This window comes from Pelophylax lessonae (genome assembly GCF_965119305.1).
Source record: "Pelophylax lessonae genome assembly, chromosome: 11".
In the NCBI taxonomy this organism is placed as follows: Eukaryota; Metazoa; Chordata; class Amphibia; order Anura; family Ranidae; genus Pelophylax; species Pelophylax lessonae.
In genome coordinates, this window is record NC_138778.1 from 111,364,101 (window position 1) to 111,436,189 (window position 72,089).

The window sequence follows — 72,089 nt, forward strand, 5'->3', positions numbered from 1 at the left end:
TCTGTAATCTTGTCACCCAGTCTGACAGTGACATGTTCTTGCCATCAAATTTTGGCAGCAAGTTAAACAGCATGCCCATAGGGAGGGCCCTTGCAGGGGTTCCACCATTGCCTGAGGTACTCACATTAGCATCATGCACATTTCCTTCAGCCACCTCCATCTCTGTAACCGTACCCTGCTCGCAGCTCCACTTGTAACGGCCAGAGGAGTAGGGGACCGCAATGAGGAATTCAAGTACGGTACAGCAGACAATGAGGCTGAAGCAGAAACCGGCTTTATTAACCAACAGAGTATAATGGCCGGAGAATGATGTTAACAGTAATAACAGATTACATAGGTTTACAGCAAAGTTAACTGCAACGTGATACATAAAATGGCGCTCCCGCCAACGCACACACAGGAATACAGGCTACTCTGCTATATGATCCTATCTGATTCCCGCTAACCGGGACACGTTGCTGCAACGCTCTGTCTACATAAACCTGCTCTATGGCCTGCCACAGGTTAGCACCGGTGCACACTCACAGTTCTGTAGGTACAGCTGCTTTATCTCAGTCTCCGTGATGGTGGATGCAGTAAGGTCTCTGGATCTGTTCCTTGCTGTCTGTAGCTGCAGTCTCTTATGCACTGGTCTGGGTTTCTTTGCAGGTTGTTTATCTTGTTCTGTCACTTGGAGGTCACTGCAGTCTGGCCCCTTGCTCTGTAACTTGCTTGAGGTGCTCTGGGATGTTCTCTCCTCTCTTTCTCTGGTTCTCAGCTGCAATCCGTAGTACCACAGTTCAGCTCTGTCTCCTCTGGCAAGATCCTGTTGCTCTGTCCCTGGATTATACAGTCCAGATGCCCCCTCAAGGCCACAGCATACCGTCCCTTTTCTCAGCTCAGCACAGCCATCGAGACACGACACCACACCGTCCCAGGAACTTCCTGCTTCCTCCTCCTTTCCAGAAAGATTCCCTCACTTAAAGCAACAACAACAACTGTGGCTTATTCTCATTAACAACAACAGTGACATCTTGTGGCTGAAAGATGCATGACAGTCTGTGGGACTTTCTCAATAGAAGTACAGTGTAATGGAGTTTAGTCATTCAAGGGGCTGACCCCCTACACCTATGTGGGATTTTATTATTATATGCTATTATTAATCAGTCTATCCTGTTGTACTGGACTGGACAATACAAATTTGTCATTTGTTTTATAAAATTACTTGAACTATATGGTATGTATTATTTTGTCTTGATAAGTGTGGTGCCTCATATAAACTCCCCTGGGAAAATGCAGCTACTTTTATAGCTTCCTTGTTTTTGTATGGACATTGGGGCTCTGATGTTCATTGTCACCATGTTCCCACGATTGATGGGTGACACCGACTATTTACTGCTGGCGCTACATGCCAGCGTGACGGTCAACACATCTGCTGCCACTAGTGAGGAGACCGCCTTCGCACCCGGCGGCCAAACCTCTCTCTGGCATTCCCCACATCTTTTAGGCAGCAGACATGGCGTTGGGGGACGCCCAATGCAAGCGTTTGGGGACTTTCATGACGGAGCAGAGCCTCACTTTTTTGGCACCATTCCTGGGTTTTCATTTTTTATCACTGTCAAAACTAATGAGTCCATTTTTTTTTACTTTGTTGTTTTTTAATTATTTTTTCCTTCTTAGCCCTCACTTTTAAGCAACAGTGTTTGGCTTTTGAAGTAATTTGCCCTACACTATATACATTATATAATCTAACCCTGCCAGTCAGCACTACTTTTGGTCATTCATACCTCATACACTTATTATTTTTACAGTCCCTGCCTGGCTTATTGGTTTCTTTAATCTTCCCTTTCTTAATCTGTATTTAGATACATGGGCATACACCTCATCACCGCCAGCTCTGTCCTCCTCACCACCCCTTCGCCCCTTGGTTCCCCCGCCCCCCCCACGGCTCCCGGGTTAGACTTTCCGGCCAACCACGGTTTCCAGTTTTGTCCTGTTTAGACTGATCCAGTAAGTACAGAACATTGATGGCTTATCTGTCCAATATTTGTCTCATTACTCATGATACAGTCTAGATACCCAATATATGTATATATACATTACTTACACTATGATTTTACTTTATGGACGCATGATGTGCATCCACACCTGAGGAAGCGAATTATACTTCGAGAAATGCGTAGAGTGTATATGATGCAGCGCTTTTATCATGGTTTTCATGTATATGCCTATGTTGGAATTGTATTATTTATATGCTATTATTAATCAGTCTATCCTGTTGTATTGGACAATACAAATTTTGTCATTTGTTTAATAAAATTACTTGAACCATATGGTATGTAACTATTATTTTGTCTTGATAAGTGTGATGCCCTTATATAAAGTCCCCTGGGCAAATTACATAGTTACATAGTAGGTGAGGTTGAATAAAGACAATAGTCCATCCAGTTCAACCTGTTGTAGCTTCCTTGTTTTTGTGATTATTGTAGTAATGTCACTGGACCCCACAAGTGTCAAAAATGTCAGTCAGGGGTCTGATCTGTCTGCCGCAATGTCTCAGTCCCGCAAAAAAATCGCAGATCGCCGCCATTACTAGTGAAAAAAAAAAATGACATAAATCTTTCTTGTAGTTAGTAGACGGGATAACCTTTGTGCAAACCAATCAAAATACGCTTATTGCGATTTTTTTACCAAAAATATGTAGCAGAAAACAAATTGGCTTAAAATGTTGAAAAATTTAGTTTTTTACATTTTTTTTTTTGGGAATGTTATATAGCAGAATGTGAAAAATATTGTTTTTTTTTTTTTTTTGGAAGTCTCGCCCTTTTTTTGTTTATAGCACAAAAAATAAAAATTGCAGAGGTGATCAAATACCACCAAAAGAAAACTCTATTTGTGGCAAAAAAAGGACATCAATTTTATTTGGGTACAGTGTCGCACGACCACGCAATAGTCCACTAAAATAACACAGTGCCGAATCGCAAAATATGGTCATTAAGGGGGAAAATCTTCTGGTCCAGAGGTGGTTAAGGTCTCCCATGCTCCGCCCCTTTTTGAAAATCTCATGAGGGGGAGGGGCATAGTCAATATCACACAAAGCGCAGGTGTCCAAAGGATTGAGAAACCTGATGCAAAAGCTTAATAGAAGAATCAAGCTGCCATTGTCTGATTAGCAATTTCTAAAATTTCGAATCGGTTTTTATGTTTACACTATTGAATGTACCACATTGTTCACACACACACACACACACACACACATGATCAAGGCACTACAACTGAATTATAAAAAAAACACATGCAGAATCTGCATTTGGTGTTAACAAATGACAAATAAAATATATGATAAATGTATTTACTTTGAAATGTACTAACTTAAATGTCTTAAAATAAATACCATTAAGTATATTAACTTAAATATATATATATTTATAAGTACATAACTGTTCTCATCCAAGTTGGAAAATAAAACATATAAACTTTAACTGGATAAATGTTGCAGGTTAGGAACTGCAAACATCTACACTCTACACACCAGGATGGGAAATTGTTTTACATGTTGCTTTTGGGTCATCAAATAGGAAGGGGAGATCAGCAAATGGGCATTCGCTGATCTCCCTTCCCTCCACCTGTTGGTACCTGCCGTGCCAATCCTAGGTCTGCCAATGGGTGCATGGAACCCAGGAAACATGGATGAGGTGTGTGTGTGTGTGGGGGAGAAGTGGCCGGCACTAACGGGGGTGTGTGGAAGTGATCTGGTGGCTACACTGCTAATGTATTGTTTCCATACAACACTTGGCTTGTCAGGTTTATTTACAGTAAGTGAGATGCTTGATTAGGGTATAACCGAGGCCCACTCTTAGTCTTAAAATGAACCCACTCCCATTCTCTTAACTCTAAACAAAATGCTACTGACAACCGACTTGGAGAAAATTGTGGCCTAGTAGGCCATTTTATTAACAAATAACCAAAATAAACATTTTAAAACATGAAACCATAAATACTCCAGTATCACATAAGAAAGGGGTTGTTGGTCTTGGGAGGCACCAAAAATTCCAATTAAAAACGGTATCAGCATCAAAAATCCAACGGTCCCCAGCCGAACAACACCAGCTCGGGAACAAACACACTTCACCACTGATACCTTCTTGTTATCACTTCCCGGTTAATCCACTACTAACCGGGATACACTAGAGGGCTCCATACCTTAGATGGGTCACCCTATGCACTGTACCAAAAATCTGTTAACGCCTCCAAAGACGCCCAACCGCCACAGCACACAGGTGTGAAGCCGCAAAGCTCGTTGAACACCATCCTGAATACCAAGGGCCCACAAGTCGGTCCCCACCGCATTCAAATGCACTCCATCACCCCGCAGGTAACGCCATGTGTCAACCTCCAGCTCCCTGTGCCTGACCACCAAACCCCCATTGCGGCAGACAAAACGGCTAACAGCCGAGTTCACCTTAATGCGGGCTTTGTTCAGCCTCGCGACCGACCTCGCAAAACGCCACGAGGTCCGGCCGACAATTTCTGACCAAATGATGATCATATCGGGAAAGGAGGAGCGCAGTCGAAGAAAATCAAATTTGATATCTCGGATGAGGTGGCGCATGGATCGGACCCCCAGGTCGTTGCCCCCAGCGTGCAACACCAAGACGCCCGGCGCCCTGTCCAGCCGAGCAAAACTGTGCACTTCTGGCAGGACCTTGCACCAGAGCAAGCCCGGCGCGCCTATCCATCTAACAGTGGCCTCCTCCCTGGAGAAACCAAATTGGTGCCCGTTGGGCCGCACCTCCGCCCGCCTAGCCCCCCAGAACACATATGAATGCCCCACGATCCATATAAGGCAGGCAGCTCCCTCTGTAACGAAAACAGCAAGAAAACATGACAAACAAATCAATAACAGCACAGCCCCCCCTTTCCACTACTTACAACAAATGAGGACGAACGTACAGTTTAAAACGGTTAGATTCCCACCTACCAATCCGCTTTAAAACCAAGTCATCCACTCCCCACCTGGCGGCCTCAGTAGCCGCCCCGATGCGGAAGGAGTGCGAAGAGTAATCGCCGGCCCTGTAACCCAGAACAGACAGACACCTCCGAAACACTTACCCAAACTGAAACCTGGACACGGATGAGCCGTCCATATGCACCAGGAAAGAACCCCCAACAGGCGGGTGTGCCCCCAGAAACTCTTGCAACACGGACACCGGGCAGAGGGGGGAACCCCCCACCCGGTACATGCGGACATACGTACCCCTGCCGGCTTGGTCGGTTTTGGATTTCCACAGAAGAGCCAGAACAACTTACCTCTCCTGCCAACAGGCCACCAGGAACCTTCCTATTATTGCTAACCAATTCCCCAATACGGAACGCCCCAAAAAAGGCCAAAACAAAGGCTGTCTTGAACAACAATGCCTCGTACTGGGAAGAGCACGTGCAGCGCACCTGACTCACCAACTCCCCCAGCATTCCAAACGAGATTGGACGACGGCCGTCCGGCCGACGAGAACCCCGCCGATAACCCTTCAAGGCCTGGCGAATCACAAAGTCTTTTGTAAAATCAGGGAGACCCCACATTTTGAACAGGAAGGCCAAACCCGCCAGCTTACGGCCGATGGCCGATGCCGACACCCCCTGCTCAAAATTCAAACAAAGGAAATACAGCACAAGGGATGGATAGTCCATACTTACCGCACCTGCTCCAACCCGCTCCAGAAGGCCCGCCCACTCCCGCCATACCTTGGAATACGCAGTCCACGTGACATCACTCAGCGACCGTCTGACCAAACCAGAGGCGATCCCAACGCAATTCGCCACAGTTCCGGCGGACAAGGCTCCCCCTCTTGCCAACTCCCGGAACCGGTCCAGCTGAAACCGAGACAAAGCGTCAGCCACCGAGTTCGCCACTCCAGGCAAATGAACAGCATACAAGAAAATATTCAACTGCAAACAACGTAGAACCAAGTGACGTAACAACCTGATCACCGGTGGAGATGAACCGGAAAGCCGATTGATAACCTGCACCACGCCCATGTTGTCACAGTTCAGACGTACCTTTTTGTCACTGAATTCCGCCCCCCACAGTTCCACCGCAACCACCACTGGAAAAAGTTCCAACAGAACCAAATTCCGCAAGAACCCAGCCTCACGCCACGCCGCAGGCCAACGCTCCGCACACCACCGTCCCCCGAGGTAAGCGCCAAAGCCAGTGGAGCCAGCCGCATCTGTGTACAACTCCAGATCGCAGCTACTAACCAGGCCCCTCTGCCAAAGCGACCGACCATTAAAGGACGTCAAGAAGACATGCCAGACCCGCAAATCTTCGGCATGCTCCGCAGTCAACGTAACATAGTGATGCGGCGACCGGATACCGGCCGTAGCAGCCGAAAAGCGTCGGCTGAAAACCTGGCCCATTGGCATAATACGGCATGCAAATGCGAGCTTACCGAGGAGAGACTGCAACCGCCGAAGTTGCACTTTACGCTTACCCACCAGCAAGCAAATTTCCGCTTTAAGGTCAAGCAGCTTGTCCTCAGGCAAGCGACATTCCATGGCCACCGAATCAATAATTATCCCCAAAAAACGAATCACTTCCTTCGGGCCCTCCGTCTTGTCCGCCGCCAATGGAATGCCGAAGCGATCCGCCACATGTTGGATAGTTGACAGCAGAATGCCGCACAAATTGGACGATGGAGGGCCCACACACAGGAAATCATCCAAATAGTGTATGACCGAATTGACCCCGGCCACCTCCCGCACGACCCATTCCACAAAGGAGCTGAACTTCTCAAAAAACGCACATGAGATCGAACAACCCATGGGCAAGCACTGGTCCACATAGAAAGAACCCAGCCACCTGCAGCCCAACAGATGAAAGCTGTGGGGATGGACGGGAAGCAACCGAAAAGCGGCCTCGATGTCCGTCTTCGCGAGCAGCGCGCCCTGCCCGTACTGACGCACCCAAAATATGACCGCATCAAAGGAAGTGTAAGACACAGCACAGGCTTTAGGATCAATGCCATCGTTAACCGAAACCCCTTTGGGAAAGGACAGGTGATGAATCAGGCGAAACTTGCCCGGTTCCTTCTTGGGCACTAATCCCAAAGGGGAGACCACCAAATCGGCCAAAGGGGGCTGGGAAAAAGGCCCCACCATGCGGCCCAACGCAACCTCCTTTGCCAACTTGTCCGACACCACCCGGGATTAAGCCTCGTCGACCGCAAGTTGTCCGCCACAGGGGGAACACGGGTAATAGAGCACAGAATAAGAAAACCCAGCCTCCAGCAAACGAGCAGCCGCCTGATCCGGATACTTACTTAGAAAAGGACACATCCTTTCCACCTTCACCGGCGTCCTCCATCTTTTGCTGAGCGTCTCCGGAACGAGTCTTGCCCTGCTTGAAACAACGGGAGAAGGGGTGCGCACCACCACAGCCGGAGCACTCGTGCTTGAAGCGGCACGCGGACCCGAACTTGCACATCTTCTAATTAAATTGCCAACAGAAACCCAGTCGCTTAGCGGCCGGCTGTCCAGGGGAGCTCTGACCTCCGGCCGTGCCTGGAAAAAAGGACGACGACGCCCGCGCTGACGTCATAAGTCACATCCACAGACTGATGTCCTTATGATCCCAGCGCAATGCAGGGCGAACTGCCTTGCGCTGGCGGAATTGCTCGTCATAACGAAGTCAAGCAACTCCGCCGTAAACCCTGTGCGTCTCCCCAATCGCATCCAGATAGCAAAACAAGGCGGAGCAATGCTCCGGATGTTTCTCACCCACCACGCTCGCAAAGGCCTGTAACCAATTACCAAAAGTGCGCTGAATCAGCCTATAACGCCGCCGCTCCTGGTCCTTCTTTTTGGATTCCTCCGGCTTCACCTGATCCAATTTGAACTTCTCCAAAGGAAGCAACGTAAAAATTTCAACATATTCGTCCTTCCAAATCTTTTCCCGGACCTCAGGCTTGAGGTGCGCCCCCAAGGGGCCCTCAAAGCAGACATACACCTCACATTTCTCCGCATCCGCAAGCCGAACAGTGTCCGCATCCTTACCTGTAGGCTTGAGATCCGCCGCCTTGTACCCCGCCGTCGGCGCAGGCGACACCACCCCCGGCGCCGGAACGGTCGTCTCAGCAGCAGCAGGCACCGACCCAGGCCCCGCTGGGACCGCACAAGCAGCCACCGGGCAGGGGGGCGTCCCGTGACCCCAAGCCGCAGTTGGCGCCCCGCTACCAGTTCCCCCCCATCAAATCGCTGCACCAACGACCGCAGCCCCGCCAGCTATTCCCCAAGGCCCACAGCCGCGCCCGACGCAGCGGGCCCTTGGCCAGCTATGTGTGGAGCAGAGGGGACCCCCGACCCATGAGGCAGACCCCCAGCCCCCCCGGACCCCCCCTGGCTAGACCCCGCCTCCAACCTCCCAGACAGAGCATGTAAAGCAGACAGCAGAGAAGAATTAACATTCAAGGACTCACCAAGCCGAGCAGGGCAAGGCCCCACCGCCGCATATCCGGCATCCCCCGCTGTCGAAGGCCCAGGAGCTTCTCCCTCATCCGAGCCTGACAGCTCTCCCTCCGATCGGTCCTCCACATCGGGATCCACTTCCGGAGCGGGGCTGGAAGGCACCGAGGGGCCAGGCCGACTGCCATCCCCCCCCTGCCGCCGACAGGCTTACGATCCATCTTCTGTGCGCCTGGGCCGATTCCGACAAGGCCCCGCTGCGCCTCCGCCCACCGTAGCCACTTCCGAATCCGCCACAGCACTGGGCATGCGCAGGATGGAGCCGCCGGCCGCTCTTACCGACTGGCCGGTACCCGCAAATAGCCGCCTCCCACGCCGAGCCGCTCCGACCGAACGTCCCTCACAGGCCGGGGCGGCCGAAGATCCCGAGACCGTCCGACGAGTAGGCGGGACCGGTGAAGAGGTGTGGGCGGGACCCCGCCTGGAAGAGCTCCGCCGTAGACGGGGATTCCTCCCTGAGGCCCCGCCGGCCGCAGCAGGAGAACGCCGGGCCGGCGAGCCTGGAGGGTCCACGAATGGGCTCCCTGATCAGCGCTCAGCTCTGGGGGACACAGGAGGGCTGTAACACTCCGGCAGCCGTGACAGCCGAGCGCGGGAACGCCGGTCCCCCCCCCCCCGCAGAAGTCTCCCCTTCGAGCAACGAGGAGACCTGAGCCCGCAGCCAGGACGATCCCCACGAAGCAGCAGCCTTCCGGAGCCGGCCAAAAAGTAAGTCCAAGTCCTCCATAGCAGGGGTAAGCGGCACAGCAGGGATTCTTCCTTCTCCCCAAACGATCCACGCGGTACTGATTCTTCCTTCTCCCCAAACGATCCATGCGGTACTGCTTGGGAATTACAAGCCCCCCCCCCCCCAGTGTTACTATGCTTGTAACCCCACCCCACTCTGAATTGCCAAATCCCCACACTTGACCTCTGGCTGCTCCCCACCAGTTAACCCCTTCCTGTTAGTGTCCCCTGTCCACCCCATCATGAGGCCCTGCGCCTATTTTTTTATTTTTTTTTGCTTCGGGCCTGTCTTTCTTTTAGGCCTTGTTTTCATTTACGTTTTCAGGGCAGTAAAATCGTATGGCTGAGCCATGTTTATCACAACTCAATCACTCCCCCTTATGCTACAAAGGCACTGCCACCATAATATGTAGTACGGCAGTGGCAGCTGAGGGTTTTACACACTCCCAGTGGATAAAGCCATTGGGTATGTTTGTAAAAACTCCTGGCACCACTGTTGTATTATGTATGACAGTGGTAGTGCCTTTACAGCATAAAGGGAAGTGGTTGAGTGGTGGTAAACGTGGCTCAGCCATGCATTTTTCTGCCCTGAAAATGTAAATGAAAACAAGGCCTAAAAGAAATCATATCACTTACTGTGTATAAACCTGACAAGCCAAGTGTTGCCTGTCATATGGAAACAGTGCAGCCACCAGATCACTTCCACACACCCCTGTTGGCGCCCTAGACTGAAAAGCTGTGGGTCCATTCTTTCTAATGAGTGGGGATACAAGCGGGGAGTGTGACACACTGTTGGGCATGTTTCTTGAAGCACTTCAGCACTGCACTTTTTTGGAAGAGTTTGGAGCACTGAGCACTTTATATAAGACTTTTTCTTTGGACTATTTGTTTTCAATGACATTTACAATTATAACTGCAAGCGGTGTTTTTTTCCTGTATTCAAGGGGCGTAACTACAGGGGTTGCAATTGCAGCCTGACCCCATGCTCCAGGGGGCCTGTGCGGCTCCCCTTTACACCTAGATCGGAGAGGCAGCGGGGGCAGCATGTCGAGAAATTATTGTCCTCCTTTTTCCTCCTGTAGCTGCAGGGGGAAAATGGAGGAGATTGGTTCCTCTGTATGCTGCCCCTGCCACTCCTCCTATCCCGGTTCACTTGTGTTCTACGGTCTGTGGGCCCCTGTGTGCTCCCCTGGTCCCCCCCACTGTGCTGCCCCCCCCCCCCCCTCTGTGCTCCCTTCCCTCTCCTGCCGGCTGCTGCAGGGGATGTGTCACAATAGAGAACCAGGAAGGGGTCGGTAAATATGTAATTTACCAGCTCCTTCCTTTTCTGAATGGACAGAGTCATAGTCAGTGACATTGTAAAAAATAAAATAAAATAATTAAAAAAAATGTATTCAATTAAAATACCAAAAAATAAAAACTACTGACACCAGTGGGTGAACTTCCAGGATCGGAAAGGTCACACTTGCAACCGGGCACTGGCATTCCACCACCGTGATGGCCCTAAAAATGGCAGGAAGGGGGCCCACTGCAGAACTTGTGAAAGGGTCCTGCTGTGGGACCCAATAAAGGGCCCCCTTTATTAGGTGCAAGGATGGCTATGTACAGGGTACAAGGATCGCTATGTACAGGGTGTAAGGATCGCTATGTACAGGGTGTAAGGATCGCTATGAACAGGGTGTAAGGATCGCTATGAACAGGGTGTAAGGATCGCTATGTACAGGGTACAAGGATCGCTATGTACAGGGTACAAGGATTGCTATGTACTGGGTGCAAGGATCGTTATGTACAGGGTACAAGGATCGCTATGTACAGAGTGTAAGGATCGCTATGTACAGGGTGCAAGGATCGCTATGTACAGGGTGCAAGGATCGCTATGTACAGGGTGCAAGGATCGCTATGTACAGGGTGTTAGGATCGCTATGTAGGGGTTGTAAAGATTGCTATGTACAGGGTACAAGGATTGCTATGTACAGGGTACAAGGATCGCTATGTAGGGGTTGTAAGGATCGCTATGTACAGGGTGCAAGGATCGCTATGTACAGGGTGCAAGGATCGCTATGTACAGGGTGTAAGGATCGCTATGTACAGAGTGTAAGGCTCACTATGTACAGGGTGCAAGGATCGCTATGTACAGGGTACAAGGATCGCTATGTACAGGGTACAAGGATCGCTATGTACAGGGTGTTAGGATCGCTATGCAGGGGTTGTAAAGATCGCTATGTACAGGGTACAAGGATTGCTATGTACAGGGTACAAGGATCGCTATGTAGGGGTTGTAAGGATCGCTATGTACAGGGTGCAAGGATCGCTATGTACAGGGTGCAAGGATCGCTATGTACAGGGTGTAAGGATCGCTATGTACAGGGTGTAAGGATCGCTATGTACAGGGTACAAGGATCGCTATGTACAGGGTGTAAGGATCGCTATTTACAGGGTGTAAGGATCGCTATGTAGGGGTTACAAGGATCGCTATGTACAGGGTCCAAGGATCGCTATGTACAGGGTACAAGGATCGCTATGTACAGGGTGCAAGGATCGCTATGTAGGGGTTACAAGGATCGCTATGTACAGGGTCCAAGGATCGCTATGTACAGGGTGTAAGGATCGCTATGTACAAGGTGCAAGGATCGCTATGTACAGGGTGCAAGGATCGCTATGTACAGGGTGATAGGATCGCTATGTACAGGGTGTAAGGATCGCTATGTACGGGGTGCAAGGATCGCTATGTACGGGGTGCAAGGATCGCTATGTACGGGGTGCAAGGATCGCTATGTACAGAGTGTAAGGATCGCTATGTACAGGGTGCAAGGATCGCTATGTAGGGGTTACAAGGATCGCTATGAACAGGGTGCAAGGATCGCTATGTACAGGGTCCAAGGATCGCTATGTACAGGGTGTAAGGATCGCTATGTACAGGGTGCAAGGATCGCTATGCACAGGGTGCAAGGATCGCTATGTACAAGGTGCAAGGATCGCTATGTACAGGGTGCAAGGATCGCTATGAACAGGGTGCAAGGATCGCTATGTACAGGGTACAAGGATCGCTATGTACAGGGTGTAAGGATCGCTATTTACAGGGTGTAAGGATCGCTATGTAGGGGTTACAAGGATCGCTATGTACAGGGTCCAAGGATCGCTATGTACAGGGTGCAAGGATCGCTATGTAGGGGTTACAAGGATCGCTATGTACAGGGTCCAAGGATCGCTATGTACAGGGTGTAAGGATCGCTATGTACAAGGTGCAAGGATCGCTATGTACAGGGTGCAAGGATCGCTATGTACAGGGTGCAAGGATCGCTATGTAGGGGTTACAAGGATCGCTATGTACAGGGTCCAAGGATCGCTATGTACAGGGTGTAAGGATCGCTATGTACAAGGTGCAAGGATCGCTATGTACAGGGTGCAAGGATCGCTATGTACAGGGTGATAGGATCGCTATGTACAGGGTGTAAGGATCGCTATGTACAGGGTGCAAGGATCGCTATGTACGGGGTGCAAGGATCGCTATGTACGGGGTGCAAGGATCGCTATGTACGGGGTGCAAGGATCGCTATGTACGGGGTGCAAGGATCGCTATGTACAGAGTGTAAGGATCGCTATGTACAGGGTGCAAGGATCGCTATGTAGGGGTTACAAGGATCGCTATGAACAGGGTGCAAGGATCGCTATGTACAGGGTCCAAGGATCGCTATGTACAGGGTGTAAGGATCGCTATGTACAGGGTGCAAGGATCGCTATGTACAAGGTGCAAGGATCGCTATGTACAGGGTGCAAGGATCGCTATGTACAGGGTGATAGGATCGCTATGTACAGGGTGTAAGGATCGCTATGTACAGGGTGCAAGGATCGCTATGTACGGGGTGCAAGGGTCGCTATGTACGGGGTGCAAGGATCGCTATGTACGGGGTGCAAGGATCGCTATGTACGGGGTGCAAGGATCGCTATGTACGGGGTGCAAGGATCGCTATGTACGGGGTGCAAGGATCGCTATGTACAGAGTGTAAGGATCGCTATGTACAGAGTGTAAGGATCGCTATGTACGGGGTGCAAGGATCGCTATGTACGGGGTGCAAGGATCGCTATGTACGGGGTGCAAGGATCGCTATGTACGGGGTGCAAGGATCGCTATGTACGGGGTGCAAGGATCGCTATGTACGGGGTGCAAGGATCGCTATGTACGGGGTGCAAGGATCGCTATGTACAGAGTGTAAGGATCGCTATGTACAGAGTGTAAGGATCGCTATGTACGGGGTGCAAGGATCGCTATGTAGGGGGTGTAAGGATCGCTATGTACAGAGTGTAAGGATCGCTATGTACAGGGTACAAGGATCGCTATGTACAGGGTGCAAGGATCGCTATGTACAGGGTACAAGGATCTCTATGTACAGGGTGCAAGGATCGCTATGTACAGGGTACAAGGATCGCTATGTACAGGGTGCAAGGATCGCTATGTACAGGGTGCAAGGATCGCTATGTACAGGGTACAAGGATCGCTATGTAGGGGGAGTAAGGATCGCTATGTAGGGGGTACAATCCTAAAGAGTTCTCTATATACAGGGTACAATGTTAAGTACTGCTTGCTTCACAGGCCAGAAGAGAGGACAGAGGGGCCGCTGCCAAAGAGCAGCTACAACTTACAGAGGGAGTCCTGCCCACTGGGAGAGTGGAGCTGCCGCCCCCTGCTGAGGTAAAGGGGCAGGGCCGTCAGAGGGGTGACACCGGAGCTTTTTTCGGACGGTGGTCACCTCCAGCGATAGCCCCTTACACACCGCTCACTCTGCTTTCACCTTCACACAGAACAGGTGAGAGCGCCCCTCTCTGGCGGTGTGCACAGTCCTCCCTGCCCAGCAGTAACTCTATGAGAGAGGGAGGGGGCGGGGGATGGGCACGGCAGCTCCACTATACCGGCGGGAGGTGGCAGCTCTTCTACTATCCTAGGTAAGCCAGCGGCCGTGGCTGCGCCCTAGGCGGCTGCCTATTTTGCTTAGCGGTAGCGCCAGCCTGGCCCCCCCATTAACCACACCCTCTCCTTTCAGCTGATTCCTATATGTGTAGGGGAAATGTTTTCTTTCATACCCCTCCCCCCTCTCCCATTGCTTCAAGCTGAGTTCACTGTTCAGAGGAGAAGTGCTAACCTGACCCCTCCCCGATTATCTCTGCTGTCAGCTGGGTCCTGTGAGTGGAGAAATTCTGACACGCCCCTCCCCCTTCACCGCCCCTTCTCCTGTGAGCTGACTCCTTGTCCACTGCTCTACTGACACCGTCCACTGCTCCTCCAAAGGCACTGAAAAAAAAATATGTTAAAATAAAAAAAAGAGGAAATAACATAATAAAAATGAAAAATTACTGATTCCATCTTCTGCCCCCCCCCCCTTCAAAAAAAAAATGAGTGTAAAAAATCCAAAAATAAGTAGAAAATAATTAAAAATAATATTTTTAAAAAGAATAAAGATGTAATAATGATACATTTTGACATTGTCCATTGCACTACTGACACCTTCCACCGACCTTTTTACACCATCCACTGGTCCCTAAAAGCATTTTTAAAAAATGAAAAAAAAGTATAAAAAAAATAGTAAAAAAAAAAAGGTTTGTATATAAAAAAATAAAATAAAAAAAAATATGACACTATCCACTACTCTACTGACACTTTGCACTACCCTACTAACTTAAATCACTGCCCCACTGACACTAACAACCACTGGTACCCTAAAATAATTGTAAAAAGTAATAAAACATTTAACAATAAATAGAAATAAAAACATACATTTGTAAAAAATAAAAAATGACTTCCACTGCCCTAATACAACCCACCCCCCCCCCCCAACACCACCATGAGAAACATTTAAAAAAATTGAAAAAAAATTGAATCGTTAAAAAAAAAAAATACATTTGTAAACAAAAAATTAAACAAAAATAAAAAGTCTACTGGCACCATTCACTGCTCTACTGACACCATCCAAATCTTCCCCCAAAAGATTGTGAAAAAATTATTAAAATAAATTATAACAAATATTTCACATTTAAAAATTTAAAAAACCCTTATTCTGCCCCCCCCCCCAAAAGCACTGTGAAAACAATATTTAAAAATAAAATTAAAAATTATAGTGGCAAATAATATTGTATAAAAAATATAGAAAATAAAATAGTAAAAACAAAAAACTACTGACATTGTCCACTCCCCCCCCCCCCCCACCAAAAAAAAAAAAAAAGCATTGTGCAAAAAATTTATTAAACGATCAATTAACCACTTAAGCCCCGGAAGATTTTACCCCCTTCCTGACCAGGTTCTACTTTGAGATTCGGCACTGCGTGTCTTTAACGGACAATTGCGTGGTCGTGCGACGCTGTACCTAAATGAAATTGACGTCCTTTTTTCCCCACAAAGAGAGCTTTTTTTTGGTGGTATTTGATCACCTGTGCGATTTTTAGTTTTTGCGTTATAAACAAAATAAGCGACAGTTTTGAAAAAACAACAATATTTTTCACATTGTTTTATCGGAAATTCCCCCCAAAAAATTTAAAATTCAAAATTTTTTAACATTTTGGCCAATTGTTTTCTGCTACATATGTTTGGTAAAAAAAAATCTTAATAAGCGTATTTTGATTGGTTTTCACAAAAGTAATTGCGTTTACTAACTAAGGGAAAGATTTCTGTCATTTTTGGGTTTTTCTTTTTAACGAATAATGGCGGTGATCTGCGATTTTTTTGGGGGGACTGCGACATTGTGGCGGACAGATCGGACCCTTGACTGACATTTTTGATACTTTTGGGGGTACCAGTGACATTACTACAGTAATCAGTGCTATAAATATGCACTGTTACTGTAAAAATGACACTGGCAGGGAAGGGGTTAACTTTATTGGAGATGCAGGGGTTAAATGTGTCCCTAGGGGTCCGGACTTGTTAGGGAACGAGTGGGGGCGGGAGTGCGCCTCCGGCGGTGCGCGCTCGCCCCCTAGAGGCTCACAGGCTAGCGACGTAGTCCTACGTCACTTTGCCTGTATGGGGCTGACCGCCGCAGTAAATAGTCGTGCGGCGGTCGGCAAGCGGTTAAAAAAAACTAAACAATAAAATTATAAAAAATAAATAAAATAATAAAAAAAAACTATTGACACCTTCAACTGTCTTACTGACACCATCCAGTGCTCTATTGACACCGCCCTCTACCCCCAAAAATATTGTAAAAACAATGATGAATAAATAAATATAAAAATAAAACATTTTTATTTTTTTAATTACTGTCTACTGCCCTATTGACACCATCCTCTGGTCCCCAAAAAACCTTTTTTGAAAAAATAAAAAAAGATATAATTACATTGAATAAAAAAAATGCATTTGTAAAAAAAAAAAAAAATTAAATACAGATAAAAAACTACTGACACTGCACACTGCCCTACTGACACCATCAATTGCCACCCTCCCAGAGACACTGTTAAAAAAATGATTTAAAAAAGAAAATAATAAAAATAATTAAAATATAAAATTGTGAAACATAATAGAAGGGAAGCGGACAGCATTATTAGTTATTTATTTTCCTTATTTCATTTTCTGACACCATCCACTGCCCATCCCCCATGCATTGTGAAATGAAATAAATATCTATAATAAATAATAAATAATAGAAATTAAAATGTAAAAATAAAACAAAGATAAAAAAAGCTACTGACACTGCCCAATGCCTTGTTGACACAATCCATTGTCCTAACCCCTCCTCCCTGAAAAGAATTGTTAAAAAAAAAAGAGAAAAAAAAATCAACTACTGACTCCACCCACTGTCTAAGCCTAAGGCACAGCTGTGCAATAATCATGCTGTCCAATCAGCATCTTCATATGTCACACCTGTGAGGGGAAGGGATTATCTCAGCAAAGGAGAAGTGCCCTCCCCCATTCACTCTGCTGTAACTTCCCTTCTCCATGTAGAAAACAGCTGACATGCCCCTCCCCCTTCCCCGCCCCCTCTGCTGTGAGCTGACTCCTCTGTAGGAAGACCCCTCCCCCACTCCCATTGCTTCAAGCTGACTCCATTGTTTATACGAGAAGTGTTACCATGGCCCCCCCCCCCCATCTTCTCTGCTGTAAGCTGAGTCCTCAATGTAAAAACTGCTGACACTCCCCCTTCACTTTCACCCCTCCCCCCAATGTATGTAGAGGGGAATGTTTTCTTTCATCCCCTCCCCCACTCCCATTGCTTCAAGCTGACTCCACTATTATGTGGATAAGTGCTGAGCTGACCCCTCCCCCATTATCTCGGGGCTTTACAGAGAGTAAAGAGAAGAGCTGTTGAAGTCATTAGGCCTAAGAAAACAAAATCCCACCAAGGCCACAACAGGGCTGGTTTACAAAAATGAAATATAAAAAATAAATGTAAAAATAATAAAGTAAAATAAAAAATATGGACACTGTCCACTTTACCCTCAATACAAATAATTAAGAAAAAAATAATAAAAAAATTAATTGAAAAAAATAAAAAAAAATAAAATTGAAAGAATATATATATATATATATACACACACACATATACCAACACTGTCCATTACCCCAATGAACTGATACACCACCCTAACCCCTCCCCCAAAAAAGCATTGTGAATAAAAAAATAAACAAATTCCAAAAAAGAAAACAATAAAAAAATACACAAAACTGTAAAATATGCTGACACTGTCCATTGCTCTACTGAAACTGTCACCTGCCTTACTGACACAGTCCACTACTTCCTTCCAGAAGCACTGAAAAAATAAACTGTCAAAAATGCTAGAAAAAAAAAAATACTGACATTGTTCATACAAAAAAATCAATGTAAAAAAAATAATAATAATAATAAAAATGTAAAAAATAATAAAATTAAAAAAATAAAACTACTGACACTGTCCAATCTCCCAAAATATTATGAAAAAAGGGCTGTGAAAAATACATTTTAAAATAATTAAAAATATAAAATTTTAAAACAAAAAAAAATACATTTATAGAGAAAAATAAATTGAAAAAAACAAAAAACAACAACAAAAAAAACACTGACACAATTAACTGGTTTACTATCACTGCTCCACTGAGACCATCCACTGTGCCCTTCTCAGAGGCACTGCGGGAAAAAAATCATAAAAACAAACAACATATTTTTTATAAAATATTAAAAAAAAATAATAATAACAAATTTCTACTGACACTGTCCACTGCCCAATTGACACCAACCCCTTCCTGACATTGTAAAAAAAAAATGTAAAATAAGATTGTAAAAAATTTAAAATAAAAATATAAAACTTTTGAGAAAAGCATTGTTCAACTGACCAATTATTTAAAAAAAAAAAAAATTGACACTGTCCATTACTCTACTGACTGATGATTACCTTACTGGCACCATCCAATGCCCCTAAAAGCATTTTTTAACCACTTTACGTATGCTCACATTGCTGCTGCTGCTGCAGCAATGTGGCTCGTTATCGTCCAGCGACGTAGACCTACGTCGCTGGACTCCTCCCCTTGTGTTCAGTCACAGCGAGAGTCGGGCCAGGGGAGGAGCGGCGGTGATCACCGCTGCTCTTCCCCGATCATCGGGGAATCGAGTGTGGAGATCCGCCCGCTTGTGTAAACAAAGCGGGCGGATCTCCTAAGTGACAAGCAGGGTCAGATTGCAGTGTTCAGCATAGCCGAACCTGCGATCTGTGCCTGTGTCACTCAGTCACCTCCCCCCACACACGTTAGTAAGCACCAGGCATACATTAACCCCTCCCTCTCCAATAAAATTAACCCCTTCCCTGCCAGTGTCATTTTTACAGTAACAGTGCATATTTATAGCACTGATTACTGTAATGTCACTGGTACCCCCAGTGTCAAAAATGTCAGTCAAGGGTCCGATCTGTCCACCGCAATGTCACAGTCCCGCAAAAAAAAAAAAAAATCGCAGATCGCCGCCATTACTCGTTAAAAAAAAAAAACACCAAAAATGACAGAAATCTTTCCCTTAGTTAGTAAACGCAATAAATTTTGCGCAAACCAATCAAAATCCTCTTATTGTGATTTTTTTTACCAAACATAGGTAGCAGAAAACAAATTGGCCAAAAATGATAAAAAATTTTGATTTTTACATTTTTTGGGGGGGAATTTCATATTAAAAAAATGTGAAAAATATTGTTATTTTTTCAAAATTTTCGCTCTTTTTTTGTTTATAGCGCAAAAAGTAAAAATCGCACAGGTGATCAAATACCACCAAAAGAAAGCTCTGTTTGTGGGGAAAAAAGGACCTAAATTAAGTTTGGGTACGGCGTTGCATGACCACGCAATTGTCAGTTAAAGTCACACAGTGCCGAATCACAAAAAGTGGCCTGGACGTAAGACAGCAAAATCCTCTGGTGGTAAAGTGGTTAAAATGCAACAAATACTCCGAAGGACAGCTGATCGTAGGAGGGGACTTTAACGCGCCACTGATACCGACAGTAGATACTTCCTTTGGGACCTCAGCACTTTCCACTAGAATGAGTAGACGAATACTGAAGACACTACATAAGTCCCAGTTGATTGATGTGTGGAGATTACAGCATCCCGATAAAAAAGATTACACGTTTTACTCGATACCACATAGGAATTATTCGATAATTGATTATTTTGTAATACCCCATGCTCAGCTACAGGCAGTGAAAAAATCATCTATTAACAGTATTACCTGGTCAGACCATGCACCCATAACAATAGTATATAGGCTAACAGAGAACCCCTTACAGAAAAGACAGTGCTGGAGGCTGAACGAAAGTCTATTACAAAGGGAAGAAATATTAAAGGAAGTAACACAGGAATTGAAAACTTATTTTGAGATCAATGACCAAAGTGACTGCAATATGGGCACCCTTTGGGAAGCCCATAAGGCAGTAATTAGAGGGATCCTTATTAAGCATGGGGCACGTATAAAAAGGGAAAGAAATAAACAAATGGTTCAGTTACTAGACAGACTCAGAGTGCTGGAAACAAAACACAAACGATCGCCACCGGCAAGCATATGCACAGACTTGATGACGACCAGAAAGCAGATTACAGACTTGCTACAATATAAGGCTAAGGCAGACATACAAAGGTGCCGCAAATTAAATTATGAAGCGGGAAATAAGTGCGGGAAACTACTTGCTAAGACGGTCCAGGGGCAGAAGTTGAGATCATATATACCCCACATTGTAACAGCAGACGGGACTAAAAAAACTTTACCAACACAAATAACGGAAACATTCGAAAAATACTATGCCTCACTAAATAATCTAAAAACGGAGACACCTTCACAAAGGGAAATAGAAAGGTATTTAAATCAGTCACATTTACCTAAGATGTCAGAGGAGGATAGGGAATCCCTAGAAGAAGAAATTACCATAGAGGAAGTACAGCAAGCAATAAGATCAATGAAACCAGGGAAAGCACCAGGACCAGATGGTCTGACAACACAATACTATCAGCTACTATCCCATACCTTAGGCCCCTACCTGGTAAGATTGTATAATGCAACAGGACTAGATGGGACACTGGAGAGGGACACACTTACGGCACACATCTCCATAATACTAAAAGAAGGCAAGGATCCAGCTGCATGTAGCAGCTATAGGCCAATATCTTTATTGAATGTGGATCTGAAGATATTCACCAAGGTGCTAGAAGATAGATTGGCAAGAATATTGCCAAAACTGATACATCCAGACCAGGTAGGTTTTATGACATCAAGAGAAGCAAAAGATAACACCATAAGAATACTCAACTTGATACAAATAGTAAACGAGAAAAAGACCCCGTGCATGGTGTTGAGCGCAGATGCTGAAAAGGCATTTGACCGGGTCGGATGGCCTTTTCAATTTACAGTGCTCAAATACATTGGGCTGGGAAACTCGATGTTAGATAAGATAACTAGAGTCCATACAAACCCAGTAGCTAGGGTAAAAGCCAATGGGATAATATCAAATGCGTTTCCAGTAAAGAACGGCACTAGGCAGGGGTGCCCATTGTCATCCCTCCTTTTTGCCTTGACATTGGAACCTTTCCTTTGCAAAGTCCGCCTGAACCCAGACATTGAAGGAGTGAGAATAAAGGAAAAACAATTCAAAATAGCCGCTTATGCGGATGACATGTTATTCTCTCTGTCTAATCCAAATATCTTGTTGCCGAATCTGATACAAGAATTCAAGAGATATGGGGCAGTATCGAATCTGAAAATCAATTTTGGGAAGTCGGAAGCAATGGGAGTTGGGATGCCATCGACCCAAATACAAACACTGAAAAATAGCTTTGGCTTTAAGTGGAATGAGACGGCAGTGAGATATCTGGGGACACTTATACCAACAAAATTAACATGAGTATATGATCTCAACCAGGGCCGGACTGGGTATGAAAACCAGCCCTGGAAAAAATTACATACCAGCCCCATAGCATTGCGTCGTCATACCAGCACAACGTTCTTGTTCATAAAAAGGTAAAGTCATGCATTTTAAAGCACATTTAATGAGAGCATTATTTATAGATAAGACCGATATAAAAGCACACAAAGGACTTGTATATAAAGAGCACAAAAAAGTTGTGTGCCCCCCTTTCAAGGCACAGTGACCAGCGTACCCCCTTTCAATGCAGAGAGACCAGCGTGCCCCCCTTTCAATGCAGAGAGACCAGCGTGCCCCCCTTTCAATGCAGAGAGACCAGCGTGCCACCCTTTCAATGCACAGCGACCAGCGTGCCCCCCTTTCAATGCACAGTGACCAGCGTGCCCCCCTTTCAATGCAGAGAGACCAGCGTGCCACCCTTTCAATGCACAGTGACCAGCATGCCCCCCTTTCAATGCACAGTGACCAGCATGTCCCACTTTCAAGGCACAGTGACCAGCGTGCCCCCCTTTCAATGCACAGTGACCAGCGTGCCCCCCTTTCAATGCAGAGAGACCAGCGTGCCCCCCTTTCAATGCAGAGAGACCAGCGTGCCACCCTTTCAATGCAGAGAGACCAGCGTGCCCCCCTTTCAATGCAGAGAGACCAGCATGCCACCCTTTCAATGCACAGCGACCAGCGTGCCCCCCTTTCAATGCACAGCGACCAGCGTGCCCCCCTTTCAATGCAGAGAGACCAGCGTGCCACCCTTTCAATGCACAGTGACCAGCATGCCCCCCTTTCAATGCACAGTGACCAGCATGCCCCCCTTTCAATGCACAGTGACCAGCATGTCCCACTTTCAAGGCACAGTGACCAGCGTGCCCCCCTTTCAATGCACAGTGACCAGCGTGCCCCCCTTTCAATGCAGAGAGACCAGCGTGCCACCCTTTCAATGCAGAGAGACCAGCGTGCCCCCCTTTCAATGCAGAGAGACCAGCGTGCCACCCTTTCAATGCACAGCGACCAGCGTGCCCCCCTTTCAATGCACAGCGACCAGCGTGCCCCCCTTTCAATGCAGAGAGACCAGCGTGCCACCCTTTCAATGCACAGTGACCAGCGTGCCCCCTTTCAATGCACAGTGACCAGCACTGTGTGCCCCCCTTTCAAGGCACAGTGACCAGCGTGCCCCCCTTTCAATGCACAGTGACCAGCGTGCCCCCCTTTTAATGCACAGTGACCACAGCATTGCCCCCATTCATTGCAGAGTTCCCACAGCATTGCCCCCAATCATTGCAGAGCGCCACAGGCTTGCCCCCAATGATCATTGCAGAGCGCCACAGCATTGCCCCCATTAATTGCAGAGCGCCACAGCATTGCCCCCATTCATTGCCGAGCGCCACAGGCTTGCCCCCATTCATTGCAGAGCGCCACAGCATTGCCCCCATTCATTGCAGAGCGCCACAGCATTGCCCCCATTCATTGCAGAGCGCCACAGCATTGCCCCCATTCATTGCAGAGCGCCACAGCATTGCCCCCATTCATTGCAGAGCGCCACAGCATTGCCCCCATTCATTGCAGAGTGCCACAGCATTGCCCCCATTCATTGCAGAGCGCCACAGCATTGCCCCCATTCATTGCAGAGCGCCACAGCATTGCCCCCATTTATTGCAGAGCGCCACAGCATTGCCCCCATTCATTGCAGAGCGCACAGCATTGCCCCCATTCATTGCAGAGCGCCACAGCATTGCCCCCATTCATTGCAGAGCGCACAGCATTGCCCCCATTCATTGCAGAGCGCACAGCATTGCCCCCATTCATTGCAGAGTGCCACAGCATTGCCCCCATTCATTGCAGAGCGCCACAGCATTGCCCCCATTCATTGCAGAGCGCACAGCATTGCCCCCATTCATTGCAGAGCGCCACAGCATTGCCCCCATTCATTGCAGAGCACCACAGCATTGCCCCCATTCATTGCAGAGCGCACAGCATTGCCCCCATTCATGGCAGAGCGCCACAGCATTGCCCCCATTCATTGCAGAGCGCCACAGCTTTGCCCCCATTCATTGCAGAGCGCACAGCATTGCCCCCATTCATTGCAGAGCGCACAGCATTGCCCCCATTCATTGCAGAGCGCCACAGCATTGCCCCCATTCATTGCAGAGCGCCACAGCATTGCCCCCCATTCATTGCAGAGCGCACAGCATTGCCCCCATTCATTGGCAGCATGATGATATACTTACCAGGCACGCAGGACACTCCACACACCACACACACACACTCGACAGTCTGCCAGCATGAAAACGGCCAAACCGGACTGACCTCTGACCTGCGATCACATGCTGGCTGCTGGCGTGCGTGCAGTGTGGGAGACTGGGAGGGGGAGGGATCGTCGGAGCCAGACGATGCACCAGCCAGAGCCAGCACCGCCGTCCACCGCGCAGGCGCAGCCGGCCAGCCGCCCCGCCGTCATGCCGCTCACAGCAGGAGCGCAGAGGGGGCCGGGGCAGTGCACGCAGCCTGCACAGCGTCTGCGGCCGCCGGCCAATCAGCGGCGAGCGCGAGCGGCCAATCAGCGGCAAGCGGCCCCAATCAATATGCAATCCTTAAAGCGGTACGCAATATTTAAAGCGGCGCTCTGCGGGCGGCCCTATTAAAGCGGCCCCAGGGCCGGCGGCCCACCGGGAGATATCCCGGTATCCCGATAGGCCAGTCCGGCCCTGATCTCAACTTCTTGCCCTTGATAGCGATGACTAAGAGACTTTTAGAACAATGGCAGGGAGGGATGCAGTCATGGTTCGGCAAGTGCAACCTGTTCAAGATGATCGTACTTCCGAAATTTCTATACCTTTTCCGAGCACTGCCAGTCAAGATACCAAATAGATTCTTTATGGCGATAAACTCACTATTTTTAAAGTATATTTGGTCCCACAAAAAAGCACGCATAGCACAGAGAATCTTGTCTTTGCCAAAAAAAAAGGGGGGCTTAGCATTCCCAGATATAAGAACCTATTACCAGGCCACACATGTAAGCAGGATTTTGGATTGGTGGCATCACTCGGAGTCTAAATTATGGGTGGAACTGGAACAAGCACAAACAGAGGTAAATTTGAAAAGAGCTATGTGGTGCTACCAGGACCTACCCAAAAACTTAAAACACCATCTAATAATAGGAAACACGCTACGTATCTGTACAAGACCAAACATATATTCTAAATTAACAACGAATAGATCTCCCTTATATCCAATACTAGGTAACCCTCTGTTCCCTTCGGGACTGGACAGTAAACGGTTTATAACACTAAGGGAAAAAGGGCAGATACAGGCTTCATCATTTTTAATACAAAAAAAATGGCCCTCAGTGACCAAATTGATGGAGGAGGAAGGCCCATATAATTTGCCATTTTGACAGGCTAGTCAACTACACCATTACCTAGTATCCATACCGAAACCAGAGGAGTTCGATAGGGTACTAACTAAATTTGAGCAGGCCTGCGTAAAACCAGGGAACCTAGCATGCACTCTATCGATTGCATACGGATTATTGACAAACTCAGAGGACCAACCGGAACTACCTTGGGTGAGAAAGTGGGAGGGAGATTTAAACTGTAATTTGACAAAAGAACAGATCCAGAGGATATTGAGGTTCACCTTTGGCCCAGCCAAATGCACCAAAACGCAAGAGATGAACTATAAACTTATAACAAGATGGTACATCACTAAGGATGATCGAACTTTTGAAAAGTTCGGTTCGGCCAGAACATCCGAACTTCCCGAAAGTTCGGCCCGGATTTCAGAACCCCATTGAAATCAATGGGACCCGAACTTCGGTAATTAAAAAAAAACATTTTTAAGCCCTAAAACCAAATAAATGCCCCTAAAAAGTCCATAGGGTTCTGGGTCATGCCCCATTAACTATTAATCACACAAAAAAAGTTCTTAAAAATTGTCATTTTTGATAAAAAAGACAATTATTGAAAAAAAAAAAAAAAAAAGAGAGCGATTTTTTTATTTTGACTTTGGATTTAGTATCTGGGGGGTCTAAAAGGTGTGCATGTGAAGTTTCAGCTCTGTAGCATGTCCAGAACCATGAAAAAAAAAAAAGATAATTTTTCAGTAGAACAGGGATGTGGGACCCTCCTTTTACACCTATATGATCTTTTTTTCTGGTTCTGGACATGCTACAGAGCTGAAACTTCACAGGTACACCTTTTAGACCCCCCAGACACAAAATCACACAAAAAAAAGTTCTTAAAAATTGTCATTTTTGATAAAGAAAGCCAATTATTGAAAAAATTAAAAAAAAAAAAGAGATTTTTGGATTTTTACTTTAGATTTCGTATCTGGGGGGTCTAAAAAGTGTACATGTGAAGTTTCAGCTCTGTAGCATGTCCAGAACCATTCAAAAAAAAGATTGTTTGTATTAGAAAACTTTCAGCACAGGAGTATGGCTTCGCTGCTGTAACACCTTGCCGGTTTAATAGCAGGCATTTTTTTGGGTTCTTTGCAGTCAGGAAAAACATCTGAACTTGTGTATAGTGGTACTGTGCACAAGTTCTGATGTTTTGCCTGCCTCCAAAAACCCCCAAAAAATGCCAGAAAAAACACACCTGTGCATTTTTTTTTTTGACGCTAGCGTTTTTTTTGGCATTTTTTTTGGGTTCTTTTGAGGCAGGCAAAACATCTGAACTTGTGTATAGTGGTGTATATACACACATACATATATTTATATACACACCTAGACATATATAGGTGTGATAGTAGCAGAAATATATGCTTGTGCTAATGAAATCATTTACACTAATATATTTTAGTCAGACAGGGGGTGTTATGAAGAGGAGTACAGGGGGTCAGACATGGGGTGGTATGGAGAGGAGAAGAGTACAGGGGGTCAGACATGGGTTGGTATGGAGAGGAGTAGGGGGGTCAGACTTGGGTTGGTATGGAGAGGAGAGGAGTACAGGGGGTCAGACATGGGGTGGTATGCAGAGGAGAGGAGCACAGGGGCTCAGACATGGGGTTGTATGGATAGGAGTTCAAGGGGTCAGACAGGGGGTGGTATGGAGAGGAGTACAGGGGGTAAGACATGGGGTGGTATGGAGAGGAGTACAGGGGGACAGACTTGGGGTGGAATGGAGAGGAGAGAAGAAGAGGGGGTCAGACATGGGTGGTACAGAGAGGAGTACAGGGGGTCAGACATGGGGTGGTATGTAGAGATATCCCGAACAGTTCCCGGCGAACTTTCCTCGGCGGGCGAACATATGCGATGTTCGGTCCACCTCCTATACATCATCATTGAGCAAACTTTGACCCTGTACCTCACAGTCAGCAGACACATTCCAGCCAATCAGCATACCCTCCCTCCCAGACCCTCCCACCTCCTATAAAAAAGCAAGGGCAGCATCCATCTTAGATTCATTCTGAAGCTGCAGAGTTAGTTAGAGCAGGGAGAGGGCTGCTGTTGCTGCTGAATTGATAGGGAAATCATTAGCTAGGCCAGTGTTCTGTGTCCACTCCTGCTGTAAGGACAGCATCCTGACAGCACCCAAAAAGCCATTTTTAGGGCTGGTATTTCAGTCTGCTTTTATTTATTTTTTTTATATATATTTATCAGGCATTTTTGGAGGCAGGCATGACTTTTTTGGGATTAGTGTCGGGGGGGGGGGTCTAAAAAGTGTACCTGTGAAGTTTCAGCTCTGTAGCATGCCCAGAACATGAAAAAAAAGATCATATAGGTGTAAAAAGAGGGTTCCCACCATCCCTGCTCTACTGAAAAATTATCTTTTTTTCTGGTTCTAGACAGTGTACCTGTGAAGTTTCAGCTCTGTAGCATGTCCAGAACCAGAAAAAAATTAGGGTTAGGGTTAGGGCTAGGGTGAGGGTCAGGGCTAAGGTTAGGGTTATTTTTAGTGCTTAGGGTTAGAGGGTTAGAGGGGTAGGGTTACTAACTCTAACCCTAAGTATCTTACCGTAACCCTAACCCTATCCCCTAACACTAAACCTAACCCTCTAACCATAACCCTAACCCTCTAAACTTAACCCTAACCCTCTAAGCCTAGCCATAAAAATAACCCTAACCCTAAACCTAACCCTAACCCTAATCCTAACCCTAACCCTCTAACCTTAAACTTAACCCCCTAACCCTAGCCCTAACCCTAATTCGAATTTTTTTTCTTGTTCTGAACATGCTACAGAGCTGAAACTTCACAGGTACACATTTTAGACCCCCCCAGACACTAAACCCAAAGAAAGTTTTTTTTTTTTTATTTATTTATTTTTTTTTTTAATTTTTCCAATAATTGGTTCTCTATCAAAAATGACAATTTTTAAGAACTTTTTTTGTGTGATTTGGTGTCTGGGGGGTCTAAAAAGTGTACCTGTGAAGTTTCAGCTCTGTAGCATGTCCAGAACCAGAAAAAAAATAGAATTAGGGCTAGGGTTAGGGTTAGGGTTAGGGCTAAGGTTAGGGTTATTTTTAGTGCTTAGGGTTAGAGGCGTAGGGGTAGGGTTACTAACTCTAACCCTAAGTATCTCACCATAACCCTAACCCTATCCCCTAACACTAAACCTAACCCTAACCCTTAAAGCCCAGTTCCTGTCCCATTTTGGTCGGTTCTGGTCTGTTTGCGGATGTTTGCGGTGCGTTAAACGGGGAGTTTGGTCTGTCAGAGTTTGGTCTGTCACTGTGAAGCGGGCATAACCCTTACACTACCTGATCGATACAACATCATACCTGATCGTATACACACACTGGATGTTTTAAAGCACGTTATTCCAAACAATTTAGGAATGTTAGGTGATTTATGTCCTTTATGGATTAAAACCCGACTCTGCGTCGACGACGTCATTTTCCATGGGAGTTTTGCCATGGATCCCCCTCCGGCATGCCACAGTCCAGGCGTTAGTCCCCTTGAAACAACTTTTCCATCAATATTGTGGCCAGAAAGAGTCCCTGTGGGTTTTAAAATTCGCCTGCCTATTGAAGTCTATGGCGGTTCGCAATGTTCGCCGGTTCGCGAACATTTGCGGAAGTTCGCGTTCGCCATTCGCAAACATTAAATTTTATGTTCGCGACATCACTAGTGGTATGGAGAGGAGTATAGGGGGTCAGACATGGGGTAGAAAACAACACCATATCTGTATGGCCAAGAATTTACCCTCATTACAGATCATAATCCCTTGGTATGGTTGAACCGAGTGGCTGGAGATAATGGACGCTTGTTGAGATGGAGCCTAGCACTACAACCATTCAATTTCTCTGTCCAATACCGCCCTGGCAAGTTGAATTGGAACGCGGACGGACTGTCCAGGCAAACAGAGTGTTCCAAAAAAGGGGAGCAGTGTAACAGGCCAATACCTTTGACAGAGAATATTTGTGCTTACCTGGTTCATGTGTGTGAAGGATTTCCCAGCAACCATTCGGTTATTTACACTCCCTGCTATCATATCTCTCTTTGCACTGTGAGCCTCAGGAAGTAACTCCTTATATGGACATTCCATGAAGTCAAGGTATGGCCAGCCTAGAGATGGAATGTCTGCTGTCAGACATGGGGTGGTATGGAGAGGAGAGGAGTACAAGGGATAAGACATGGGGTGGTACGGAGAGGAGTAAAGGGGTAAGACATGGGGTGGTGTGGAGAGAAGTATAGGGGGTCAGACATGGGGTAGAATGGTGAGGAGTATAGGGGGTAAGACATGGGGTGGTATGGAGAGAAGAAGAGTACAGTGGGTCAGACATGGGATGGTATGGAGAGGGTACAGGGGTCAGAAATGGGGTGGTATGGAGAGGAGTAAAGGGGGGTCAGACATGGGGTGGTATGAAGAGGAGAGGAGCACAGAGGGTTAGACATGGGGTGATATGGAGAGGAGAGCAGGGGGGCAGACATGGGGTGGTATGGAGAGAAGAGGAGTACAGGGGGTCAGACATGGGGTGGTATGAAGAGGAGAGGAGCACAGGGGGTCAGACATGGGGTGGAATGGAGAGGAGTACAGGGGGTTAGACATGGGGTAGTATGGAGAGAAGAGGAGTAAAGGGGTTAGACATGGGGTGGTATTGAGAGGAGTACAGGGGGTCAGACATGGGGTGGTATTGAGAGGAGTATAGGGGGACAGACATGGGGTGGTATGGAGAGGAGTATAGGGGGTCAGACAGGGGGTGTTATGAAGAGGAGTACAGGGGGTCAGACATGGGGTGGTATGGAGAGGAGAAGAGTACAGGGGGTCAGACATGGGTTGGTATGGAGAGGAGTAGGGGGGTCAGACATGGGGTGGTATGGAGAGGAGAGGAGTACAGGGGGTCAGACATGGGGTGGTATGGAAAAGAGAGGATCACAGGGGCTCAGACATGGGGTTGTATGGAGAGGAGTACAGGGGGTCAGACATGGGGTGGTATGGAGAGGAGTACAGGGGGTCATACATGGTTTGGTATGGAGAGGAGTAGGGGGAGTCAGACATGGGGTGGTATGAAGAGGAGTACTGGGGGTCAGACATGGGGTGGTATGGAGAGGAGCAGAGGGGGTCAGTCATGGGGTGGTATGGAGAGGAGAGGAGTACAGGGGGTCAGACATGAGGTGGTATGGAGAGGAGTACAAGGGGTCAGACATGGGGTGGTTTGGAGAGGAGTACAGGGGGTAAGACATGGGATGGTATGGAGAGAAGTAGGGGGGGTCGGACATGGGGTGATATGGAGAGGAGAGGAGGACTGGGGGTCAGATATGGGGTGGTATGGAGTGGAGGAAAGGGGGTCAGACATGGGGTGGCATGGAAAGGAGTACAGGGGGTCTTATATGGGGTGGTATGGAGAGGCATACAGAGGGTCAACCATGGGGTGGTATGGAGAGGAGTACAAGGTGTCAGACATGGGGTGGTTTGGAGAGGAGAGGAGTACAGGGGGTCAGACATGGGGTGGTATGGAGAGGAGTACAGGCGGAAAGACTTGGGGTGGAATGGAGAGGAGAGAAGAACAGGGGGTCAGAAATGGGTGGTATGGAGAGGAGTACAAGGGGTCAGACATGGGGTGGTATGGAGAGGAGTATAGGGGGTCAGACATGGGGTAGAATGGTGAGGAGTATAGGGGGTAAGACATGGGGAGGTATGGAGAGGAGAAGAGTACAGGGGGTCAGACATGGGATGGTATGGAGAGGGTACAGGGGTCAGAAATGGGGAGGTATGGAGAGGAGTAGAGGGGGTCAGACATGGGATGGTATGGAGAGGGTACAGGGGTCAGAAATGGGGAGGTATGGAGAGGAGTACAGGGGGTAAGACATGGCATGGTATGGATAGAAGTAGGGGGGGTCGGACATGGGGTGATATGGAGAGGAGAGGAGGACTGGGGGTCAGATATGGAGTGGTATGGAGTGGAGTAAAGGGGGTCAGACATGGGGTGGTATGGAGAGGAGTACAGGGGGAAAGACTTGGGGTGGAATGGAGAGGAGAGAAGAACAGGGGGTCAGACATGGGTGGTATGGAGAGGAGTACATGGGGTCAGACATGTGGGGTATGGAGAGGAGTATAGGGGGTCAGACATGGGGTAGAATGGTGAAGAGTATAGGGGGTCAGACATGGGGTGGTATGGAGAGGAGAAGAGTACAGAGAATCAGACATGGAGTGGTATGGAGAGGAGTAAAGGGGTCAGACATGGGGTGGTTTGGAGAGAAGTATAGGGGGTCAGACATGGGGTAGAATGGTGAGGAGTATAGGGGGTAAGACATGGGGTGGTATGGAGAGGAGAAGAGTACAGGGGGTCAGACATGGGATGGCATGGAGAGGGTAAAGGGGTCAGAAATGGGGAGGTATGGAGAGGAATACAGGGGGTTAGACATGGGGTGATATGGATAGGAGAGCAGGGGGGTAGACATGGGGTGGTATGGAGAGGAGAGGAGTACAGGGGGTCAGACATGGGGTGGTAAGAAGAGGAGAGGAGTGCAGGGGGTCAGACATGGGGTGTTATGGAGAGGAGTACAGGGGGTCAGACATGGGGTGGTATGTAGAGGAGAGGAATACAGAGGGTCAGACATGGGGTGGTATGGAGAGAAGAGGAGTAAAGGAGATTAGACATGGGGTGGTATTGAGAGGAGTACAGGGGGTTAGACATGGGGTGGTATTGAGAGGAGTATAGGGGGACAGACATGGGGTGGTATGGAGAGGAGTACAGGGGGTCAGACAGGGGGTGGAATGGAGAGGAGAGGAGTACAGAGGGTCAGACATGGGGTGGTATGGAGAGAAGAGGAGTAAAGGAGATTAGACATGGGGTGGTATTGAGAGGAGTACAGGGGGTTAGACATGGGGTGGTATTGAGAGGAGTATAGGGGGACAGACATGGGGTGGTATGGAGAGGAGTACAGGGGGTCAGACAGGGGGTGTTATGAGGAGAAGTACAGGGGGTCAGACATGGGGTGGTATGGAGAGGAGTAGGGGGGTCAGACATGGGGTGGTATGGAAAGGAGAGGAGAGGAGCACAGGGGGTCAGACATGGGGTCGTATGGAGAGGAGTACAGGAGGTCAGACATGGGGTGGTATGGAGAAGAGTACAGGGGGTCAGACATGGTTTGGTATGAAGAGGAGCAGAGGGGGTCAGTCATCGGGTGGTGTGGAGAGGAGAGGAGTACAAGGGGTCAGACATGGGGTGGTTTGGAGATGAGTAGAGGGGGTAAGACATGGAGTGGCATGGAGAGGAGTACAAGGTGTCAGACATGGGGTGGTATGGAGAGGAGAGGAGTACAGGGGGTCAGACATGGGGTGGTATGGAGAGGAGTAAAGGGGGGCAGACTTGGGGTGGAATGGAGAGGAGAGAAGAACAGGGGGTCAGACATGGGTGGTATGGAGAGGAGTACAGGGGGTCAGACATGGGTTGGTATGGAGAGGAGTATAGGGGGTCTGACATGGGGTGGTGTGGAGAGGAGTATAGGGGGTCAGACATGGGGTAGATTGGTGAGGAGTATAGGGGGTCAGACATGGGGTGGTATGGAGAGGAGAAGAGTACAGGGAGTCTGACATGGGGTGGTATGGAAAGGAGTACAGGAGTTTAGACATGGGGTGGTATGGAGAGGGTACAGGGGTCAAAAATGGGGTTGTATGGAGCGGAGTACAAGGGGTCAGAAATGGGGTGGTATGGAGAGGAGAGGAGCACAGAGGGTTAGACATGGGGTCATATGGAGAGGAGTACAGGGGGTCAGTCATGGGGTGATATGAAGAGGAGAGGAGTACATGGGGTCAGACATGGGGTGTTATGGAGAGGAGAGGAACACAGGGGATCAGACATGGGGTGGTATAGAGAGGAGTGCAGGGGGTCAGACATGGGGTTGTATGGAGAGGAGTGCAGGGGGTCAGACATAGGGTGTTATGGAGAGGAGTACAAGTGGTCGGACATGGGGTGGTATGAAGAGGAAAACAGATGGTCAGACATGGGGTGGTGTGGAGAGGAGTATAGGGGGTCAGAAATGGGGTAGAATGGTGAGGAGTATAGGGGGTCAGACATGGGGTGGTATGGAGAGGAGAAGAGTACAGGGGGTCATATATGGGGTGGTATGGAGAGGAGTACAAGGGGTCAGACATGGGGTGGTATGGAGAGGAGTACAGGGGGTCAGACATGGAGTGGTATGGAGAGGAGTACAGGGGATCAGACATGGGGTGGTATGGAGAGGAGTACAGCGGTCAGACATGGGGTGTTATGAAGAGGAGCACAGGGGGTCAGACATGGGGTGGTATGGAGAGGAGTGCAGGGGGTCAGACATAGGGTGTTATGGAGAGGAGTACAGGGGGTCAGACCAGGGGTGTTATGGAGAGGAGTACAGGGGGACAGACATGGGGTGGTAAGGAGAGGAGAGGAGTACAGGGGGTCCGACATGGGGTGGTATGGAGAGGAGTCCAGGGTGTCAGATATGGGGTGGTAAGGAGAGGAGAACAGGAGGTCAGACAAGGGGTGGTTTAAAGAGGAGTACAGGGGGTCAGACAAGGGGTGTTATGGAGAGGAGTACAGGGGATCAGATATGAGGTGGTATGGAGAGGAGTACAGGGGGTCAGACATGGGGTGGTAAGGAGAGAAGTACAGGGCGTCAGACATGGGGTGGTATGGAGAGGAGTACAGGGGGTCAGACATGGAGTAGTATGGAGAGGAGTACAAGGGGGTCAGACATGGGGTGGTACGGAGGGAAGAACAGGGGGTCAGACATGGGGTGGTATGGAGAGGAGAGGAGTACAGGGGGTCAGACAGGGGGTGGAATGGAGAGGAGCAAAAGGTGTCAGATATGGGGAGGTATGGGAAGGAGAGAAGTACAGGGGGTCAGACATGGGTTGGTATCGAGAGGAGAGGAGTACAGGGGGTCAGACATGAGGTGGTATAGAGAGGAGTACAGGGGGGTCAGACATGGGGTGGTATGGAGAGGAGTGGGTGGGTCAGACATGAGGTGGTAGGGAGAGGAGAGGAGCACAGAGGGTTAGACATGGGGTCATATGGAGAGGAGTACAGGGGGTCAGACATGGGGTGATATGAAGAGGAGAGGAGTACATGGGGTCAGACATGGGGTGGTATGGAGAGGAGTGCAGGGGGTCAGACATGGGGTTGTATGGAGAGGAGTACAAGGGGTCAGACATGGGGTGGTATGAAGAGGAGAACAGATGGTCAGACGTGGGGTGGAATGGTGAGGAGTATAGGGGGTCAGACATGGGTCGGTATGGAGAGGAGTAAAGGGAGTCAGAAATGGAGTGGTATAGAGAGGAGCACAGGTGGTCAGACATGGGGTGGTATGGAGAGGAGTAAAGGGGTCAGACATGGGGTGCTATGGAGATAAGTACAGGGGGTCAGATAGGGGGTGTTATGGAGAGGAGCAGGGGGGTCAGACATGAGGTGGTATGGAGAGGAGTACAACCCTAACCCTAACCCTATCACTAACCCTAACCCCAACCCCAACCCTATCCCTAACCCTAACCCTAACCCTAATCCTATCCCTAATCCTAACCCCAACCCCAACCCTATCCCTAACCTTATCCCTAATCCTATCCCTAATCTTAAACCAAACCCTAACCCTAACCCTAACCCCGACCCCAACCCTAACACTATCCCTAACCCTAAACCCTATCAATAACCTTAACCCTAACCCTATCCCAAACCCTAACCCTAACCGCAACCCTATCAATAACCCTAATCCTAACCCTATCCCTAATCCTTACCCTAACCCTATCCCTAACCCCAACCCTAAACCTATCCCTAACCCCAATCTCAACCCCATCCCTATCTCTAACCCTATCCCTAACCCTATCCCTAAACCTAATCCTAACCCTATCCCTAACCCTAACCCTATCCCTAACCCCAACCCTATCCCTAACAGCAACCCTAACCCTAACCCAAACCCCAACCCTATCCCTAACCCTATCCCAAACCCTATCCCTAATCCTATCCCTAACCCTAACCCTAGCCCTAATCCTAACCCTAACCCTATGCCTAACCCTATTCCTAACTCCAACCCTATCCCTAACCCTATCCCTAACGCTAACCCTATCCCTAACCCTATCCCTAATCCTAACCCTATCTTTAACCTAAACCCTAACCCTAACCCTATCCCTAACCTTAACCCCAACCCTATCCCTAATCCTAACCCTAACCCCTACCCTATCCCTAACCTTAATCCTAACCCTAACCCTATCCCTAACCTTAACCACTTGCCGACTGCTCACTTATTATTTACTGCGGCAGTCAGCCCCTCACAGGCACAGTGACGTAGGTCTATGTCGCTAGCCTGTGAGGCTCTGGGGAGCGAGAGCGCGCCGCCGGAGGCGCTCTCCCGCTCCCGCTCGGTCACGGACCCCCCCGCACGTGTGACCGGCGGACCCGATGTCCGCCGGTCACTCGGCGATCATCGGGGGAGAGGGAGAAAGGGGGGCGGCTAATGTAAACAAGCCACCTGTCATTCTCCATAGTGTAGAAACAATGATCACACGGTTCTACTATGTAGGACCATTGATCATTGTTCCTACACCTCAAGCCACAGCCAATCACAGTTAGAATCACGCCCCCTAGGAACACACACAGCCCCTCCCTCTCAAATAAAGTTAACCCCTTCACTGCCAGTGTATTTTTACAGTAACAGTGCATATGTATAGCACTGATTACTGTAGAAATGTCACTGGTAACCCCAAAAGTGTCAAAAATGTCAGTCAAGGGTCCGATCTGTCCGCCGCAATGTCGCAGTACCGCAAAAAAATCGCAGATCGCCGCCATTACGCGTTAAAAAAAACAACAAAAATGACAGAAATCTTTCCCTTTGTTAGTAAACGCAATAACTTTTGCGCAAACCAATCAAAATACGCTTTTTGCGATTTTTTTTACCAAACATATGTAGCATAAAACAAATTGGCCGAAAATGTTAAAAAATTTTGATTTTTACATTTTTTTGGGGGGGGGGGAATTTCATATAAAAAAATGTGAAAAATATTGTTATTTTTGCAAAATTGTCGCTCTTTTTTTGTTTATAGCGCATGATCAAAAAATTGCACAGGTGATCAAATACCACCAAAAGAAAGCTCTGTTTGTAGGAAAAAAAGAACATCAAATTTGTTTAGGTACAGCGTCGCACGACCGCGCAATGGTCCGGTAAAGTCACGCAGTGCCGAATCGCAAAATACCCCCTGGTCAGGAAGGGGGCAAAATCTTCCGGGGCTTAAGTGGTTAACCCTATCCCTAACCCTAACCCTATCCCTAACCCTAACCCCAACTCTATCCCTAATCCTAACCCTATCCCTAATCCTTACCCTAACCCTATCCCTATCCCCAACCCTAAACCCTAACCCTAACCCTAACCCTAACCCTATCCCTATCCCTAACCCTATCCCTAACTCTATGCCTAACCCTAACTCTATCATTAATCCTAACCCTAACCCCAACCCTATCCATAATCCTATCCATAACCCTAAACCCAACCCTATCCCTAACCCTAACCCTATCCCTAATCCTAACCCTATCCCTAATCCTAACCTTATCCCTAACCCTAACCCAATCCCTAACCCCAATCCTTTCCCTAACCCCAACCCTATCCCTAACCCTAACTCTATCCCTAACCCTATCCCTAACCCCCAACCCTTTCCCTAACCCTTTCCCTAACCCTAACCCTATCCCTAATCTTATCCCTAACTCTAACCCTAATCCCTATCCCTAATTCTAACCCTAACCCCAACCCTAACCCTAACCCCAACCCCAACCCCAACCCTATCCCTAACCCTAACCCCATCCCTAACCCTATCCCTAACCCCATCCCTAACCCTAACCCCATCCCTAACCCTATCCCTAACCCTATCCCTTACCCTAACCCTATCCTTAACCCTAACCCTGACCCTATCCCTAACCCATACCCCAATCCTGACCCTAACCCTAACCCCGACCCCAACCTTAAACCTAACCTTAACCCTATCCCAAACCCTAACCCTAACTGCAACCCTATCCATAACCCTATCCCTAACCCTAATCCTAACCCTAACCCTAACCCTAATCCTTACCCTAACCCTATCCCTAACCCTAACCCCAACCCTATCCCTAACCCTAACCCTATCCCTAACCCTATCCTTAACCCTAACCCCCACCCTGACCCTAACCCCGACCAAAATCCTAACACAATCCCTAACCCCTATCCCTAACCTTAACCCTAACCCTTTCCCAAACCCTAACCCTAACCACAACCCTATCAATAACCCTAATCCTAATCCTATCCCTAATCCTTACCCTAACCTATCCCTAACCCCAACCCTAACCCTAAACCTATCCCTAACCCCAATCTCAACCCCATCCCTAACCCCAACCCTATCCCTAACCCCAACCCTAACCCTATCATTAACCCCATCCCTAACCCTAACCCCATCCCTAACCCTATCCCTAACCCTATCCCTTACCCTAACCCTATCCTTAACCCTAACCCTGTCCCTATCCCTAACCCATACCCCAATCCTAACCCTAACCCCAACCCTATCCCTAACCCTAACCCTATCCCTAACCCTAAAACTAACCCTTTCCCTATCCCTAACCCTAACCCTATCCCTAACCCTATCCCTAATCCTAACCCTATCTTTAACCTTAACCCTCACCCGATCCCTAACCCTAACCCCAACCCTATCCCTAATCCTAACCCTATCCCTAATCGTTACTCTAACCCTAACCCCAACCTTAACCCTATCCCTAACCCTAACCCTAACCTAACCCTAACCATATCCCTAACCCTAACCCCAACCCTATCCCTAACCCTAATGCTAACCCTAACCCTAACCTAACCCTAGCACTATCCCTAACCCTAACCCCAACCATATCCCTAACCCTATCCTTAACCCTATCCCTAATCCTAACCCTAACCCTAATCCTAACCCCATCCCTAACCCTATCCCTAACCCCACCCCTAACCCTAACCCCATCCCTAACCCTATCCCTAACACCATCCCTAACCCTTACCCTAACCCCAACCCCAACCCTATCCCTAACCCTATCCCTAACCCTGTCCTTCACCCTAATCCTATCCCTAACCCTAACCCTAAACCAAACCCTAACCTAACCCTAACCCTAACCCTAATCCTAACCCTATCCCTAAAAATAACCCTAACCCCAACCCTATCCCTAATCCTTACCCTAACCCTATCCCTATCCCTAACCCCAACCCTAAACCCTAACCCTATCCCTAACCCTATCCTTAACCCTAACCCTATCCCTAATCCTAGCCCCAACCCTATCCCTAACTCTAACTCTATCCCTAATCCTAACAAGAACTCTAACCCTAACCCTAACCCTATCCCTAATCCTAACCATTACCCTAACTCTAACGCTATCCCTATTCCTAACCTTAACCCTAACCCTATGCCTAACCCTTACTCTATCATTAATCCTAACCCTAACCCCAACCCTATCCCTATCCCTAACCCTATACCTAATCCTGACCCTAACCCTAACCCCAACCATAACCCTAAACCCAACCCTATCCCTAACGCTAAACCTAACCCTATCCCTAATCCTAACCCAAACCTTATCCCTAATCCTAACCCTATCCCTAACCCTAACCCAATCCCTAACCCTAACCCCCAACCCTTTCCCTAACCCCAACCCTATCCCTAACCCTATCTCTAACCCTAACCCTATCCCTAACCCCCAACCCTTTCCCTAACCCTAACCCTATCCCTAACCTTATCCCTAACTCTAAACCTAAACCTAATCCCTATCCCTAATTCTAACCCTAACCCCACCCCTATCCCTTACCCCATCCCTAACCCTATCCCTAACCCTAACGCCATCCCTAACGCTATCCCTATCCCTAACCCTAACCTTAACCATATCACTAACCCTAATCCTAACCCTAACCCCAACCCTATCCCTAACCATATCCTTAACCCTAACCCTAACCCTATCCCTAATCCTAATCCTAACCCTATCCCTAATCCTAACCCCAACCCTATCCCTAACCCTATCCTTAACCCTATCCCTAACCCTAAACCTATCCCTAACCCTAACCCCAACCCGATCCCTATCCCTAACCCTATCCTTTACCCCAACCATAACCCTAAACCCAACCCTATCCCTAACCCTAACCCTATCCCTAACCCTTACCCTAACCCTATCCTTAACCCTAACCTTATCCCTAACCCATACCCCAATCCTAACCCTAACCCTAACCCCGACCCCAACCTTAAACCTAACCTTAAGCCTAACCCTATCCCAAACCCTAACCCTAACTGCAACACTATCCATAACCCTATCCCTAACCCTAACCCTAATCCTAACCCTATCCCTAATCCTTACCATAACCCTATCCCTAACCCCAACCCTATCCCTAACCCTAACCCTATCCCTAACCCTATCCTTAACCCTAACCCTAACCCCCACCCTGACCCTAACCCTAACCCCGACCAAACCCTAACACTATTCCTAACCCTAACCCCTATCCCTAACCTTAACCCTAACCCTATCCCAAACCCTAACCGCAACCCTATCAATAACCCTAATCCTAACCCTATCCCTAATCCTTACCCTAACCTATCCCTAACCCCAACCCTAACCCTAAACATATCCCTAACCCCAATCTCAACCCCATCACTATCTCTAACCCTATCCCTAACCCTATCCCTAAACCTAACCCCAACCCTATCCCTAATCCTAACCCTATCCCTATCCCCATCCATAACCCCAACCCTATCCCTAATCCCAACCCTAACCATAACCCAATCCCTAACCCAACCCCCAACCCGATCCCTATCCCTATCCCAAACCATAACCCTAACCCTAACATTAACCCTAACCCTAACCCCAACCCTATCCCTAATCCTAACCCTATCCCTAATCCTTACCCTAACCCTATCCTTAATACTAACCCTAACCCTAACCCCAACCCTATCCCTAACCCTATCCCTAACCCTGACCCTATCCCTGACCCTAACCCTGACCCTAACCCTAACCATATCCCTAACCCTAACCATAACCCTAAACCCAACCTTATCCCAAACCCTAACCCTATCACTAATCTTAACCCTAACCTTATACCTAATCCTAACCCTATCCCTAACCCTAACCAAATCCCTGTCCCTAACCCTATCCCTAACCCTAACCTTATCCCTAACTCTAACCCTAACCCTGACCCCATCCCTAACCCTATCCCTATCCCTAACCTTAACCATATCACTAACCCTAATCCTAACCCTAACCCCAACCATATCCCTATCCTTAACCCTATCCCTAATCCTAATCCTAACCCTAACCCTATCCCTAATATTAACCCCAACCCTATCCCTAACCCTAACCCTTTCCCTATCACTAACCCTATCCCTATCACTAACCCTATCCCTAACCCCAACCCTATCCCTAACACTATCCCTATCCCTATCACTAACCCTATCCCTAACCCTAACCCCAACCCTATCCCTAACCCTATCCCTAACCTTATCTCTAATCTTAACCCTATTCCTAACCCTAACCATAACCCCAACCCTTTCCCTAAACCCAACCCTATCCCTAACCCTAACTCTAACCCTAACCCTATCCTAAACCCCAACCCTTTCCCTAACCCTATCCCTAACCCTATCCCTAACCCAAACCTTATCCCTAACTCTAACCCTAATCCCTATCCCTAATTCTAACCCTAACCCCAACCCTAACCCTATCCCTAACACCACCCCTAACCCTAACCCCATCCCTAACCCCATCCCTATCCCTAACCCTTACCCTATCCCTAACCCCAACCCCAACCCAATCCCTAACCCTATCCCTAACCCTGTCCTTCACCCTAATACTATCCCTAACCCTAAACCTAAACCTAACCCTAACCTAACCCTAACCCAAACCCTATCCCTAACCTTAACCCTATCCCTAATCCTTACCCTAACCCTATCCCTAACCCCAACCCTGAACCCTATCCCTAATCCTAACCATAACCCTAACCCCACCCCTATCCCTAACCCTATCCTTAACCCTAACCCTATTCCTAATCCTAACCCCAACCCTATCCCTAACTCTAACCCTAACCCCAACCATAACCCTAAACCCAACCCTATCCCTAACCCTAAACCTAACCCTATCCGTAATCCTAACCCAAACCTTATCCCTAATCCTAACCCTATCCCTAACCCTAACCCAATCCCTAACCCTATCCCCAACCCTTTCCCTAACCCCAACCCTATCCCTAACCCTAACTCTAACCCTAACCCTATCCCCAACCCTTTCCCTAACCCCAACCCTATCCCTAACCCTAACTCTAACCCTAACCCTATCCCTAACCCCCAACCCTTTCTCTAACCCTAACCCTATCCCTAACCCTATCCCTAACCCTAACCTTATCCCTAACTCTAACCCTAACCCTAATCCCTATCCCTAATTCTAACCCTAACCCCACCCCTTACCCTAACCCCAACCCTATCCCTTATACCATCCCTAACCCTAACCCCATCCCTAACGCTATCCCTAACCCTAACTTTAACCATATCACTAACCCTAATCCTAACCCTAACCCCAACCCTATCCCTAACCCTATCCTTAAACCTAACCCTATCCTTAAACCTAACCCTAACCCTAGCCCTATCCTTAACCCTATCCCTAACCCCAACCCTATCCCTATCCCTAACCCTATCCTTTACCTCAACCATAACCCTAAACCCAACCCTATCCCTAACCCAAACCCCAACCCTATCCCTAACACTATGCCTATGACTAACCCTATCCCTAACCCAAACCTTATCCCTATCCCTAACCCATACCCCAATCCTGACCCTAACCCTAACCCCAACCTTAAACCTAACCTTAACCCTAACCCTATCCCAAACCCTAACCCTAACTGCAACCCTATCCATAACCCTATCCCTAACCCTAACCCTAACCCTATCCCTAATCCTTACCCTAACCCTATCCCTAACCCTAACCCCAACCCTATCCCTAACCCTAACCCTATCCCTAACCCTATCCTTAACCCTAACCCCCACCTTGACCCTAACCCTAACCCCGACCAAAACCCTAACACTATCCCTAACCCTAACCCCTATCCCTAACCTTAACCCTAACCCTATCCCAAACCCTAACCCTAAACATATCCCTAACCCCAATCTCAACCCCATCACTATCTCTAACCCTATCCCTAACCCTATCCCTAAACCTAACCCTATCCCTATCCCTGTCCCTATCCCCATCCCTAACCCCAACCCTATCCCTAACCCCAACCCTAACCCTAACCCTAACCCCAACACTATCCCTATCCCTAATGCTAACCCTAACCCTAACCTAACCCTAACACTATCCCTAATCCTAACCCCAACCCTATCCCTAACCCTATCCCTAACGCTAACCCTTACCCTAATCCTAACCCTAACCCTAACATTAACCCTAACCCTAACCCTAACCCTATCCTTAACCCTAACCCCAACCCTATCCCTAATCCTAACCCTATCCCTAATCCTTACCCTAACCCTATCATTAATCCTAACCCTAACCCCAACTCTATCCCTAACCCTATCCCTAACCCTGACCCAAACCCTATCCCTAATTCTAACCCTATCCCTAACCCTAACCATAACCCTAAACCCAACCTTATCCAAAACAGTAACCCTATCCCTAATCCTAACCTTATCCCTAATCCTAACCCTATCCCTAACCCCCAAGCCTTTCCCTAACCCCAACCCTTTCCCTAACCCTAACCCTAACTCTAACCCTAACCCCCAACCCTTTCCCTAACCCTATCCCTAACCCTATCCCTTACCCCATCCCTAACCCTATCTCTAACCCTAACCCTAACCCTAACCCTAACCCCATCCCTAACCCTATCCCTTTTCCTAACCATAACCATATCACTAATCCTAACCCTATCCCTAAACCTAACCCCAACCCTATCCCTAACCCTATCCCTAATGCCAACCCTATCCCTATCCCTAACCCTAACGCTTTCCCTATCACTAACCCTATCCCTTACCCCAACCATAACCCTAAACCTAACCCTATCCCTAACCCCAACCCTATCCCTAACACTATCCCTATCCCTATCACTAACCCTATCCCTAACCCTAACCCCAACCTTATCCCTAACCCTAACCCTCACCCTATCCCTAATCCTAACCCTAACCTTATCCCTAATCCTTACCCTATTCCTAACCCTAACCCAATCCCTAACCCCAACCCTTTCCCTAAACCCAACCCTATCCCCAACTCTAACCCTAACCCTTACCCTATCCTAAACCCCATCCCTTTCCCTAACCCTAATCCTATCCTTAACCTTATCCCTAACTCTAACCCTAATCCCTATCCCTAATTCTAACCCTAACCCCAACCCTATCCCTAATCCTAACCCTATCCCTAATCCTTACCCTAACCCTATCATTAATCCTAACCCTAACCCCAACTCTATCCCTAACCCTATCCCTAACCCTGACCCAAACCCTATCCCTAATTCTAACCCTATCCCTAACCCTAACCATAACCCTAAACTCAACCTTATCCAAAACAGTAACCCTATCCCTAATCCTAACCCTAACCTTATCCCTAATCCTAACCCTATCCCTAACCCCCAAGCCTTTCCCTAACCCCAACCCTTTCCCTAACCCTAACCCTAACTCTAACCCTAACCCCCAACCCTTTCCCTAACCCTATCCCTAACCCTATCCCTTACCCCATCCCTAACCCTATCTCTAACCCTAACCCTAACCCTAACCCCATCCCTAACCCTATCCCTTTTCCTAACCATAACCATATCACTAATCCTAACCCTATCCCTATCCCTAACCCTAACGCTTTCCCTATCACTAACCCTATCCCTTACCCCAACCATAACCCTAAACCTAACCCTATCCCTAACCCCAACCCTATCCCTAACACTATCCCTATCCCTATCACAAACCCTATCCCTAACCCTAACCCAAACCTTATCCCTAACCCTAACCCTCACCCTATCCCTAATCCTAACCCTAACCTTATCGCTAATCCTTACCATATTCCTAACCCAATCCCTAACCCCAACCCTTTCCCTAAACCCAACCCTATCCCTATCCCTAACTCTAACCCTTACCCTATCCTAAACCCCATCCCTTTCCCTAACCCTAATCCTATCCCCAATCTTATCCCTAACTCTAACCCTAATCCCTATCCCTAATTCTAACCCTAACCCCAACCCTAACCCCATCCCTAACCCTATCCCTAACCCTAACCCCATCCCTAACCCTATCCCTAACCCCATCCCTATCACTAACACTAACCCTATCCCTGTCCTTATCCCCATCCCTAACCCCAACCCTATCCCTAACCCCAACCCTAACCCTAACCCTATCCCTAACCCAACCCCCAACCCGATCCCTAACCCTATCCCAAACCCTAACCCTAATCCTATCCCTAACCCTATCCCTAATCCTAACCCTATCCCTAACCCTTTCCCTAACACTTACCCTATCCCTAACCCTAACCCCAACCCTATCCCTAACCCTGTCCTTCACCCTAACCCTATCCCTAAACCTAACCCTATCCCTAACCCCAACCCTATCCCTAACCCTATCGCTAACCCTATCCTTAACCCTAACCCCCACCCTGACCCTAACCCCGACCAAAACCCTAACACTATCCCTAACCCTAACCCCTATCCCTAACCTTAACCCTAACCCTATCCCAAACCCTAACGCTAACCGCAACCCTATCAATAACCCTAATCCTAACCCTATCCCTAATCCTTACCCTAACCTATCCCTAACCCCAACCCTAACCCTAAACATATCCCTAACCCCAATCTCAACCCCATCACTATCTCTAACCCTATCCCTAACCCTAACCCTATCCCTAAACCTAACCCCAACCCTATCCCTAATCCTAACCCTATCCCTATCCCTGTCCCTATCCCCATCCCTAACCCCAACCCTATCCCTAACACCAACCCTAACCCTATCCCTAACCCAACCCCCAACCCGATCCCTATCCCTATCCCAAACCATAACCCTAACCCTAACATTAACCCTAACCCTAACCCTAACCCTATCCCTATCCCTAACCCCAACCCTATCCCTAATCCTAACCCTATCCCTAATCCTTACCCTAACCCTATCATTAATCCTAACCCTAACCCCAACCCTATCCCTAACCCTGACCCTAACCCTATCCCTAATCCTAACCATATCCCTAACCCTAACCATAACCCTAAACCCAACCTTATCCCAAACCCTAACCCTATCCCTAATCCTAACCCTAACCTTATCCCTAATCCTAACCCTATCCCTAACCCTAACCCAATCCCTAACCCCAACCCTTTCCCTAACCCCAACCCTATCCCTAAACCTAACTCTAACCCTAACCCTATCCCTAACCCCCAACCCTTTCCCTTACCCTAACCCTATCCCTAACCCTATCCCTAAACGTAACCTTATCCCTAACTCTAACCCTAACCCTATCCCTAACCCTATCTCTAACCCTAACCCTGACCCCATCCCTAACCCTATCCCTATAACTAACCTTAACCATATCACTAACCCTAATCCTAACCCTAACCCTAACACCAACCCTATCCCTATCCTTAACCCTATCCCTAATCCTAACCCTAACCCTATCCCTAATGCTAACCCCAACCCTATCCCTAACCCTATCCCTAACCCCAACCCTATCCCTAACCCTTTCCCTATCACTAACCCTATCCCTTACCCCAACCATAACCCTAAACCTAACCCTATCCCTAACCACAACCCTAACACTATCCCTATCCCTAACCCTATCCCTATCCCTATCCCTAACCCTATCCCTAATCATAACCCTAACCTTATACCTAATCCTAACCCTACTCCTAACCCAATCCCTAACCCCAACCCTTTCCCTAAACCCAACCCTATCCCTAACCCTATCCTAAACCCCCAACCCTTTCCCTAACCCTAACCTTATCCCTAACTCTAACCCTAATCCCTAGCCCTAATTCTAACCCTAACCCCAACCCTAACCCCATCCCTAACCCTATCCCTAACCCCACCCCTAACCCTAACCCAGTCCCTAACCCTATCCCTAACCCCATCTCTATCCTTAACCCTTAACCTAACCCTAACCATATCCCTAACCCTGTCCTTCACCCTAATCCTATCCCTAACCCTAACCCTATCCCTAACCCCAACCCTATCCCTAACACTATCCCTATCACTAACCCTATCCCTAACCTTAACCCTAACCCTATTCCTAACCCTAACCTAAACCCTTTCCCTAAACCCAACCCTATCCCTAACCCTAACTCTAACCCTAACCCTATCCTAAACCCCCAACCCTTTCCCTAACCCTTTCCCTATCACTAACCCTATCCCTTACCCCAACCATAACCCTAAACCTAACCCTATCCCTAGCCCCAACCCTAACACTATCCCTATCCCTAACCCTATCCCTAACCCTATCCCTAATCATAACCCTAACCTTATACCTAATCCTAACCCTACTCCTAACCCAATCCCTAACCCCAACCCTTTCCCTAAACCCAACCCTATCCCTAACCCTATCCTAAACCCCCAACCCTTTCCCTAACCCTAACCCTATCCCTAACCCTGTCCTTCACCCTAATACTATCCCTAACCCTAAACCTAAACCTAAACCTAACCTAACCCTAACCCAAACCCTATCCCTAACCTTAACCCTATCCCTAATCCTTACCCTAACCCTATCCCTAACCCCAACCCTGAACCCTATCCCTAATCCTAACCATAACCCTAACCCCACCCCTATCCCTAACCCTATCCTTAACCCTAACCCTATTCCTAATCCTAACCCCAACCCTATCCCTAACTCTAACCCTAACCCCAACCATAACCCTAAACCCAACCCTATCCCTAACCCTAAACCTAACCCTATCCGTAATCCTAACCCAAACCTTATCCCTAATCCTAACCCTATCCCTAACCCTAACCCAATCCCTAACCCTATCCCCAACCCTTTCCCTAACCCCAACCCTATCCCTAACCCTAACTCTAACCCTAACCCTATCCCCAACCCTTTCCCTAACCCCAACCCTATCCCTAACCCTAACTCTAACCCTAACCCTATCCCTAACCCCCAACCCTTTCTCTAACCCTAACCCTATCCCTAACCCTATCCCTAACCCTAACCTTATCCCTAACTCTAACCCTAACCCTAATCCCTATCCCTAATTCTAACCCTAACCCCACCCCTTACCCTAACCCCAACCCTATCCCTTATACCATCCCTAACCCTAACCCCATCCCTAACGCTATCCCTAACCCTAACTTTAACCATATCACTAACCCTAATCCTAACCCTAACCCCAACCCTATCCCTAACCCTATCCTTAAACCTAACCCTATCCTTAAACCTAACCCTATCCCTAGCCCTATCCTTAACCCTATCCCTAACCCCAACCCTATCCCTATCCCTAACCCTATCCTTTACCTCAACCATAACCCTAAACCCAACCCTATCCCTAACCCAAACCCCAACCCTATCCCTAACACTATGCCTATGACTAACCCTATCCCTAACCCAAACCTTATCAATATCCCTAACCCATACCCCAATCCTGACCCTAACCCTAACCCCAACCTTAAACCTAACCTTAACCCTAACCCTATCCCAAACCCTAACCCTAACTGCAACCCTATCCATAACCCTATCCCTAACCCTAACCCTAACCCTATCCCTAATCCTTACCCTAACCCTATCCCTAACCCTAACCCCACCCCTATCCCTAACCCTAACCCTAACCCTATCCTTAACCCTAACCCCCACCTTGACCCTAACCCTAACCCCGACCAAAACCCTAACACTATCCCTAACCCTAACCCCTATCCCTAACCTTAACCCTAACCCTATCCCAAACCCTAACCCTAAACATATCCCTAACCCCAATCTCAACCCCATCACTATCTCTAACCCTATCCCTAACCCTATCCCTAAACCTAAACCTAACCCTATCCCTATCCCTGTCCCTATCCCCATCCCTAACCCCAACCCTATCCCTAACCCCAACCCTAACCCTAACCCTAACCCCAACACTATCCCTATCCCTAATGCTAACCCTAACCCTAACCTAACCCTAACACTATCCCTAACCCTAACCCCAACCCTATCCCTAACCCTATCCCTAACGCTAACCCTTACCCTAATCCTAACCCTAACCCTAACATTAACCCTAACCCTAACCCTAACCCTAACCCTATCCCTAACCCTAACCCCAACCCTATCCCTAATCCTAACCCTATCCCTAATCCTTACCCTAACCCTATCATTAATCCTAACCCTAACCCCAACTCTATCCCTAACCCTATCCCTAACCCTGACCCAAACCCTATCCCTAATTCTAACCCTATCCCTAACCCTAACCATAACCCTAAACCCAACCTTATCCAAAACAGTAACCCTATCCCTAATCCTAACCTTATCCCTAATCCTAACCCTATCCCTAACCCCCAAGCCTTTCCCTAACCCCAACCCTTTCCCTAACCCTAACCCTAACTCTAACCCTAACCCCCAACCCTTTCCCTAACCCTATCCCTAACCCTATCCCTTACCCCATCCCTAACCCTATCTCTAACCCTAACCCTAACCCTAACCCTAACCCCATCCCTAACCCTATCCCTTTTCCTAACCATAACCATATCACTAATCCTAACCCTATCCCTAAACCTAACCCCAACCCTATCCCTAACCCTATCCCTAACGCCAACCCTATCCCTATCCCTAACCCTAACGCTTTCCCTATCACTAACCCTATCCCTTACCCCAACCATAACCCTAAACCTAACCCTATCCCTAACCCCAACCCTATCCCTAACACTATCCCTATCCCTATCACTAACCCTATCCCTAACCCTAACCCCAACCTTATCCCTAACCCTAACCCTCACCCTATCCCTAATCCTAACCCTAACCTTATCCCTAATCCTTACCCTATTCCTAACCCTAACCCAATCCCTAACCCCAACCCTTTCCCTAAACCCAACCCTATCCCCAACTCTAACCCTAACCCTTACCCTATCCTAAACCCCATCCCTTTCCCTAACCCTAATCCTATCCTTAACCTTATCCCTAACTCTAACCCTAATCCCTATCCCTAATTCTAACCCTAACCCCAACCCTATCCCTAATCCTAACCCTATCCCTAATCCTTACCCTAACCCTATCATTAATCCTAACCCTAACCCCAACTCTATCCCTAACCCTATCCCTAACCCTGACCCAAACCCTATCCCTAATTCTAACCCTATCCCTAACCCTAACCATAACCCTAAACTCAACCTTATCCAAAACAGTAACCCTATCCCTAATCCTAACCCTAACCTTATCCCTAATCCTAACCCTATCCCTAACCCCCAAGCCTTTCCCTAACCCCAACCCTTTCCCTAACCCTAACCCTAACTCTAACCCTAACCCCCAACCCTTTCCCTAACCCTATCCCTAACCCTATCCCTTACCCCATCCCTAACCCTATCTCTAACCCTAACCCTAACCCTAACCCCATCCCTAACCCTATCCCTTTTCCTAACCATAACCATATCACTAATCCTAACCCTATCCCTATCCCTAACCCTAACGCTTTCCCTATCACTAACCCTATCCCTTACCCCAACCATAACCCTAAACCTAACCCTATCCCTAACCCCAACCCTATCCCTAACACTATCCCTATCCCTATCACAAACCCTATCCCTAACCCTAACCCAAACCTTATCCCTAACCCTAACCCTCACCCTATCCCTAATCCTAACCCTAACCTTATCCCTAATCCTTACCATATTCCTAACCCAATCCCTAACCCCAACCCTTTCCCTAAACCCAACCCTATCCCTATCCCTAACTCTAACCCTTACCCTATCCTAAACCCCATCCCTTTCCCTAACCCTAATCCTATCCCCAATCTTATCCCTAACTCTAACCCTAATCCCTATCCCTAATTCTAACCCTAACCCCAACCCTAACCCCATCCCTAACCCTATCCCTAACCCTAACCCCATCCCTAACCCTATCCCTAACCCCATCCCTATCACTAACCCTAACCCTATCCCTGTCCTTATCCCCATCCCTAACCCCAACCCTATCCCTAACCCCAACCCTAACCCTATCCCTAACCCAACCCCCAACCCGATCCCTAACCCTATCCCAAACCCTAACCCTAATCCTATCCCTAACCCTATCCCTAATCCTAACCCTATCCCTAACCCTTTCCCTAACACTTACCCTATCCCTAACCCTAACCCCAACCCCAACCCTATCCCTAACCCTTTCCTTCACCCTAACCCTATCCCTAAACCTAACCCTATCCCTAACCCCAACCCTATCCCTAACCCTATCGCTAACCCTATCCTTAACCCTAACCCCCACCCTGACCCTAACCCCGACCAAAACCCTAACACTATCCCTAACCCTAACCCCTATCCCTAACCTTAACCCAAACCCTATCCCAAACCCTAACGCTAACCGCAACCCTATCAATAACCCTAATCCTAACCCTATCCCTAATCCTTACCCTAACCTATCCCTAACCCCAACCCTAACCCTAAACATATCCCTAACCCCAATCTCAACCCCATCACTATCTCTAACCCTATCCCTAACCCTATCCCTAAACCTAACCCCAACCCTATCCCTAATCCTAACCCTATCCCTATCCCTGTCCCTATCCCCATCCCTAACCCCAACCCTATCCCTAACACCAACCCTAACCCTATCCCTAACCCAACCCCCAACCCGATCCCTATCCCTATCCCAAACCATAACCCTAACCCTAACATTAACCCTAACCCTAACCCTATCCCTATCCCTAACCCCAACCCTATCCCTAATCCTAACCCTATCCCTAATCCTTACCCTAACCCTATCATTAATCCTAACCCTAACCCCAACCCTATCCCTAACCCTGACCCTAACCCTATCCCTAATCCTAACCATATCCCTAACCCTAACCATAACCCTAAACCCAACCTTATCCCAAACCCTAACCCTATCCCTAATCCTAACCCTAACCTTATCCCTAATCCTAACCCTATCCCTAACCCTAACCCAATCCCTAACCCCAACCCTTTCCCTAACCCCAACCCTATCCCTAAACCTAACTCTAATCCTAACCCTATCCCTAACCCCCAACCCTTTCCCTTACCCTAACCCTATCCCTAACCCTAACCCTATCCCTAAACGTAACCTTATCCCCAACTCTAACCCTAACCCTATCCCTAACCCTATCTCTAACCCTAACCCTGACCCCATCCCTAACCCTATCCCTATAACTAACCTTAACCATATCACTAACCCTAATCCTAACCCTAACCCTAACACCAACCCTATCCCTATCCTTAACCCTATCCCTAATCCTAACCCTAACCCTATCCCTAATGCTAACCCCAACCCTATCCCTAACCCTATCCCTAACCCCAACCCTATCCCTAACCCTTTCCCTATCACTAACCCTATCCCTTACCCCAACCATAACCCTAAACCTAACCCTATCCCTAACCACAACCCTAACACTATCCCTATCCCTAACCCTATCCCTATCCCTATCCCTAACCCTATCCCTAATCATAACCCTAACCTTATACCTAATCCTAACCCTACTCCTAACCCAATCCCTAACCCCAACCCTTTCCCTAAACCCAACCCTATCCCTAACCCTATCCTAAACCCCCAACCCTTTCCCTAACCCTAACCTTATCCCTAACTCTAACCCTAATCCCTAGCCCTAATTCTAACCCTAACCCCAACCCTAACCCCATCCCTAACCCTATCCCTAACCCCACCCCTAACCCTAACCCAATCCCTAACCCTATCCCTAACCCCATCTCTATCCTTAACCCTTAACCTAACCCTAACCATATCCCTAACCCTGTCCTTCACCCTAATCCTATCCCTAACCCTAACCCTATCCCTAACCCCAACCCTATCCCTAACACTATCCCTATCACTAACCCTATCCCTAACCTTAACCCTAACCCTATTCCTTTTTTTTTTTTTTTTTTTCCAAAAAATTTTTATTGAAAGAATTATAACAATGTAAAGAATACATACAGTCTCTTATAAGTCAACGTATAGACAGTACATACAATGTACAGCAACATAGCTTATTGAAAAGTTATTACAAATAATCCAAGAGAAAACGAGTATCAACGTAAGACACGTATTGAAAGGCTTGACCTTTTAACAAACAGGAGACTCAACAGGAGTGGCCGTCAATACTAAGTCAATATAAAAGCTAGAGAGAAAACGAGTGTCAACTTGAAGCTCAATTGTGTCAAGTTGGAAGTACTATTCTAACCATAATACAATAAAGTAGATAACTGTAGGCACATCTCGGTGTATGTGACTTTGAGGTAAAACATAGGGGGTATGTTGCAAGATATCAACTGGGATGTTAGAGAGAAGTTGATATGATAATAAATGGAAAGAAATGCCAAACATTTAAGACTATATGTAGGAGTAAGATGATTTGGTGGGAGGTGACCACTCCGGGGAGAAGAGGACACCTACTCATCAAAATTGGGGAGGGTAGGGGGTGGGGGGGATGAAGGGAGGGAGAGGAAGGGGGAAAGAAGGGTAGGGAGTCATCGGTCTCCGCCTTGCCAGCCTGGGGGGGTTAAAAACATTATGATGACCGAAAATGAGAGAAGGCAGTATATGGGGTTGGTGTTGGGCTTACCGCATTGTGCTCTGTAAACCTCTCTCACTTACAGCCCTTGTTTAGGGGTGAGAGGGGTCTACCGATGTGCTGTCGGTCTTGGTGTGTGTGCGAGAAGCCAAGGGTTGTCATGATGTATGAGGCAAAGTATTAGAGGGAAAGAAGGTCATGTGGTGGAAACTGAAGGATCAGTTGTAAAGGTGGGAGTGATGGTTAGCAATGTATGGTTTTGTGGGTCTCGAAATAATTTCCAGGGAGCCCAAGTGTGAGCATAGGAGATTGTTCTATCTCGAGCGATCGCAACTAGCTCTTCTAATCTAGCAATTTTGTCCATTTTGTGAAGCCATTCCCGTTTATGTGGAATTACATCTGATTTCCAGTGGATTGGAATGCATGCTTTGGCTGCATTGATTAGGTGTGGAGAGAGAGATTTGCAGTACCTGTAAGGTGGGACAATAGTATAGTTCAGGAGGTATTGCGCAGGAGAGAAAGGGATATCAATTTTTAGGTCTTTCGTGATGGTTTCATGGATAGATAACCAGAATGGTTGTATTTTTGGGCAGGACCAGTAGATATGGATAAGTGTCCCTGTATCAGAGTGGCATCTCCAGCAAATGTCAGTGATATCTGGGTTGTATTTATGTAGGAGTGAAGGGGTCCTGTACCATCTAGTTAGCAACTTGTAGCAATTTTCTTGTGTGGATACATTGAGGGAGCTTTTATGGGCAATGTGACATAGATTTTGCCATTCTTTTTCAGACAAGGAGAGGTTGAGGTCTGATTCCCATCTGGGCTTAGCTTTGTTAGTGTGTTCTTTGATTTCCGAAACCAGGAGATTGTATGTTACCGAAATAAGATGGCGTTGTGGAGTGGTGCTAGTACAAAGCTTCTCGAATGGGGTGAGGTCTCTGGAAAGGGCCCCGTTATGATTCAAGGATTTGAGAAAATGCCTAATTTGAAAGTAGGTCCAATTGGGTATGGGGGAAGGCGTGGTGGGTGATTTGAACTGAAGGCGTTCTAAGAGGGATCCTTTGTCGAAAAAGCGGAAAGCTTCAATGGAGTCGTTATTCCAATAATCTCGTAGGAATGAAGAGGACATACCCGGAGGAAAGTCTGGGTTGTGTTTGATTGGGGTCAGGGGGCTTGGGGTTGAGGAAATAGATGCTAGCTTGCAGGTATCTCTAAAGGAGGATAGGGTGGTATTCAAGAGGGGATGTTTTTTTACGGGCATAGGTATGTGTTCAGAATTGAGCCACACTAATGACTTGAGGGGAGTATTGCAGAAGGATTTCTCAAGTGTCACCCAATCTTTGTTGGGTTCATGTAGGAACCAATCCAAAATTCTAGTTAGGTGACAAGCCCAGTAATATTTTTGTAAATCAGGCAGGCCGATGCCTCCATCTAGTTTGGGTTTTGAAAGTAGCGCGAAAGAGAGCCTGGGTTTTTTTTTGACACCAGAGGAATTTGGAGCATAAAGATTTGAAGGAGGTAAAGAAGGATTTTGGGATTTTGATGGGGATAGCTTGAAGGAGGAATAATAAACGTGGTAAAACGTTCATTTTAAGGATGGCGGCTCGTCCAAACCAAGAGAAATGTGGTCTGGACCATTTCTTAACGTCGTCTTTGATTGCTTGTAGAGCTGGGAGAAAGTTAGTGGGGAATAGTTCGTTCAGGTTATTCGTAAGGTGAATGCCTAGGTATTTGATGGAAGATTGAGCCCATTGGAATGGAAAGTTCGATTTACATTGGTCTATCAATCTTTTGGATAGGGTAATGTTGAGGGCGTTTGACTTTGAGAAGTTTATTTTAAAATTGGACAGTTTCTGAAAAAGTTTAAATTCTTGTAAAAGTGACGGGATGGAGAGGAGGGGGTCGCTAAGAAATAATAAAATGTCATCAGCAAACGCTGCTATCTTATACGTACGATGGGAGATGGTTATGCCAGAAATGTTCGGGTTCAGATCAAGTGTACGTAAAAAAGGTTCCAAGGTAAGGACAAATAGAATTGGTGATAGGGGGCAACCCTGCCTAGTCCCGTTTCCTATGGAGAAGGCGTCCGATAGGCTTCCATTGACTCTGACACATGCCTTAGGTGTGGAGTACAGAGACAGAATTAGAGTGAGTAATCGGTCCGGAATGCCAATGTGTTGAAGGACCTGCCTCATGTAACTCCAATCTAGCCTATCGAACGCCTTCTCGGCGTCGAGGGATAGCATAAAGCCCTTTACTTTATGAGAGGTCATCCAGTGATGGATATTAATAGCTTTAACCGTGTTGTCACGAGCTTCGCGGCCGGGGACGAATCCCACCTGATCTTTGTCAATTAGCATCGGGACCAGGGGTAGCAGTCTATTTGCGATAATTTTGGCGAAAAGTTTGATGTCTACGTTAAGTAGAGAGATGGGTCTGTAGTTAATTACTGAGGTTGGGTCCTTGTTATCCTTTGGTATTACTGATATATGTGCGTCAAGCAATCTGTGATGGGGATAAGGGGGAGAAGCCAGCGAGTTAAAGGCTTTTAGTAACGGAGATGATAGAAGGTCTGTGAAGGTTTTGTAATATGGGGCTGTGAAGCCATCTGGGCCTGGGCTTTTTCCTGCTTTTAGCTGAGAAATAGCTAGTTTGAGCTCTTCCTCTGAAAGGGGCTGTTCCAGGTTTTGGGATTGGGAATTGTTAAGAGTTTTAGTGTGGGATTTCTGAAGGAAATCTTGTATGAGGGAGTTCTGGGTGTGAATCGGAATTGAATGACCTAGGTTATAAAGCTGGGTGTAATACTTCTCAAATTGGTTTGCGATGTCTGGGGTTCTGACAAAGGTGTGTCCTTGGGTGTCTTTGATCAAATGTATGGAGGATTTGGCTCTTTTTTCTTGGAGGGCTTTAGCGAGGAATTTACTACTCTTGTTCCCAAACTCGTAAAATAATTTTTGTTGAAGGATAAATTTACGTTTAATTTTGATGTGAAGTTCCTCTAGGAGGAGTTGTCTGTTATGTACTAGTTCAAGGTATGTGAGGTGAGCTCTGGTGCTTTTGTGATTTTTTTCTAAGGAATGGATTTTATTAATAATTGCTTGAGTACGTGCTTGGTGCGCTTTCTTCTTTGAAGATTTGAGAGAAATAAGAACTCCTCTTAGTGCACATTTATGGGCTTCCCAAATCGTAATGGGGGAAATGTCATTAGTGGTATTTTCAGAGAAGTATTCTGTAATTTTATTCCTCAAATATTGGATGTCGGGTTCATGAGTGAGAAGCGTTGAGTCTAACCTCCAAAACTTGGTATATGAGAAGTCTCCAGGGATTGAGATTGTCAGGGAAACTGGGTGGTGATCGGAGATTAGCATTGGTTCAATTGTGGCCTTTTTGATCAGGGGTAAGTCTTTTTGGGACAGGAATAGATAGTCTAACCTGGAATATCTTTGGTGAGGAGAAGAGAAAAATGTGAAGTCTTTTGTGGAGGGGTTTAGGGTACGCCAGGTATCATGTAGGAGTAGTTCTTGGAGGGATTGACGAATTTGTTTGAGGGCTTTATATGGGAGGGATGAAATGCCTGAGGAGGAGTCTAGGATAGGATACAACGCTACGTTAAAGTCCCCCCCCAGGATTGTGATTCCTTGTTGGTTTTCAGCAAGTAAGGAGGAGATCTTCCTAAAAAAAGGTACCTGTGCAGAATTCGGGGAGTAGATGTTAGCTAAGGTGATGGGTTTCTGAGCTAAGAATCCTTTCAGGATAATGTATCGTCCGTCAGGATCAATAAGGGAGTCAGTACATTTCCAATCAAGGTTTTTAGATATAAGGATTGCTACTCCCTTTGTTTTCCCTAAAGGGTTGGTGGCTAGGTAAGCTGTGGGGTATCGGAAGTTGTTGAGTTTTGGGGTGTTGTGTGAGTGAAAGTGAGTCTCTTGCAGATAAACTATATCCGCCTTCGATTTGTGCATAATTTCAAGGACTTGGCTGCGTTTCTCGGGTATGTTTAAACCTTTTACGTTCAGGGATACAACCTTAACTTGGAGGGGATTGGGGAGCGCCTGAGGAGGAGTCATCATGAAGTTGGATCTGGAAGCTATTCCTGGAGAGAGTTGTGAGAGCGGTCAATTACAGTCAGCTTAGTGTGACCGGGTGGCAGAGACCGATGGGGGAAGGGGGTGGGGGGGAGAGAGCTAAAGGAAGGAGGGTGGGATAGAAGGGAAGGGGGAGAGGGGTGGAGTATATAGGTGGAGGGGTAAAACCGAAGTATAGAGTGTGAAAAACAATCACACCTATCTGAATGTACAGATATCGGAGGTGTAGACAGATGAGGCGATCAGCTCGACTCTGTCTGTCTTGTGGGGTGAGCGGTTGGCAAATGATCGAGGTAAACAAAAATGAAGGAATCATGAGCCGGCCGGCCCGAGAGATATGGGGGAGGGAGATTTGAATGATCTTTCGTGTTAACAAGAGTAAAGGATTTGGAAGTGAGTTTGGGGATATACAGGGAACTAACCCTTCTGAGACATTTCTGCAGAGTGAGAGCAAGTAACCGATTCGAAGCCACATGGGTAGGAGGTACCATTATATGATTAATGGGGAGCCTGAGATTAATGAACTGATAAGAGGTGGAGGTGGGGAGATAGTGATTTGCATACATAAAACAATAAAGTCATAATGTATATAAACATTAAAGTCATAGTGTTGTAGTGAGATACCCTCTCCCTCCCCTCCTCCCTCCCTCCTCCCTCCATTCCCAACTCTCCTCCCATCTCACAACATTCTCATTCTTGTCTTATTGATATACCTGTAAACAATCTGTATCGTATGCGTCAAGAGGAGGTTTCGTGATAGTCCCTCCCAGGGTGCGGGGTGAAAGTGTGAGAGACGGGGGGAATAGTGCTGACCGCTCCAACCTGCTCGGGGGACAATAGGGCCGGTCCCTGTGGTTGTACTCAAAAATGTGAAATGCAAGGGGTAATGTGGCCCAAGACATTCCCATTCGTCTATTCAGGCGGGCGGACACTATAAAGTTGTTTAGGGACACCTATCGCACAAGGGTCGAAGCAATTTTATAGGTGTCTATGTATTATGTTTTTAATGTCAGCCTCCTCATCTTCCTGGGAGCCTTTCTGTTTGATATTACTACCCTTTTTTTTTTTTTTTTCCCTTCCCTTCTTATTTTCTTACCTTAAACCCCCTCCCCCCCTCTCTCACAGTCCACACCCCGAAAAGAGGATCCAATAGCGGGGTACACATTAAGCAGGGTATAGTATTTGTGTGGCGAGACCGTAAAGAATGTATTCTTCTAAGGCTCAGTAGCAAAAATCCCTTAAAAGGAAAAGAAAAATGGATGGATGCAAGGCAGTCTCTGTTGTGTGGGTTTGCAAAATAAGAAGATGGGTAAGTCTAATTATAAAGGTTGATCGTGTGGTGAAGAGTACATTACCCATCCTCGGTCACGATCATCAGAGGAAAGAAGATATATATGCGTCTGGAAGTTCACAATCTCAGGTGGTACCATTGATGTATGTCCGGACCTCCGTTCTTGAGTAGCTCGAAATCTGTTGGAAAGAGCAGATGGGGGCAAATAGGGAGTGTGGGCAGGGATAGATGGAGAAAGCGGAAAAACAAGAGAAAGGGCAGGGGGAACGAGGAAAGGTACTGGAGAGTCAGACAAGTCAGGTTGAGGAGTTCTACTCTTGTCTTGGCCGACGATGCACTGGAGAAGCCGTGGGGCTCAGGAAGACTTGGCTCCTTAGGCGGTCGGGGGATTCACTGCCGTGTGATGATACTCTTGGTCGTATAATGTGGAGATCATCCCTCTCTGGTACTACATCCATTGAGGTCGATCTTCGTAGCCTTTGGGTGTTAAGAGGTCTGTACCAATCAGGCAGGTCAATGAGCGGTATGTTCATTGCATTGCAGAAATTAGCGAGTTCTTCCGGAACCCTCAGGTTAGCTGTGCGACCGTTTGCCGAAGCTGATAGGCAGAACGGAAATTTCCACCGGTACTGGATGTTTCTGGATCTTAAGGAGTCTAGCAGAGGCCGCAGATCTCTTCTGCGTTGGAGGGTTATCGGGGAAAGATCCTGGAAAATCTTTATTTCCGTGCCATGGTATAGGAGGGAGCGTCTGTCTCTTGTTCTCCTTAGGACATCTTCCTTTAGTTTAAAATTGACTACACAACAGATGATGTCCCTTGGGGGGTCGGTATCCCTTGGTTTGGGTCGCAGAGCTCTGTGGAGACGTTCAAATTCAATGGGGGTTTCAAGAGGTCTTCCCAGGACATCATTAAAGATGGCGGTGGTAGCTCTCATGATCTGCGTCTGCTCAATCGACTCGGGTAGGCCCCTCACCCTTAAGTTGTGACGCCGACCTCTGTTGTCGAGATCCTCCAGTTGTCTTTGCATGTCTCTAAATTGGGTATCGTGAGAGTGCATTGTGTCAGTCAGGGAATGAATGGATTCTTCCTGCGCTGCGACTTTATCTTCAACCTCTGACACCCTTAAGTTTATAGAGGATATTTCCCCTTTCAGTTCAATTACTGCCATGGCCAGGGAGGCCTTCAGTTCATCCGCAATGGAGCGGAGGTCTGGGAGGGTGACATATGGTAGCGGAGGAGGGGTAGTCGCTGGGGCTAGTGTGTCCATGGCTGAGGGTGTGATGCCTTGGGGTGCAGGTATTGCTTGCTCTCTTGTTGTGGAGCGAGTGTGGGTTCCCCGGGTCACGTCCGCATAGGCCTGACTTGGAGCCGGGGCCTCGCGTGATATCTGCGGCTGACGGAATAGGTCCGGTATGCTGCGGGTGCGACCCGGCGTCAGATCTCTCGGCGAGCGGGATCGGGAGGGAGAGGAATGTGTGCTGGATCTACTCATCCTTCCTAGGTGTATGGGAGAGGAAAGATCGCTCTTCTTAAGGCTGATTTCTCTCGAGCTGGCCGGGAGCTAGGAGATTAGGCGGCCATCCACGATCAGCGCCAAGCCACGCCCCCCTATTCCTAACCCTAACCTAAACCCTTTCCCTAAACCCAACCCTATCCCTAACCCTAACTCTAACCCTAACCCTATCCTAAACCCCCAACCCTTTCCCTAACCCTTTCCCTATCACTAACCCTATCCCTTACCCCAACCATAACCCTAAACCTAACCCTATCCCTAGCCCCAACCCTAACACTATCCCTATCCCTAACCCTATCCCTATCCCTAACCCTATCCCTAATCATAACCCTAACCTTATACCTAATCCTAACCCTACTCCTAACCCAATCCCTAACCCCAACCCTTTCCCTAAACCCAACCCTATCCCTAACCCTATCCTAAACCCCCAACCCTTTCCCTAACCCTAACCTTATCCCTAACTCTAACCCTAATCCCTATCCCTAATTCTAACCCTAACCCCAACCCTAACGCCATCCCTAACCCTATCCCTAACCCCACCCCTAACCCTAACCCCATCCCTAACCCTATCCCCAACCCCATCCCTATCCCTAACCCTTACCCTATTGCTAACCCCAACCCCAACCCTATACCTAACCCTATCCCTAACCCTGTCCTTCACCCTAATCCTATCCCTAACCCTAACCCCAAACCTAACCCTAACCTAACCCTAATCCTAACCCTTACCCTATCCCTAACCTTAACCCTATCCCTAAAAATAACCCTAACCCCAACCCTATCCCTAATCCTTACCATAACCATATCCCTATCCCTAACCCCAACCCTAACCCTAATCCTAACCATAACCCTAACCCCAACCCCATCCCTAACCCTATCCTTAACCCTAACCCTATCCCTAATCCTAACCCCAACCCTATCCCTAACTCTAACTGTGATGGTACTCGCCGTCACTGAGACTGAAAAAAACTATGTGACAGATAAATTGATGGTTTGGACTGCTTCAGTTGATCAGACTTGTAACAGATGCATGCTATCAGCTCAAACACCTGTCTTCCATGGATTGTAAATCATGTTGATCTGCACATCTATTGTTTACAGTGGGTTCTCAGTATTTACACTATAATATGTGTATTTGTATCTTTTTTTGCTCTTGGTGCCAGCAGTCTGGGCTTCCAGGCTGACTTAAGTACGCTGAGCTAATCAGCATGTGAATGATAACCTTGTCTAGATGGGATTAGCCATGAGTCAGCTGTACCTCGTTAGCTATTCATTGTGTGATGCTTATGTAAATATTCAGGTCATTGTTCATGTAGTGACTGTCATGCTTCTCAAGTGTATAAAAATCTGCTACTTGTTTTAATAAAAGAGTTAGTTGCTTTCAGAGACATACAAGCTAAGTTCAGGCTAGTTCTTGTATGGGGGGCGGCTGGAATATCTCTATATGTCCAGACTGGAGGAAGCCTTATTCTGACGGAAGACCACAAGCACGGTGTGGGTCGACGGTTCCGTTACACTAATCCTATCCCTAATCCTAACAAGAACTCTAACCCTATCCCTAATCCTAACCATTACCCTAACTCTAACGCTATCCCTATCCCTAACCTTAACCCTAACCATATGCCTAACCCTTACTCTATCATTAATCCTAACCCTAACCCCAACCCTATCCCTAACCCTATCCCTGACCCTAACCCTAACCCTAACCCTAATCCTAACCCTATCCCTAACCCCAACCATAACCCTAAACCCAGCCCTATCCCTAACCCTAAACCTAACCCTAATCCTAACCCAAACCTTATCCCTAATCCTAACCCTATCCCTAACCCTAACCCAATCCCTAACCCTAACCCCAACCCTTTCCCTAACCCCAACCCTATCCCTAACCCTAACTCTAACCCTAACCCTATCCCTAACCCCCAACCCTTTCCCTAACCCTATCCCTAACCCTATCCCTATCCCTAACCCTAACCTTATCCCTAACTCTAACCCTAACCCTAATCCCTATCCCTAATTCTAACCCTAACCCCACCCCTTACCCTAAACCAAACCCTATCCCTTACCCCATCCCTAACCCTATCCCTAACATTAACCCCATCCCTAACGCTATCCCTATCCCTAACCCTAACCTTAACCATATCACTAACCCTAATCCTAACCCTAACCCCAACCCTATCCCTAACCCTATCCCTAAAAATAAACCCAACCCTATCCCTAATCCTTACCCTAACCCTATCCCTATCCCTAACCCCAACCCTAAACCCTATCCCTAATCCTAACCATAACCCCACCCCTATCCCTAACCCTATCCTTAACCCTAACCCTATCCCTAATCCTAACCCCAACCCTATCCCTAACTCTAACCCTAACCCCAACCATAACCCTAAACCCAACCCTATCCCAAACCCTAAACCTAACCCTATCCCTAATCCTAACCCAAACCTTATCCCTAATCCTAACCCTATCCCTAACCCAATCCCTAACCCTATCCCCAACCCTTTCCCTAACCCCAACCCTATCCCTAACCCTAACTCTAACCCTAACCCTATCCCTATCCCTAACCCCCAACCCTTTCCCTAACCCTAACCCTATCCCTAACCCTAACCTTAGCCCTAACTCTAACCCTAACCCTAATCCCTATCCCAAATTCTAACCCTAACCCCACCCCTTACCCTAGCCCCAACCCTATCCCTTACACCATCCCTAACCCTAACCCCATCCCTAACGCTATCCCTATCCCTAACCTTAACTTTAACCATATCACTAACCCTAATCCTAACCCTAACCCCAACCCTATCCCTAACCCTATCCTTAAACCTAACCCTATCCTTAAACATAACCCTATCCCTATCCCTAGCCCTATCCTTAACCCTATCCCTAACCCCAACCCTATCCCTATCCCTAACCCTATCCTTTACCTCAATCATAACCCTAAACCCAACCCTATCCCTAACCCAAACCCCAACCCTATCCCTAAGACTATCCCTATCACTAACCCTATCCCTAACCCCAACCCTATCCCTATCCCTATCCCATACCCCAATCCTGACCCTAACCCTAACCCCAACCTTAAACCTAACCTTAACCCTAACCCTATCCCAAACCCTAACCCTAACTGCAACCCTATCCATAACCCTATCCCTAACCCTAACCCTAATCCTAACCCTATCCCTAATCCTTACCCTAACCCTATCCCTAACCCTAACCCCAACCCTATCCCTAACCCTAACCCTATCCCTAACCCTATCCTTAACCCTAACCCTAACCCCCACCTTGACCCTAACCCTAACCCCGACCAAAACCCTAACACTATCCCTAACCCTAACCCCTAACCCTATCCCAAACCCTAACCCTAAACATATCCCTAACCCCAATCTCAACCCCATCACTATCTCTAACCCTATCCCTAACCCTATCCCTAAACCTAACCCTATCCCTATCCCTGTCCCTATCCCCATCCCTAACCCCAACCCTATCCCTAACCCCAACCCTAACCCTAACCCTTACCCCAACCCTATCCCTAACCCTATCCCTAATGCTAACCCTAACCCTAACCTAACCCTAACACTATCCCTAACCCCAACCCTATCCCTAACCCTATCCCTAACGCTAACCCTTACCCTAATCCTAAACCTAACCCTAACATTAACCCTAACCCTAACCCTAACCCTATCCCTAACCCTAACCCCAACCCTATCCCTAATCCTAACCCTATCCCTAATCCTTACCCTAACCCTATCATTAATCCTAACCCTAACCCCAACTCTATCCCTAACCCTATCCCTAACCCTGACCCAAACCCTATCCCTAACCCTATCCCTATCCCTAACCCTAACCATAACCCTAAACCCAACCTTATCCAAAACAGTAACCCTATCCCTAATCCTAACCCTAACCTTATCCCTAATCCTAACCCTATCCCTAACCCCCAACCCTTTCCCTAACCCCAACCCTATCCCTAACCCTAACCCTAACCCTAACCCTAACTCTAACCCTAACCCCCAACCCTTTCCCTAACCCTATCCCTAACCCTATCCCTTACCCCATCCCTAATCCTATCTCTAACCCTAACCCTAACCCCATCCCTAACCCTATCCCTTTTCCTAACCATAACCATATCACTAATCCTAACCCTATCCCTAAACCTAACCCCAACCCTATCCCTAACCCTATCCCTAACGCCAACCCTATCCCTATCCCTAACCCTAACGCTTTCCCTATCACTAACCCTATCCCTTACCCCAACCATAACCCTAAACCTAACCCTATCCCTAACCCCAACCCTATCCCTAACACTATCCCTATCCCTATCACTAACCCTATCCCTAACCCTAACCCCAACCTTATCCCTAACCCTAACCCTCACCCTATCCCTAATCCTAACCCTAACCTTATCCCTAATCCATACCCTATTCCTAACCCTAACCCAATCCCTAACCCCAACCCCAACCCTTTCCCTCAACCCAACCCTATCCCTAACTCTAACCCTAACCCTTACCCTATCCTAAACCCCATCCCTTTCCCTAACCCTAATCCTATCCCTAACCTTATCCCTAACTCTAACCCTAATTCCTAACCCTAACCCCAACCCTAACCCCATCCCTAACCCTATCCCTAACCCCACCCCTAACCCTAACCCCATCCCTAACCCTATCCCTAACCCCATCCCTATCACTAACCCCAACCCTATCCCTGTCCTTATCCCCATCCCTAACCCCAACCCTATCCCTAACCCCAACCCTAACCCTAACCCAACCCCCAACCCGATCCCTAACCCTATCCCAAACCCTAACCCTAATCCTATCCCTAACCCTAACCCTATCCCTAATCCTAACCCTATCCCTAACACTTACCCTATCCCTAACCCTAACCCCAACCCTAACCCTGTCCTTCACCCTAACCCTATCCCTAAACCTAACCCTATCCCTAACCCCAACCCTATCCCTAACCCTATCGCTAACCCTATCCTTAACCCTATCCCCCACCCTGACCCTAACCCCGACCAAAACCCTAACACTATCCCTAACCCTAACCCCTATCCCTAACCTTAACCCTATCCCAAACCCTAACCCTAACCGCAACCCTATCAATAACCCTAATCCTAACCCTATCCCTAATCCTTACCCTAACCTATCCCTAACCCCAACCCTAACCCTAAACATATCCCTAACCCCAATCTCAACCCCATCACTATCTCTAACCCTATCCCTAACCCTATCCCTAAACCTAACCCCAACCCTATCCCTAATCCTAACCCTATCCCTATCCCCATCCCTAACCCCAACCCTATCCCTAACCCCAACCCTAACCCTATCCCTAACCCAACCCCCAACCCGATCCCTATCCCTATCCCTATCCCCAACCATAACCCTAACCCTAACATTAACCCTAACCCTAACCCTAACCCTATCCCTAACCCCAACCCTATCCCTAATCCTAACCCTATCCCTAATCCTTACCCTAACCCTATCATTAATCCTAACCCTAACCCCAACCCTATCCCTAACCCTGACCCTAACCCTATCCCTAATCCTAACCATATCCCTAACCATAACCCTAAACCTAAACCCAACCTTATCCCAAACCCTAACCCTATCCCTAATCCTAACCCTAACCTTATCCCTAATCCTAACCCTATCCCTAACCCTAACCCAATCCCTAACCCCCAACCCTTTCCCTAACCCTAACCCTATCCCTAACCCTATCCCTATCCCTAACCCTAACCTTATCCCTAACTCTAACCCTAACCTTAATCCCTATCCCTAATTCTAACCCTAACCCCACTCCTTACCCTAAACCAAACCCTATCCCTTACCCCATCCCTAACCCTATCCCTAACCCTAACCCCATCCCTAACGCTATCCCTATCCCTAACCCTAACCTTAACCATATCACTAACCCTAATCCTAACCCTAACCCCAACCCTATCCCTAACCCTATCCCTAAAAATAACCCCAACCCTATCCCTAATCCTTACCCTAACCCTATCCCTAACCCCAACCCTAAACCCTATCCCTAATCCTAACCATAACCCTAACCCCACCCCTATCCCTAACTCTAACCCTAACCCCAACCATAACCCTAAACCCAACCCTATCCCAAACCCTAAACCTAACCCTATCACTAATCCTAACCCAAACCTTATCCCTAATCCTAACCCTATCCCTAACCCAACCCCTAACCCTATCCCCAACCCTTTCCCTAACCCCAACCCTATCCCTAACCCTAACTCTAACCCTAACCCTATCCCTAACCCCCAACCCTTTCCCTAACCCTAACCCTATCCCTAACCCTAACCTTAGCCCTAACTCTAACCCTAACCCTAATCCCTATCCCTAATTCTAACCCTAACCCCACCCCTTACCCTAACCCCAACCCTATCCCTTACACCATCCCTAACCCTAACCCTAACCCCATCCCTAACGCTATCCCTATCCCTAACCTTAACTTTAACCATATCACTAACCCTAATCCTAACCCTAACCCCAACCCTATCCCTAACCCTATCCTTAAACCTAACCCTATCCTTAAACATAACCCTATCCCTATCCCTAGCCCTATCCTTAACCCTATCCCTAACCCCAACCCTATCCCTATCCCTAACCCTATCCTTTACCTCAACCATAACCCTAAACCCAACCCAACCCTATCCCTAACCCAAACCCCAACCCTATCCCTAACACTATCCCTTTCACTAACCCTATCCCTAACCCCAACCCTATCCCTATCCCTATCCCATACCCCAATCCTGACCCTAACCCTAACCCCAACCTTAAACCTAACCTTAACCCTAACCCTATCCCAAACCCTAACCCTAACTGCAACCCTATCCATAACCATATCCCTAACCCTAACCCTAATCCTAACCCTATCCCTATCCCTTATCCTTACCCTAACCCCATCCCTAACCCTAACCCCAACCCTATCCCTAACCCTATCCCTAACCCTAACCCTAACCCCCACCTTGACCCTAACCCCGACCAAAACCCTAACACTATCCCTAACCCTAACCCCTATCCCTAACCTTAACCCTAACCCTATCCCAAACCCTAACCCTAAACATATCCCTAACCCCAATCTCAACCCCATCACTATCTCTAACCCTATCCCTAACCCTATCCCTAAACCTAACCCTATCCCTATCCCTGTCCCTATCCCCATCCCTAACCCCAACCCTATCCCTAACCCCAACCCTAACCCTAACCCTAACCCCAACCCTAACCCTATCCCTAATGCTAACCCTAACCCTAACCTAACCCTAACACTATCCCTAACCCTAACCCCAACCCTATCCCTAACCCTATCCCTAACGCTAACCCTTACCCTAATCCTAAACCTAACCCTAACATTAACCCTAACCCTAACCCTATCCCTAACCCCAACCCTATCCCTAATCCTATCCCTATCCCTATCCCTAATCCTTACCCTAACCCTATCATTAATCCTAACCCTAACCCCAACTCTATCCCTAACCCTATCCCTAACCCTGACCCAAACCCTATCCCTAATTCTAACCCTATCCCTAACCCTAACCATAACCCTAAACCCAACCTTATCCAAAACAGTAACCCTATCCCTAATCCTAACCCTAACCTTATCCCTAATCCTAACCCTATCCCTAACCCCCAACCCTTTCCATAACCCCAACCCTATCCCTAACCCTAACCCCCAACCCTTTCCCTAACCCTATCCCTAACCCTATCCCTTACCCCATCCCTAATCCTATTTCTAACCCTAACCCTAACCCCATCCCTAACCCTATCCCTTTTCCTAACCATAACCATATCACTAATCCTAACCCTATCCCTAACCCTAACCCCAACCCTATCCCTAACCCTATCCCTAACGCCAACCCTATCCCTAACCCTAACGCTTTCCCTATCACTAACCCTATCCCTTACCCCAACCATAACCCTAAACCTAACCCTATCCCTAACCCCAACCCTATTCCTATCACTAACCCTATCCCTAACCCTAACCCCAACCTTATCCCTAACCCTAACCCTCACCCTATCCCTAATCCTAACCCTAACCTTATCCGTAATCCTTACCCTATTCCTAACCCTAACCCAATCCCTAACCCCAACCCTTTCCCTAAACCCAACCCTATCCCTATCCCTAACTCTAACCCTAACCCTTACCCTATCCTAAACCCCATCCCTTTCCCTAACCCTAATCCTATCCCTAACCTTATCCCTAACTCTAACCCTAATCCCTATCCCTAATTCTAACCCTAACCCCAACCCTAACCCCATCCCTAACCCTATCCCTAACCCCACCCCTAACCCTAACCCCATCCCTAACCCTATCCCTAACCCCATCCCTATCTCTAACCCCAACCCTATCCCTGTCCTTATCCCCATCCCTAACCCCAACCCTATCCCTAACCCCAACCCTAACCCTATCCCTAACCCAACCCCCAACCCGATCCCTAACCCTATCCCAAACCCTAACCCTAATCCTATCCCTAACCCTAACCCTATCCCTAATCCTAACCCTATCCCTAACCCTTTCCCTAACACTTACCCTATCCCTAACCCTAACCCTAACCCCAACCCTAACCCTGTCCTTCACCCTAACCCTATCCCTAAACCTAACCCTATCCCTAACCCCAACCCTATCCCTAACCCTATCGCTAACCCTATCCTTAACCCTAACCCCCACCCTGACCCTAACCCCGACCAAAACCCTAACACTAACCCCTATCCCTAACCTTAACCCTATCCCAAACCCTAACCCTAACCGCAACCCTATCAATAACCCTAATCCTAACCCTATCCCTAATCCTTACCCTATCCTATCCCTAACCCCAACCCTAACCCTAAACATATCCCTAACCCCAATCTCAACCCCATCACTATCTCTAACCCTATCCCTAACCCTATCCCTAAACCTAACCCCAACCCTATCCCTAATCCTAACCCTATCCCTATCCCTGTCCCTATCCCCATCCCTAACCCCAACCCTATCCCTAACCCCAACCCTAACCCTATCCCTAACCCAACCCCCAACCCGATCCCTATCCCTATCCCAAACCATAACCCTAACCCTAACATTAACCCTAACCCTAACCCTAACCCTATCCCTAACCCCAACCCTATCCCTAATCCTAACCCTATCCCTAATCCTTACACTAACCCTATCATTAATCCTAACCCTAACCCCAACCCTATCCCTAACCCTGAACCTAACCCTATCCCTAATCCTAACCATATCCCTAACCCTAACCATAACCCTAAACCCAACCTTATCCCAAACCCTAACCCTATCCCTAATCCTAACCCTAACCTTATCCCTAATCCTAACCCAATCCCTAACCCCAACCCTTTCCCTAACCCCAACCCTATCCCTAACCCTAACTCTAACCCTAACCCTAACCCTATCCCTAACCCCCAACCCTTTCCCTTACCCTAACCCTATCCCTAACCCTAACCCTAACGCTATCCCTAAACGTAACCTTATCCCTAACTCTAACGCTAACCCTATCCCTAACCCTATCTCTAACCCTAACCCTGACCCCATCCCTAACCCTATCCCTATCCCTAACCTTAATCATATCACTAACCCTAATCCTAACCCTAACCCTAACACCAACCCTATCCCTATCCTTAACCCTATCCCTAATCCTAACCCTAACCCTATCCCTAATGCTAACCCCAACCCTATCCCTAACCCTATCCCTAACCCCAACCCTATCACTAACCCTATCCCTTACCCCAACCATAACCCTAAACCTAACCCTATCCCTAACCCCAACCCTAACACTATCCCTATCCCTCCCTAACCCTATCCCTATCCCTAACCCTATCCCTAATCATAACCCTAACCTTATACCTAATCCTAACCCTACTCCTAACCCAATCCCTAACCCCAACCCTTTCCCTAAACCCAACCCTATCCCTAACCCTATCCTAAACCCCCAACCCTTTCCCTAACCCTAACCTTATCCCTAACTCTAACCCTAATCCCTAGCCCTAATTCTAACCCTAACCCCAACCCTAACCCCATCCCTAACCCTATCCCTAACCCCACCCATAACCCTAACCCAATCCCTAACCCTATCCCTAACCCCATCTCTATCCCTAACCCTTAACCTAACCCTAACCATATCCCTAACCCTGTCCTTCACCCTAATCCTATCCATAACCCTATCCCTAACCACAACCCTATCCCTAACACTATCCCTATCACTAACCCTATCCCTAACCTTAACCCTAACCCTATTCCTAACCCTAACCCAAACCCTTTCCCTAAACCCAACCCTATCCCTAACCCTAACTCTAACCCTAACCCTATCCTAAACCCCCAACCCTTTCCCTAACCCTATCCCTAACCCTAACCCTATCCCTAACCCTAACCTTATCCCTAACTCTAACCCTAATCCCTATCCCTAATTCTAACCCTAACCCCAACCCTAACCCCATCCCTAACCCTATCCCTAACCCCACCCCTAACCCTAACCCCATCCCTAACCCTATCCCCAACCCCATCCCTATCCCTAACCCTTACCCTATTGCTAACCCCAACCCCAACCCTATACCTAACCCTATCCCTAACCCTGTCCTTCACCCTAATCCTATCCCTAACCCTAACCCCAAACCTAACCCTAACCTAACCCTAACCCTAATCCTAACCCTTACCCTATCCCTAACCTTAACCCTATCCCTAAAAATAACCCTAACCCCAACCCTATCCCTAATCCTTACCATAACCATATCCCTATCCCTAACCCCAACCCTAACCCTAATCCTAACCATAACCCTAACCCCAACCCCATCCCTAACTCTAACTGTGACGGTACTCGCCGTCACTGAGACTGAAAAAAACTATGTGACAGATAAATTGATGGTTTGGACTGCTTCAGTTGATCAGACTTGTAACAGATGCATGCTATCAGCTCAAACACCTGTCTTCCATGGATTGTAAATCATGTTGATCTGCACATCTATTGTTTACAGTGGGTTCTCAGTATTTACACTATAATATGTGTATTTGTATCTTGTTTTGCTCTTGGTGCCAGCAGTCTGGGCTTCCAGGCTGACTTAAGTACGCTGAGCTAATCAGCATGTGAATGATAACCTTGTCTAGATGGGATTAGCCATGAGTCAGCTGTACCTCGTTAGCTATTCATTGTGTGATGCTTATGTAAATATTCAGGTCATTGTTCATGTAGTGACTGTCATGCTTCTCAAGTGTATAAAAATCTGCTACTTGTTTTAATAAAAGAGTTAGTTGCTTTCAGAGACATACAAGCTAAGTTCAGGCTAGTTCTTGTATGGGGGGCGGCTGGAATATCTCTATATGTCCAGACTGGAGGAAGCCTTATTCTGACGGAAGACCACAAGCACGGTGTGGGTCGACAGGTCCGTTACACTAATCCTATCCCTAATCCTAACAAGAACTCTAACCCTATCCCTCATCCTAACCATTACCCTAACTCTAACGCTATCCCTATCCCTAACCTTAACCCTAACCATATGCCTAACCCTTACTCTATCATTAATCCTAACCCTAACCCCAACCCTATCCCTAACCCTATCCCTGACCCTAACCCTAACCCTATCCCTAATCCTAACCCTATCCCTAACCCCAACCATAACCCTAAACCCAGCCCTATCCCTAACCCTAAACCTAACCCTAATCCTAACCCAAACCTTATCCCTAATCCTAACCCTATCCCTAACGCTAACCCAATCCCTAACCCTAACCCCAACCCTTTCCCTAACCCCAACCCTATCCCTAACCCTAACTCTAACCCTAACCCTATCCCTAACCCCCAACCCTTTCCCTAACCCTATCCCTAACCCTATCCCTATCCCTAACCCTAACCTTATCCCTAACTCTAACCCTAACCCTAATCCCTATCCCTAATTCTAACCCTAACCCCACCCCTTACTCTAAACCAAACCCTATCCCTTACCCCATCCCTAACCCTATCCCTAACCCTAACCCCATCCCTAACGCTATCCCTATCCCTAACCCTAACCTTAACCATATCACTAACCCTAATCCTAACCCTAACCCCAACCCTATCCCTAACCCTATCCCTAAAAATAACCCCAACCCTATCCCTAATCCTTACCCTAACCCTATCCCTATCCCTAACCCCAACCCCAACCCTAAACCCTATCCCTAATCCTAGCCATAACCCTAACCCCACCCCTATCCCTAACCCTATCCTTAACCCTAACCCTATCCCTAATCCTAACCCCAACCCTATCCCTAACTCTAACCCTAACCCCAACCATAACCCTAAACCCAACCCTATCCCAAACCCTAAACCTAACCCTATCCCTAATCCTAACCCAAACCTTATCCCTAATCCTAACCCTATCCCCAACCCTATCCCCAACCCTTTCCCTAACCCCAACCCTATCCCTAACCCTAACTCTAACCCTATCCCTAACCCCCAACCCTTTCCCTAACCCTAACCCTATCCCTAACCCTAACCTTAGCCCTAACTCTAACCCTAACCCTAATCCCTATCCCTAATTCTAACCCTAACCCCACCCCTTACCCTAACCCCAACCCTATCCCTTACACCATCCCTAACCCTAACCCTAACCCCATCCCTAACGCTATCCCTATCCCTAACCTTAACTTTAACCATATCACTAACCCTAAT